Genomic DNA, 56879 nt, shown 5'->3' on the forward strand with positions numbered 1-56879 from the left:
CTGACCAAGGTATTTATAGGATTTTTCCTCAGTCACACCAGGCAAATGCAGAGATTGCACCTTTAACATAGGTCCTGACCTACACCTTTCCATATCCTTTCCCTTCCTCTATCGCGACGCCTTAGATACCTAAACAACAAATCAAGTTCAAATTCTGCATAAGCTCAAAGGAAGGCTGTCAGGTATCTGCTTGTATGTGGTTATAAGATTGGGGTGGAAGAGAAAACGATTAAAAATACGTTTACTAAATACAGTACTTGAACAGTTTAGATGAAGGGAAATTTTGTCCGGAAAAGGGAAATTCTAAAGCGTGTGAAGGGAAAACGGCTCTGAAGGAATTGGCATCACTGAGTAAAGTGAAGTGAAGGCGTTCAAGCGTGTTGTTTACAAACAGCAATTAATCTGCACTTCATTAAAATCTCATCTTATGATTGCAAGTATAATGTTGCTTCTATGAACGTTCTTGTAAGTCATGTCAACACTGAAAGCATAAAATAAATTGGAAGCATCAAGTAGAGTTGCAAGTACGTATTTATGCAAAGTCGCAATGGCTGGTGAGACAACTGTTAAGTTAGAATTACTGTGCAGAGAAGAAATTGATTATGACTTTCCTCAGGAAGATCCACTCGAAGGGAAAGGGTGGACATACGAATTGATGACTGACAACAAAAAATTAATATCATCTACAACGGAAGGAGAGGAAACATTGGAGAAGGATGTAGCTATGTATTCTTCTAATGAGAAATTAAACGTTCATAATGTGAAATCAGAATTTGCAGTAGATGATTCTGCACTTGAAAATAATACAGAAACGTTAACAAATATATTGGGTGAAGAGACTTGCGCGTCGTACGGTAATGATTACAAAAATTTAACAACAAAAATTAGCGATTTAGTTGAGCCAGAAAGGTAATGTTAAGTTTTCTTTATAGTAATTGGGGCAAATTTTTACTTTGACTCCAACTGTGACTTCAACCGATTCATGTGATCCGGTTCCCGGAGCAGTTTAGGAATCATTCCTAAACTGCTCCCGGAACCGGATCACATGAATCGATTACAATTACTAACACAGTGAAAGTAATGTACGATGTTAAGAATTATACTATAAGTACAAGGGCCACAATGTTACTATACGATGTTAAGAATTATACTATAAGTACAAGGGCCACAATGTTACTATACGAAGTTAAGAATTATACTATAAGTACAAGGGCCACAATGTTACTAAACATCAATTCAGGTGAAGCGGTGACTATGAATTTTGAGATCTAAATGGGGGGCTACCGCCCCCCAAACCCCGCTCAAGTACCATAAAAACATCCAAAATAATAATAAATAATCACACCACTACTATAAAGCTAAGATAAGAAGGAAAAAATTAAAAAAAAAAACACTCGTCTCTAATCATAAATCAGTGCATGACAAAGAAAAAAAAATACATCTCAACAAGACAATAGGACAAGCAGCAGCAAACCAAATACTTTGCCTAATACTCAAATGCAAAACAAACCAAGAATAAAAATAATATGAATTAAAAAAAGAAAACACTCACCATTTCACCATACAACAACACTCACCAAGAACACATGCACAATACTCAACATTACTGAAAAATGTTCCTTTCCGCACACACGTCGTTTTATTAAACCGAGCACACTTGCTATTATTACAAACAAGAAAAACCAATAAACGTCTACTTTTACCATACGTCGAAAATATCTTCAGCTTTAGACCACAACCATGATAGGTTTTCTCTAACTCAATTCAACCAATTCAATTACGCGCTTCCCGCATGCCACAAACAGCAGTACACACATACATGCACACAGAACGTGACATCACACTAACAAACTACCATATGACTACACAGACACCTACTGGGAAAAATATGAACTAAGACGTCACACCAAAGGCACGAACAGTTCCAACAAGTGACCCACGCACAAGCACTTGCATCAAGTGACTGAACCTATAAGAACCGATTAAAGTCACAGTTGGAGTCAAAGTAAAGACTTGCCGTAATGGGTTCAGATTGATAAATGGTATATAGTAGTTTTCTATTTAGTAATTGGTGCAGTTACATGGGTCCGATAATTTTATAGGTAAAAAGCATTACATCGCCAGAAATAGTTAGATATGGGAAATACCTAAAACGTAAGTTGATATTCTTTAGTTTCGAAGTGGCGAAGCGCACATACACTAGCTGTACTCAAAAATACAAGTGATCGATACTACCGATACGGATGTTGTATAGCTCTATCTCGATGAACTAATGATTACTTGGCTAATGTTTAGCAGAAGGGGCCCATAAATTGTTTCTAAAAAATTTTAGTTTCGGTAATTTGTGTTCACAATAGGTTAGTGTAGGTTAGTTTATGTTAGGTTATGTTAGTGTAGAGGTCCAGCATAATATTACAAAAAATGATAGAATTTAGCTTGTTTCTACTAATATTAGGTTAGTTCAGGTTAGCTTAGCTTAGGTTAGGTTAGATTAGATTCGGTTACCTTATGTTAGGTCTAAGTAGTTGAATCATCCATTTCTCCTGTAAATTTTGTGTATCTTACGTGCTTCTGGACCCCCCGTTTACTTTGTTATTGATTACACATTTCTCATCATATCTTGTATACGTCTTTTTTTTTTTTCCTCCCATGAAGTCGACTTCTTGTATCTTCAGGATTCATATTTAGGGAGTGGACTAGCATTCCCTCATATATGTCCACTTTTAGGGGCTTCAGTGTACGTATACAATAAGAATTATTGTGCAAGAGACACTAACTTGTGTTAGGTGGCCACTAAAAAGCACGAATGCTATCTGAGTTAAAGCAAAAATGCAGCATGTTGAGGGGATGCGTCGGTTGGGAGCAGGTGCGTCACGAAATGTGAGTATTCTTATAAACGAGGATAGCGCAAAACACTGTATATAGCCTAAAATTACTTATCTTACGTGTTGAATTATATATTTGTAAGTTACTGAAGGCGTTAATAGGTAACATCTTGATGTGTTTTCATTGTTTGCTGGAGAAGGGTACTATGAAGGTGAGAGACCCTTAGCGATTGGGAAGGGTAGAGATGTGAAAATAATCGAAAAGGGCCTCTATCAGTGTCGAATCCATAGTCTTCAGGATCACTAAACTGTTTGGGGACAGATTCAATAACACTAAGCCCAAGAGAAGTTAAGAATACTTCTCAGCGTGCCTGGGAGTTGCTCATTGATTGCCCATTGTTATGTTATTATGTTGGTAGCCAATGTCAGTTGTACTGGAGCAGAAAAGGGCAACGGAAGGACAATGCCCTTTCTTGATTTATTCTTGGCAGTTTTTTTTATTATTATTTCAAAATATTTTACATAAACATTTTTCTTTTCGTGCAACTGCTGGTATTTCAATTGGCACATGACAATATACTAGTTTGTGCAGTATTATAATAATCATTTTTAGCTAACAGTGGAATAAAATTCTTCATTTGAAATCTTTTTTTTTTTTTTTTTTTTTTTTTTTGAACAAAGCGAACAAGAAATATGACTGCAAAATGGATATTGATAATCATACTCTTTTAAGCAATCGAGGAAAATACAACGTATAGTTTATTTCAGAGATATAATAATAAACAAAACATTCTCTCCCTTTAAATTTGACAGTGGCGCCAATAATCCGCACAGTTTCGAAATACGTCTCAAATAGAAAAAAGAGTAGGAAATAGTTTGTTACTCATGTCTACGTCCAGACTTGCATTCTTTTAGATAGCAGAAAATATTAATTCATTTCACTTGTCCTATGAGAATGGCATGATTTTAAATTCTACTCTTCATGGTTAGGAGCAGAATATCCGTCATTAATATGTCCAAATTCCAAACATGTTACAAATATAACAATTTGGAACCTTTTAATGGCTCATACCTAGGACATTCTTACATTTTTCTAGATTCTAGAAAATAATAATTGAATTTATTTCACTTATCGAGTGCCGATAACATGATTTGAAATTCAGCATTTCTACGTTAATTTCTCAGAGCGGCGTAAATTAGTGGTCAAAATTTAGAGTAGGTGAAAAATAGAAGGAATTGTAAATTTTTGTTGCTGGTATTTATTGACATTCTTAGGTCCTTTACGTTCTGTTAAATAATAGCAAATAATTTATTTCACTTAGCTACTAGGAATTAAAATATATATATATATATATATATATATATATCTATATATATATATATATATATCCTTTGCGTTGAGAAGTAGAAAAGCTACCATTGCGAATTCCAAGTTCAATTCTATTTCAAATAGAACGGTTGGGATGTTTTCGTAATACGTTTTGTACTTGTACCTTATAATTTTAACTATTCTACTTCCACCTGCGGATTCTATGATTTCAGATCTTGTCATTTTTGTTAGATAAATGATAAATTACTTGTTTAAGCTTTTTAGAATTTGGAAAACTGTAAGAATGTCCCCAGCTACAAGCCGTGAAGGAAGTTCCATTCGTTCTGTTTCCAGCACCTTCCGAATTTGAACTTCTGGTTTACGCCGCTGTGGAAGTTATCGTATCGTAGAAGTATGTATTTGACATCGTTCTATCCCTAGTAGCAGAGTGAAGTGAATCGTGAGTCATTTTTCTATAATGTAGATTGATGTAAAAAATACGAAGAAACCATGAAAAATTCTCGAACGTATTACTTAAAACTTGTTTCAAACTTGGGCAACTTAACTGCTCTATCCGCGCATGGTATAATTTAAGATCATTTCATTACTTTTAGGCAAGTGAAATAAATTGAGATCTTCTGAGAATTTACAAGAATGTAAGAATATCCCTAGGCAAAAGCCATGAAAATTTCCCGTGCATTCTATTTGAAATATGTTTCGAAATTGTTTCAGCTATTGCCAATTATTTTCTTCTAATTTCGGACTGTATAATCAGAGATCAGATCTTTCTTGCAAAATGAGTGAACTGAATTATGAGATACTTGCTTTCTAGATTTTAGACGGACGTGGGAATGGCCAAAGATACAAACCACACCGTATTTTCTATTTGTTTCACTTCAGTCGTGTGCTGAAATTATCCGTATTATTTTGAAATCCTGAGAGCAAATCAGTCATACTCTGCATTTTGTACAAATGTTTCTTGTATGCTTTATTTTAAAAAAGTATATTGTAAAATCAAGGATTTTTATTTCATTTCTGTACTTATAATTATTATACAGGATATATTTGTATGACTTGTTTTGTTTCATTTCCTTTCATGTAATAGTTATTGTAGGTTTGTTGAGGATTTTCTGTTGCTTTGTAGTGAGGTACTTTCCGGAGGGGTAGTGGGTAGCTCCGTTAGAGATATAACATCGGTAACATCACGAACTCCAGGTTTTGCGCGAGTATGTATTTATGTTATACGAGTTAGGTAGCGACTTTTTTAAGCTATTAATTAATATATTATATAATCAGCAAACAGTACATATAGTTTTTTTAAACTAACGAAAAGTGACGTATATTTATATATATGAGATTATTTACAACAGATTTACCAATTCAAAATAAATATGTAATGTATCTTTTCGAAAAATAGACTATAAGTACATTTTTAATTGTACATTATACCCACGTTGGCTTCTCCTGTGCAGGTTTCCTGTAAACGGAGATGGCCATTATGACTATAAATCGATTTCTAAGCAATGTTAGTCTCAATCTTTTTTAAGGGGCAGTAACATTTTCTCAGGAAATATGCTCCTAGTACTTTGAAAATTGTATCTTATCAGCGACGTTGCTTTTGTCTGTGTACAATTCTTTAGGGCGATATGACCATTATTATTATAAATTCATATCAGAGCGAAGTTAGTCTCAATTTTCACTTTGCGGCACAACATTTTCTCAGAAGTTGCCAGTGAAACGTTATTTATTTATTTATAACTTAGCTCCATACGGTTGAAATTAAGTATATGGTCATTCAAAATCGTTATGTACATTCGTGCCTTTCGGAGGAAAAAATCTTAGTAGCATGAATAATTTCACCTTCTAAATGACTTTGTATTCCTCGATGTAAGTTTGCATTAGGAAAGTACAGTGATGGCTATAAATCCAAGATTTTATGAAAAAGTTAGTTGTATGCTGCGTTTGAAAAACATACTGCAACTTTTATTAAGTTTCTTGCACGGAGGAATTTATTCCATAATCTAATGAGAAACGTATCGCAATGAAAGTGTAAGGAACTGAGACAGGCGAGTATGTTATGGAGCCAATGGCACTATTTATAGTTTATTTATGTATAAATTTTCTAATAAACTTAATGTTTCCATATATTTTCCCTTACTTTAATTAGCAACTTTTCTTGATTCCGTATTTTTTTTTCCACATTACTTTCGATAGCATCCCGCTAAGATAAGAATTCTCTAGCATCTTGCCAGTACTGTCGTATATTCCTAATATTTACCATATTTCATACTGCCTTTCTGTACCGGTCCATACTGTGTGCACAAGAAGATGAAAATGATCAACTATTCCATGTCAAGTCAACAAGCTAACAGGTAGACCCTCATAAATTGCAGTTAGATTTCATATTCCGAATAGTATCATCAGTGTGTGGAAAAAGTGGAAAGGTCAGTACGCGTGCAGTATAAATAAAACTTTGGAAACGCGATTTGCAAGCACTGAATTGGATAAGTCGGTAAGATGTCGGCTTGTTGACTGAAACAACCCCGGTTCAAATTTCGACTTTTACGAGTTTTTTTATTTTAAAGTACAGGGTGCGGCAGCGTTCATAGCGTAATTTGACTTGCGTAGTACAATGACGTACTGCATGAATACGCGCCAGCTCGTGCCGCATTCGCGTACTAATGATCTGCCATTTCGAGTGTGACACTGATATGGAGAGATGGAATGCACAGCATCGTGCCTTTGCTGTTGATAGTTGTTTCAAGGATAACGACTCTGTTGTTGCTACCCAGCGTCTATTTCGGCAACATTTCAACTTGGGACGTCATGGGAAAGTTCCAAATGGATGGACCATTGTGAGGTGGGTACGTGCATTTCAAACAACAGGTTCTGTTTGCAATGACAAACCGGGAAGAAGTGAAAGAACTTGTCGGACACCAGAAGCCGTGGAAAATGTTCGTGCTGCAATATTGCGTAGCCCGAAAAGTTCTGCTCGTCGTCATTCGCAAACTGTGCATAAGTCCGATGGCTCATTCAAGAGAATATTGCACGAAGATCTCCATTTTTACCCATATAAGCTGCAGATTGTTCAGGAAATTAGGCCTCGCGATTGGGTTTCACGAGAAACATGCTGCTTTACCATGCGTGATCTCCTTCGCCAAATTCCACAAATGTTGCACACCATCCTAATATCAGATGAAGCTCATTTCGAGTTATGTGGTTCAGTGAATAAACAGAATATGCATTACTGTAGTGATGTAAACTCGCATGAACTGCACATCAAGCCCTTGCACAGTTCTCGTGTCACAGTGTGGTGTGGAATTGCTTTCTTTGGGATTATTGGCCCTTACTTCTTTGAGGATGACAGCGGTGTGGCTGTAACTGTCACCAGTGAACGCTACCTAAAGATGCTGCAAGACTTCGTTCTTACCCAATTAGGTATGGTCGATGTGGATGTGGAACAATTATGGTTTCTACAAGACGGAGCGACCTCGCGTACAGCCAGAATTTGCATGAATTTTTTGCAGACATTTCCAGGTAGAGTAATATCCCGTTTTGGTGACATTTCCTGGCCGCCTCGCTCACCTGATCTTTCATGTGCAGACTTTTTCCTTTGTGGCTACCTGAAGCAAGAAGTATTCCGAGCATGTTGTACCACCATTCCTGAGTTGAAGGATCGCATCAGAACTGCCGTCGGCAATGTCCCAGGGAATACGGTATGCCGAGTTATGGAAAGTTTCCAACGCGGTCTAAATGAATGTGTTGTGCAGAGGGGATATTTGACAGGGGTCATATTCAAAAAGTAATCCACGCAATGGATAATGACTTACACATTAGTAATTGGCATACCTTTAACTATTGACATAAGAGGTAATAAATAAATTATAGTTACTGCCTGATGGTGTGTTTTTAATATCCAATTATGAACGTCGCCGCACCCTTTACATTTGTATATGTTAATATTTGTTATTAATAATTTCTTTCTTGCATTTTTCGTAATTACTTTAAATTAGTAACCATGGATTAGGGGAGTCTTGGTGTGGTTATGTATCTTTACACTTTTGTTTCTTTCGACAGTGTAGATTATTCCTCTGACTGGGATGTAGTCTTGAAGGGATTATGCTGTGTATAACACGCAGTTTTCTTTTTACGAACTAATTGACCGGCTCTGACACTATCTTACTCCAGTATCGCCTTTTTGCACTGTAAATTCAATGGGCAAACCAACATTTGCAAGGTTGGCTCGGTAGCTTTATGTTTAACGCTTTTGTGTCTAGAATGAAAGGGCATGGGTTGGAGTCATAGCAGGGACAACTTTTTTCTTTTAAAATATATTTCTATATGTTCACATATATTATTATTATTTGCTTTTTTTCAATTTTTCGTACATTATCTTAGATTAATGACCATGGGTTAGAGTAGGTTAGAGAAAGTCTGGCTCGGTTATACGTGTTTACACTTTCGTTTCTTTCTTTCAAAATACATATCTATCTGTTAACATTTATTAATAATAATTTATTTCATGGAATTTTTGAGACCATAGGTTAGGTAAGGCCACGTTCGTAGAAAAAATTGAACATCTTATCATATACTTTACACATTTCTTTTTGGTACAGAATGTTACTGTGAGTGTCTGCCACCCAGCTAAACCTTTCACTCACATTCGGTGCCAGTGTCATCAGATTTCTGGACGTAAACACACTGTGAAATCGAGGACTAATAGTGTGTCAGCAGCTGTATCAGAAATGAGCTATGCATTATTCTTCCGATGAAAATCAGAAAGGATGTGTGTTAAAATGCATTTGGTTTTACCTGAATACCCACAAGTCTTTTACACTACATATAATGTTAAAACAAGCATACCACAACTGATTTCGAATATGGTATAATATCACGGCTAGCTTTTTGCACTAAACACAGAAGTCTCTCCGGTATATTATTGTTCATAGTGTGTATGAAACCAAAGACAGATTTTTAGGTTTTTAACATATGCTGTGCATAAATGAAGTAGATCTTGCTTCGTCAGTCCGTCTGTCAACAGGTATCAGGGCAAAAGTGATAAAAAATATCGAGAAGGGGTCTCTTGCAATCAGTTCAGCGTCCAAGGAATAAGTTCTGTCACCTCCGTTAACTCTATTCAAACCTGAAGTAGTTCAAAGCTGCTATTTACAATTTCAGCGTTTATCGCCATAGAACGAAAATGATAATATAGTTGAAGCGTTTCTTTCCAAAAGGCAACACACCGGTAGTGGTTCAAATTAAAGTAGTTCAAATTTAATTATCCGCTTTCAACGCTTATCAACTTTGAACGGAAACGGTAAGATATAGCGAGAAGCTTGTTTTGAAAACGATTCAGCGTCTTAAGACAACATTGAAGACTTCAAAATGCTGAACCCAAACCGGAAGTAGTTCAAATTTACTATTACGTCTGATTTCTAGATGTAGTTTCTTATAATTATTTTAGCGTCCAAGGAAAAGGTTCTATTTTATCTGTTAACCCTGTACTCAAACTGGAAGTTGTTGAACTTAGCCCATTTAGTTTCAACTTTTATTTCCATAGAACGAAACGATAACAGATAACAAGACGCGATTTTTTGCAAACTATTCAATGTCTATAAACAACATATTATGACTGCAACATTCTGCCAAAACCAACTGTTGTTCAAATACACTTTACTACCGTTTTGAACATTTCTTGCCATAGAACGAGAACATTAACAGCGAGAAGCGGTTTGCTGCCAGGAATTCAGTGTCTGTTATACAACATATCCCTACTATCCACAATTTTCCATCGATACTGAAAATATTTCGAATTTACTAGTACTTTCGGTTTCAATATCTCTTTCCGCAGAAGAATAACGGTGAAGAATATCAGTGTCTGCGCAATTGAAGCATTTTAAGCATAGGTTTCAACTTCTTCATTAAAATTTTACTCAAAGCGGAAGTGATTCAATTTAGCCATTTTCGGTTTGAACTTCTATCGCCATAGAACGGAATTATACACCAAGACTTATTTCAACAAACGATTCAGCGTCAAAGAAAACATGGCTATTGCAAGCACTCTACCAAAGCAGGAAGTGGTTCAAATTTTATATTTCAGGTTCGAATACTTATTTCTATAGGATAAGAACGGTAAAATGTTTTTTGAGATGCATATTTTCCAAACAATTCAGCCTTTCTAGAAAAAGTTCCGTATTTTTAGCTAACCTGTATTAACAATGGAAGCGATTGAAATTAGCCAGTTCCGGTTTTAATATTTGTGTCCATAGACCAAAAATGGTAACAGATAGCGAGACACAGCTTTCTGTAATCGATTGAGGATCAGAAGAGAACATATCTCAACATACAGCACTGTACGAAGATCGGAAGTGTTTTTTATTTACTACTGCACCTAATTTTATTATTGATTTATATAGAGTAAAGACGGTAAGAGATAACGGGGTGATGTTTATTACAATCAATTCAGTTTCCATCTCTTCCGTTAACCCTTTATTAAAACCATAAGTTGTTCAAATTAACCATTTTCGATTTCAATATTTATCGCTATAGAACGAAAACGGTAACAAGTAACGTAAAGCTGCTTCCTGCAACCAATTCAGCATTTTAATGCAACATAACGTATCAACAACATTCTACCACGACCAGAAGTGGTTCAAATTTACTATTCCGGTTATATTTTTCTATTTTTTATTGCTGTTGAACAAACACGGTAATAGATAGCGAGAAAAAATTTCTGCAAACGATTCATTGTCTCAAGGCAACATGTCATAACTAGTCACGGCATTATTAGAAGATCGAAAATGGTTCAGTGGTATTCCAGTTTCAATACTGATTTCCGTGGAGCAAAAATGGTAAGAAATATCAAGATGTGGTTTTCTGTAATAGTCAGCCTTCCAAGAAAACATTGCATGTTACCCGTTGAAGCTCTATTCAAACAGGAAGTGGTTAAAATTAGCTGTTTCTACTTTCGACTTCTATCAACATTGAACGAAACTGGTAACAAATAGCGAGAAGCTGTTTTTATTATAAACGATTCAGCGCGTCTCAAGGTAAGGTAGCAAGACTCAACCAAAAGCGAAAGTGGTTCTAGGCTATTCTTGTCATCAGTTTCAATGCTTATCTCTGTTGAGCAGAAACTTTTAAATGTATCGAAATGCACTTTTTTAATTTATTTATTTTGCCAAGAATATATTCCATCTTTTATATTAACCCTCTGTTCAAATCGGTAGTGGTTGCTATTATCTTTTTCGAGTTTCTAAATTATCATAGAACACAAGTGGTAATAGATAGCGACAAATAGTATTTGCAATAAATACAACTTCCTAACCATATATACAGGGTGTTTCATAACAACACCGACAACGTTTGGGAGGTGATTCCTGACACCAAAAAAGGCGAAAAGTATAGACCAACCGAAGCCATCACGGGGCCCCAAATCGTGATATAGGACGCAGAGAAGGGGCCCCATTCCACGTTGTCTGCGGGGTGGCCCCCAAGCCCTTAGTTACGCCACTGTCTTTACTACAGTATATTACATTAACGTTCGGACATAAGTTGCGTGCGCTCTCAATAAATTCTAAAGCAGATTGAAGATCAACTTGTCTTTGAGAGCCTTTGTCATAGTTCGTAGCCGAAACATGCCAAGACATTTCAACTTTCTGCAATGTTGTTGAACAAAGTGAATAATGTTGTGCGTCATCATCCGACTGATAATTCACATTGTTGATCGGAAAACCCGGATGACGCCCTTCAAAATCTTCCATAAGTGTAGAATTGAAACAAGCAACTGCAAACATATTTTGATGCATACAATCAGACATAATTACGCACGAATCATGTTGTGTGGTTTCATTTTCTTCAGGAAAATATAATATTGCAGTTTACATAGTACAACTGTGTGATATCCAGTGAGCGGTTTGTATCTCTTCTTAGTACATAAAACAGTAGTTTCCACTAAAATCCATTTGATGCAATATCATTCTTTTCAACTTCTCTATCTATTTCCGCTTCCATTCAGCTTCTGAGCTAGGCATATCTGAAAATGCAATAGAAAAGACGAGTGTTACATATTTGTCATGTCCTAATTTCATAATCTTAAAGTAAACTTCGTAATGACTTACATATTTTTGTTTGAATAAGCGTGTTTTCTACCAAGGAAGCGTGGCAGAGTAGTAGCGTGCTAGATTTGGCTCGGTAGGTTGCGGGTTTAAAACATATATCTGGCAATCCTGACTGAGGTGTTCCTCATTCACACCAGGCAAATGCCGAGATGATATCCTTTCAATAGATCTGGACGAATCCTTTTTCACATGCCCACTTCCGTCCTATACCGTCCGGCCTGAACTTTAGATGCCTAAAGGCAATAAATACCAATTTACAAGTATGTTTCCAAAACAACGAAAGAGTACGAGAAAATCAATAATAGTATTAAAAGTAGCTGAAGCCAAAAACTTCGGAACCACATATACCGGCATTGTTCCAAAGACAGTAGATACTTTCTGTCACGTTTTTTAAATCTTGTTACATTTATATTCCAGTGAAGTACACTTTACACTCATACTTCATAATATTGCCTTTATCCTCCTTATCATACATTCTCTTACACTAAACATGGCACCTAATACATTAATTGAGTTATCAATCCATTGTTTATACGTTTTACTGCAGTTAGCTACTATTGACAATGTGGCAACATTGCAACAAAATGTGACTTACACGACACGTATAATGTGAATTACACGACGGGGAAAGAAATGTGACTTACACGACATATTATATTTTGTATTTAAGAGAGTTATATATATTATCTCGGGACTTACTGCACGGCCTTTGATTACCTTCTGTCCAAATGAAGAAAATTTAGAATTACAGCTTTTTTGTTTAATTATGTATATAAATACATAAACTTGTTTATGTTTTATTGTGACTTACACGACAGCCTACTTGAATAAATCAATTATTATAATTTTCATGCTATTATTAAATTATGTGCAAAACAATGACACTGATGTAAACACAAGCATTATCTTAAATACCATACGCGATCTTCACTTACCTACAGGAATTAGCAGGAAAAAACTTTGTGTTAAAATCCAAATGTAGGTACGATATTCTGCGACATGAAAGTGGCCATATTTTACCTCCTGCAGAGCCATATACAAATTCACGTTGGTATCATCTTGTTCATGTATGAAAAATTCAACATTCTTAAAAATGAATTTTATTACTTATTTGGGCCAAGGTCAAACTTCAAATTTTCACTTCGTAGGGTCAGTTACCTAGGAATTGACCGTATATATATATATATATATATATATATATATATATATATACATATGTATATATCCTTGTTTATGCCCTCCTAGCTGATCAACATACATTTCTCCTTTGAATGAGTATCATGTTTCCGTATCGAACACCCAGTAACTTTTAAACTTTATTTTCCGTACTTACTTGGAATGTAAACACTAAAAGAACATCTTCCACGTGCAGATATAGCTCCTCGTCTGCAGCCACAAACATTCCAAGTCTGTACAAGTTTTACAAATTCACTACGAACATTTCCCAGATTTCACGGAAAGGTGTCATTTGTCTGTTTTCAGTCTCTCTCGGCGAATTTGAACGTTGTCAAATCAACGAAAGCTAAAGGATACACTTCAAACGCGCCACCGACATCGATGCTCGGAGTATTGGACGTCCATTTTCATTTGACCACAATTCATTCGTTTAACTTTCTCCTGCCGACTTTTGCACTCCGGTCAAAATAATGAAGTCCTATGAATGCATATATTTCAGTTCGTCAGTATCCTTCCTATTGATCAGTTTCTGAGTTGTGCTTCTTTTATTTTCTGAACGTAGATTCAAGCTTTTTGATTTGTTTCCCCACACAATTAATATTATTTACTATTATTTATTTATTTCTAGAGTTAGAACAACTTTGAAGGCACATTATTCTTTCTGAATGCTAAATGCTCTTAACTTCAATCTCCTGGATTCCTTTGTGACATTTGCTGCAGACGTTGGGTGTTGTGGCGGCTCCTCTTTACTCCATTTTCTTCCACTTGGATCTGTAAATTTTGTAAGCCTCTGTTCCATGCTGCAGTAGCACGTCTCAAATTCGTGTATAACGCTGCGGAGGTTCATCATCAGAAAACAGCTCCACGTCGTGATCACTGGAGCTACCGGAGTTTTTGGTCTCTTTCTCCTTCCCTAAACAATTCACCTTCATTCTCGTAATGAGTGTCGTACGTCTCATCCTCAGTTCTTTCGCTCTCAGTTTTCTCTAACATCTGCAGAAGAATTTCTGCAGACAGTCCTCTACAAGACATTGCAAGTAAATACAGGACCTCCAACGCATTGTTTTCTACTTATTTGAGCAGTAATATACACGCAATCCTGAGACACAAAGGATTTCCTCACAAATATCATGCAGAGAGTGAGTTTTCCTTAAAGACAATTTATTTGTTTCAAAAATGTATATATATTAACATCCAACAAGTAAGACATCAAAATTGTAATAGACTGATAAGACAAAGATCGTTCTGCCATCTTCCGACAATTTTGAAAGTAACACAACTCAGACGAATGAATGTGTACGTTTTTTTTAGGGTGCCAATGCCGTCTATTTTGGTTCCCATTATTAGAAACTACAATAAGCAAACTTTATTTATCCGTCTGCGCCATGTGAAAGCATGGAAAATCACGAGGTCTGCACGGGCCCCAGGTGTGCTAAACACGTTTTGGTTCTTAATATTCTTATAAGTTCCAAATACCAAAGAGTACACCAAGTAAATTATGAATGAATATGAAATGAAATCTTTAAGTTTAACGTCCCACAATTATGCTGGTTAGGCTAAAGGAGACGGTGATAATGAGAAATGAGTGAAATGGTGGAATGAAGAAAGTGGGAGGAAACGGAAGAACCCCGAGAAAACCCACAAACACGGTGTTTGTCCACTACAAAGTCCAGACGGCGCGAGCTGGCATCGAACTAGGGACCCCAAGCACCAGAGGTGAACGCTCTACCACTGATCCACCGCGCCCCCATATGAGCGAATTGGGTACCTCTTAAATAGAGATGTCCTGAGTCGTGGACAAGAATATGAAATAAACAGAGAAAATATATGAATATATTGAAGCCTGGGGTCCACAGGGACCCCAGGTGGGCATTATAAGGTTAAGATATGTCTGCTCACAGCTGAATAGCATTTCATGGCATCCGCATGAAAACTTAGTTGTCGTAAACTTTCTTGTATGCTAGCTGTGTTCACTAAACTGTTTCAGATGATATGTGATAGATGTCGCTACGTTATATGTTAATTTTATATCATATAGTAATTTTATACGGTATATTAAGGAAGCTACAAAAATTTCTCGGTTTCATTAACTAAAGCGCTAATCATTTGACCACTGGATTTTAATAAAGATTTTATGTAGCAAATTTCACCCCTTACATAATCTATTGGATAGATTCCAATGCTATTGGCGTACAATTGAAACGCGTTCTATTACTCATAGAACCCTCATTCTAATGATAGTAACGTAAAAAAAAGTATTAAAAATATTATGCTGAGAGAGAGTAAAATTTAATATCAAGCAATTTACCTGTTTCCTGAGCTATTGGCAGACAAGCTGGATGTCAAGTTTACGTACTGAGAAATAATATTCAGGTTGTTTCTATATGAGTTTTCTCTCTTTAACAAGAGAGAACTGTGACATTATTATTTTTCTCGCATATTTCTAATTCTCCTATTTTCTTTTGGAAAATATATTCAATGCGAGTAATACGATAAACATCCAGTTAAAGCTAGGCACTCAACATATTTGAAAATTTATTTCAAACAGTTTAGTCGTGCTTGAGTTAAGTCGCGTATCGTATACATAAATGTGGATGCACTTTGAGATAGTGGATATTCCTTTCTTTGCGGAATAGAAATATGGAAAGTTTTCGGTTCCATATTTCTACAAGATTTCATGTAATTGGACAATGGTATCAGTCTTCAGTCCTTCACGAGATATAAGATGTGAGCGCCTGGGAAGTTTCTCATTCACGATCTAATAACAAAAAATCAAATATAATAGAAAACAAATACTTTCTCCTTATTGATGTATTTTACATGCAAGCGTTTGCATTTTTTTGATGTTTCATATTATTTAAGTCGATTTCCTTTTCCTTGAAATTGTAATTCATTCGTTAAATGTATTACAAGTTCCATAAATACGATCTTTCCAGAAATGTGAATACTGTTATTCGACAGAAAATAATTTCACGTTCAGATGATAAATCTCGATCACATTTAACAAGAGATATTTTGCATACAGCTGAAAAACATCCTACATGTCATGAGTGTGGGAAAGTGTTTAGTCGAAGTTCACATTTGGCAGCACATTTGAAGATACATACAGGTGAAAAACCTCATACGTGTCAAGAATGTGGAAAGCGATTCAGTCAAAAATCAAATTTGGTAAAACACATTATAATTCATACAGGTGAAAAACCTCATACATGCAAAGACTGTGGAAAGAGATTTAGTCAAAGATCAAATATGGTATCACACATGCTAATACATACAGGTGTAAAACCTCATACATGCCAAAAGTGTGGTAAAGGGTTTAGACTAAGATCGTCTCTGGAAAAGCATATGTTAAAATATACAGGAGAGAAACCTCATACGTGCGAAGAGTGTGGAAGAGGATTTAGTCAAAGATCACATATGGTGTCACATATGCTAATACATACAGGTGTAAAACCTCACATATGCCAAGAGTGTCGTAAAGTGTTTAGACAAAGATCGACTCTGGAACAACATATCTTAATACATACCGGTGCAAAACCTCACACGTGTAAAGTGTGCGGAATGAGATTTAGTCGAAGTTCAAATTTGAAAACACACTTGTTGATACACACAGGAGAGAAACCTCACACGTGCAAAATGTGTGGAAAGAGATTCAGTCGAAAATCATATTTGGCAATGCACTTGTTGACACACTCAGGAAAGAAACCTCACACATGCAAAAAGTGCGGAAAAGGATTCATTCGAAGTTCATACTTGGTAACACACTTGTTGAAACACACAGGTGAATAACCTCACACGTGCAAAGACTGTGCAAGGCGATTTAGCCCAAATTCGCATTTAGGAAGACACCTGGTAGTATATATTGTTGAGAAACCTGATATGGTAAGAATGCGGAAAGGGATTTACTCAAAGACGAACTATGGAATAACACGTGTTAAAAAAAAAAAAAAAACAGGAAAGAAATTCCCATGTCCAAACAGTGTGAGAAAAACAATTAGTCGTGGCTCACACTTGGTAAAGTACATGCTATAACCTATTTCACGTAACGCGATACGAAAGAGATGTTATTGCCCCTCCACTTTAAAGTATAGGCAAATCCACCATCAGCCCCCGCACACGGAAGTATATAGTGTATCTAAATATGTCCAAATAATAAATTATAACTTTAATATTAACACTACGTATTTTAAAACAATTACATTTGCTAGTATTAGTGAGGTAAGTAGCAAGTGTTATTATAATGGAAATTTTAATGAACAGTTGTATTGTTTATTTTCTTTCTTGGCAGCCTGGCTTGGAACATAATGTTGGGATGGAAGGTTTGTAACTGAATGTGTATTTATTTCTTAATATGATAATTTCATAATATAAAATCGAAAACGAAATCCTCAAAAGTTTAACGTCGCACGATTATGCCGACTAGGCTAAAGGAGTCGGTGATGATGAGAAATGATTCAAATGGTTTAATGAAGAAAGTGGGAGGAAACGGGACAACCCGAGGAAATCCACGCATGCGGTTTTTGTACACCACAAAGTCCACTTGGGGCGAGCTGGGATCGAACCTGGTACCCTATGTTCCACATGTATGGATAAAGTATCAGAGCGTTAAGATGATAACAAAAGAACCTGAATGGTGAAAAAAAAATAAAAATAAAAACGTCTCTTTATTAACAGACGTTCTTACATTAAAAAGAACTATATATATACAAACATAATAGTGTTTCGATAATAATTTTGTTTGCTGAGCCTCTTACAGAAGAGGGAAAAATGACGTTTTGTTGTCTTTGAAATATTATCAGTCTCCATTAATAGAAATACCATTTGCAGTAATTAACTTGCAAGAGAGACTTTACAAGTTTTACAAATTCACTACGAACACTTCCCAGATTTCACGGAAAGGTGTGATTTGTCTGTTTTCAGTCTCTCTTGGCGAATTTGAACGTTGTCAAAGCAACGAAAGCTAAAGGATTAGAGATGCAAGGGCTAAAAAAAAACCGGCTTTTTTGAAAAAAAAACTCGGTTTTTTCTGCTTCGCTTTTTTGCTTGGGAAATTTTGGGCTTTTTTCAAAATTTTGCTTTAAATTGATAAAGCAGATTTTGTTTCGCTTGTCTACAGCACAAGAACTCATTTGATTAGTGGTTGATGTAGATAATAATATAGAGCCTCTAAAATAAACCATTAATTTCGAAAAATTTTTTTCTAAATTCTTAACATATTTAAATTATGAATTCCAAAGGATTAACAAATATATATATAATATTTTTTTTTTTAACTTCTTATACACAAAAATAAGTATTTTTTTAAAAAAAATGATACACAAATAACTAGCAAAATTTTATGTAGTATTTTTACTTCAAAATATCACACATCCTTTTTTTTTTAACAAAAAATAAAACATGAGAGAAAAACATTTATAAGATAATCTTAAAACCTGCATATTAAGAGCTTGGTTTCGAGTGGTTCTGTACATTCTTCAAATTTTTAAGTTTTAACTTTCATATACATTGTATGAATATTTCGAACACATTTTTCATTCATTGATTACATACGTAATAATGTTACCACCTATCAAGTGCTTGGAATCTGCAAAATCGGTAAAATTACGAATTATATAATGCACTGACTGTTCCTTTAGCTTGTTCAGAATAGTGTTCCAATAATAATTTGGTTTGCTGAGCCTCTTACAGAAGAGGGAAAAATGACGTTTTGTTGTCTTTGAAATATTATCAGTCTCCATTAATAGAAATATCATTTGCAGTAATTAACTTGCAAGAGAGACGGTTATGCCGTGTAGAATATAACCTGAAAATCTTTAAGTATTACGCCCCACGATTATGCCGGCTGGGCTAAAGGAGACGGTGAGAAGGAGAAATGAAAGAAATGTTGGAATGAAGAAAGGGGAAGGAAACGGGAGATTCCGAGGAAGTCCACTTGTCGCGAGCTGGGATCGAACCTCGGACCCCATGAACCAAAATTGAAAGCTCTACCACTGAGCCACCGCGGCCCTAGGCGAGCAGGGTAGTCTAATGTAACAAGAGTTGAGTATTGTATAAGAAAGGAGTAACGATAAATAAGAGTTTGTTTAATTATACAAGAAATAACGAACGCTTTTTCTTAAAGAGGTCAAAGGCTCTTCGTAACAGAAACAAACATTTCCATTAGATTTTAACCTGTGAAAAGTCAATGTACCAAGCCCGTATCCAGGGTGCTCTAGGAGGCTGGGCCTCCCTAAATATTTACTAGCTCCCTAAAATTTTCACGGTACTCTTGTAGATTAACTCTAATATGGTGTTGATCGGCCCCCCAAACTTCTACTGCTCCCCCCTACATTTTTGGGCTGGTTACGATCGTGCAATGTGCCATATTTTTATCAACCATCCTTCAAAGGTCCTACTTTACATTGCCCGGAAGCCTTATCTTTCGCCCAGCTAATAGTCTCCTTCTAATAGGCTTTTTGATTAGGACTTAATGACTTGGTAGGTATTTCCCATACAAGTAACGTGTCATGCTTATCTTATACGTATTAACTTTATTATTTCTATGTTACTCGGTGACCTGTAGTTATTGTGAAATAAAAGCTTGTTTTAATTCATTCATGTATTCCTTTTTTGATCAAAATATTTTTATCAACATTTTATTTCCGAAACCCCGCAGTTCCCCGTTCTTATATTCGTGTTAGGAATCAAGTTCCACATTCATACAAAATTGGGCGGATCGAGCTCTTATTGATTTTAATGTTTCGATTATTAAGCCTCGATATATAAGGCTTTGAAAACAGCAAATTTAAATAGTCTTTAACTTGTTTCTGAAATGAAAAGTTTTTATTTGTTATTGTATTGAACATGAAAAATAGGAAATCACTTGCATTCTTTTCAAGAAAAATCGATTCGTAGTTAAGTTATTGTAGTACTTAAAAACCGTTTAATATTACATCCCTGAACTTTTAAAGTTTCCAGCCTACTTATTTCGTTGGCTGAAAAATTTCTCTTTCTTTTGATTCGTTGAATTGGAATTTAAGGTTCCTTACAGCATTGAGGTTATATGAGTTGCGGACCTCCAGCTTTACGAGGGATAGGAACCACATGTGTATTCTGACCATATAGCTAAGAGTGAATTCACGTTTTTTTCTAGCTTTCTGTTGTTGTTGGAATACATTATTTCATAGCTGAAATAATTATTCAAAATGCTGCAATGTTATGCCAACATTGAAATTATAGGTGTCATGGTTTGATCCCTGTGATGAACAAATCGCTAGTAAGGGTATAAGGACTCTTATAGGCTTTTACGTTCTAAGAAAGGTTGGGGTCCCTCGAAGTCACGAAACTATAGACACCAACCGCCTCCAGGAACATCTTTTTGTGTAAGTACAATATAATAACTAAGATGTTAAGATCTTGTACTTCTACAATGCTAAATTTACCAGTAAAATATTTATATATTGATTAGATGTTTTAATGTAGCAAATATGATTTTAGGGAGCTGTAAGAGATGTAATAGATCAATAAACAAGATCGTGTTATTACAAAAACGTAGTGTGAAACTTACAAAATATTATACACAAACACAATAACACTCACACGGAGAGAACACTGATTATTTTACACTTTAATTTTATAATACCACTGATTATTTTTCTATTTTTTTATTTGAATAATTAGAATTTCTCGTTGTAGTTGCACGATTTATCTGTTAGCACTTTTATAGACAAACTATCGCCATAGTTTTCATCACGGCACTATTGTTAGGCTGCACTGATCCCTTACTGCAATTTAAGAGAGACGCCTTCAACTCAATTATACTCTAGAATTCATGGATAAAGAACTGCTTTAATAACATGACGATAACTGCGTACTTTGCGCCATGTGTATTTTTATTTGGTTGCCATTTTGATCTGTTTGATTTATCGATTCTGACTGCAAACAAATCGTACGTTGATTATTTAAAACGAATGTATTTTCACTATGCTTATTTTACAGTGACTAAACAAAATTGATTAGATGAAGTTAAGCGCCAATTGAAGACGCATAAATAACCAATTACACATTCATTCTTCTGATTGTAATGTTTCACTTCCTTTGTTTTTTTCCACTCTTGACCTGTTTGTCTCCCGCTAACTGAAGAAAACAGGGGGGAGAGGAAGAGTGAGGTATTTTAATTTTAACAAAAAATACAATTACCCGGTATTCATTTTTCACTGGTAATTTGGAATATTCTTAGTAACAATCTTCAATACGTTTATTATAATTTTGCAATATTCATTTCACAAGAAAATCCACTTTGAAACAATGTTTATATTAAACCCGTCGGGAGAATCCCGAAGTGTTTTATCCACTCTATTCTGACGAAAGTAGGAATGCAAAACATTAGTTTTAGAAATGATCTAATTCTATCATCGGTAACTTCTGATGATAGACAATCACACGAGAGTTCTTTAAAGTGTTGGATTTTTTGTGTATTGTTATCTTATTTTACTGCCAATGTCATTATATTATATGCCTTTGCTGAGAATTAAATACACAGACAACAACTGAAGACAGTAGTCGTTAACTACCGTTTGGTTGCATAGGACTTCCTGTTTTTTTAGTCTTTACGATTATGCCATATAAGCTAAAAGGCAGTGATAAATGAAAGGTAAAACATTACATGTAGTAGAGGAGATTGAATATATTGAGCAAGTTGAACTGCGCCGAGACAGGCATCCAGCCACACGACGAAAACATAGCTGGATATCTATCGCCATACGGAACAAGAAACGAATTTCTGTTTGCTGACAATACTCAAGAGTCCAGATGCCAACTAAATGCACTTTCGTGTTTTTAGACTCACCAAGCGGTACCTGTCACTTAGTTCAGTCTGCACCATCACCAATATTCAAAGTGTCTGCGACAAAGAATTGACTCATTCTAATATTCCTTCTCTTTACCGTCCAAGGTTGATTTTGATTATTGGTATAAAGATACAAAGGGCGCTAATAGTTTCATTGATCGAATATTACTCAAAGCAATATGTTTTGTTTATCTATTTCTCCATTTTATTTCTTTGGTGAGAGATAGTAACTTTGTCTTGAGCTCTTGTGTAGCTGGCTCGTATAGAAGTTATTCATGAATGAAAATAATAAAAAGCATAAATAAATATTGGCTGTAGCTCAAAATATGTTTTGCTCAAGTAATAAGGCACGGGCTCGTCCTCGGACCGGATTGTATGTTTTCATAAGAAGGATGTGCGAAATATTAATATAAGCAGTTGTATTTTGTGAGTAGTAATCCAAACCAAACTCGATACAAGTAATATTCATAACAGGCTATAATAATCAGCAAAGATGTCTAGTTGCCGAATAAATAGCAGGTTTCATTACTATTGGTTTCATTACATTTGGTTTCATTACTCACAACTCGCCCTTTACTGACCAGAATTTGATCAATCCTCACACATATAATAATTGACGAATTCAAACTAAACTTGACACGAATAATTTCCATACGAGTCTCTGGAAACAACTACAGACAACAAGTGGTCGAATAGAAACTAAGGATACATTACCTATAACTCACTGTTACTGATCGGAATTTGAGCAGCGATCACACAAATACTAATTGACCAATTGAAACTGAACTCCACACAAGCAATTTTGATAATACTCTCAAGACACACCAAAACAAAAACTGATTTTGATAAAAGTCTAACAATAAGCAAAGACGTCAAGCAGGCGAATAAAAAGTAAATTACATTACCAACAATTCACCCTTACTGACTAGAATTTGACCAGCCCTCACATAAATACTAATTGACCAATTCAATTCAAACACGACCCAAGTTATTTTCATAAGCCTCTAATAGCGACCAATGACAACTAGAGGGCGAATAAAAAGTAAGGGTTAACTACCTACTACCCACTCTTCCTGACCAGATTTTGACCAGCCATTACACAAATACTAATTGACTAGTTCAAACCAAACACGACACAAATAATTTTCATAACACTCTCAAACAACCACAAAAGAAAAGAAGTGGTCGAATAGAAAGTATGGGTACCTTACCAACAAATCCCCTTTACTAGCTTTATTTTGACGAGCCCTCACACACCAGTCCTCACATAAATAATAATTAACCAATTAAAACCAAACTGGACAAAACTGATTTTGAAAAAAGTCTAACAATAACCAAAGACGTCAAGCTGTCGAACAAAAAGTAAATTACATTACCAACAATCTACCCTTACTGACCACAATTTGACCAGTCTTCACAAAAATACTAATTGATCAATTCCAACCAAACTCAACAAAAGCACTTTTCATAACAGTCTGTAACAACTACCAAAAAGATCACGTGCTCGAGTGAAAATAAAGGTACATGACCTACAATCCACCCTTACAAACCAGAATTTGAACAGCCCTCACACAAATACTATTTGACCATTCCAAACCAAGCTAGATACAAGTAATTTTGATTACAGTTTCTAAAATTACCAAATGCAACGAGCGGTCGAATGAAAAGTGAGAGTACATTAGAAAATACCCTCCATTACTAACCAGAGTTTGACCAGTCCTGAAACAAATACTAATTAACAAATTCAAACCAAACTCGACAAAGTAATTTTGATAACAGTCTCCAATAACCACTAAAGATAAAAAGTGGTTGATTAAAAAGTAAGGATACATATCCTACAACCCACCCTTACTGACCAGAATTTAACAGTCCTGATATAAATACTAATTTCATTTTATTTTCATCCATAAATCATACATGATGCTCGAAGGAAGACGAGCGTATGAATCGGACACGTCAATAAATAAGATACAAAGAAATAGTTATTGCATACTAGAAAACAATAACGATACAAAATATAAGACATGTTATATGAGACAAAATTACATTATACAATCCACAAGCTGCATTTAGCAGACAGGTATTCAGCCAGTGAATAAAAACAATTGTCCAATAGATACTTCTTTGTAACTGATTTAAATACATTCATTGTCTCAATGTTACGAATATCTTTAGGAAGGTTATTATTTATAATGTTGAACCTAAATATATGGGACCGTTTTGAAACAATGCTGTATGGTGATTTTTAATGTGGAGATTTCCCTATATGTAGTAATATGACAGTGAGGGTTTCCTTTATTGGTAAAGAATGTATTAAGATTCTGGCGCGTGAAAATTAATAACTGTAATACATAAAGACATTGCTGTGGTAATATTTGTTGTCTTATATTTTTTTTTTCATAATTTGTTTACTCTCGCATTGGCTAAGACTCTAATAACTTTTTTCTTTTTTCAATACGGAAGATTAATTTACTTCTTGAATCATTTCCCCAGAATTTAAAGCCGTACATTAACAAAGATTGAAAGATATCAAAATAAATGCTATACAGCTATTTATATCCGAAATATTTTTAATAACTTTGAAGGCATAGAAAACATTATTAAGATTTTGTGCTAATGTCATTATGTGGGTATCAAAAGTAAGGGTGTTACTTATAGTCAGAATTCATGATTGATACATTTATGTCATGAGTATGCTTGTTTGGGAAATGGTGAAAGTACAAAGCCTCCGATTTTTCTGTATTTACTTTTAAGCCGTGTAAAGTAAACCATTTTTAAAATTGATTGTTTATGTTTTTTTTATTTCCTGTTGCAGTGTGTCGTAATTTTTACCTGTAATGAAGATACGTATATGGTCTGCATATAAGGTTGACGCAACTGAGTGAATGTAGTTAGGAAAATCATTAACGTATAGCAGGAAATGGACAAGTTCCAAAACCGAGCCCTGTGGAACACCGCTTAAAACTGGGTTGGAATGTGACAAGAAATGACATTTCTTTATCTGTGTATATTATTTCGACCGATTGAGTCCAGTTTTCCACATAGGATTTTAACCAGTCATTTACTATTCCGTGTAAGACATAGGCTTTTATTTTCTCAATTAGCATATTGTGGGGTACTAAATCAAAAGCCTTTGATAAATCCAGAAATATACCTAAATACTTCTTCCCATTATCAAATGCTTCCCGTACTTGTTCAATATAATTATACATTGCTGTAGTTGTTGATTTGTTTTTTTTTTTTAAATCCATGCTGTGACATAGAAATAATGTTGTGCTTGGAAAGAAAAGCAACAATTTGGTCATGTATCGCAGATCCAAATATCTTTGAGAAAGTATTGAGATTAGCCTAAAATTATCTGCATTTGTTTTTGAGCTTTTCTTATGTAGAGGTTTAATATTTGCATTTTTAATCTGTCAGGTTGACCAATTGAAACCAAGTTCGACACAAGTGTACGGTATCAACAATCCACCCTTACTGACCAGAATTTAAACAATCCTCGCACAAATACTGTTTAACCAATTCAAACCAAACTTTACAAGAGTAATTTTGATAAAAGTCTCAAACATCCACCAAAGAAAACAAGTGGTCGAATAAAATGTAAGGATACATCACCTACCATACATTCTTACTGACCTGAATTTGATCAGCCCTCACACAAATACTGATTGACCAATTCAATGCAAACTCGACAAAAGCACTTTTCATAACAGTCTGTAGCAACCACCAAAGGCAACAAGTATTCGAATAAAAAGTAAGGGCATTACCTACAACCCACCTTTACTGGCCAGAATTACACCAGTCCTCACACAAATACTAATTGGCCAACTCAAACGAAACTTCACACAAGTAATGTTGATAACAGTCTGTAACAATCAGCAAAGGCGTCAAATGGTTGAATAAAAGTAATGTTGCACTACCTCCAATCTACCCTTAGTACTTAGTTTTTTAACAGGACTCATACAAATAGTGATTGAACAATTGAAACTAAATTCCAAAACAACAAGTTGTCGAATGAAAAATTAAGTGAATGTTACCTACAACCCACTTTTACTGAGAAAATTTTCATTAACCCACATACAAATACTAATTGGCCAATTCAAATCTAACACGACACATGCAATTTTGATAACAGTCTCTAACAATCACGAAAGCTAACAAGTGTTCGAATATATGTAAGGTTACATTAGCAACAACTCACCTTTACTGAGCAGAATTTGGACACTCACACGAATACTAAATGATGAATTGAAACCAAAATAAACAGAATTAATTTTGATAGCAGTCTCTCACAATTACCAAAGATAACAACTGGTCGAATAAAAAGTAAAGGTTCATTATCTACAACCCATCCTTACTGGCCTGATTTTGACCAGCCCTCATCCAAATGCTAGTTGACCTTTTCAAATCAAACTCGATACAAACAATTTTATAAAGATCTGTAGTAACTATCAAAGACAAATGGTCGAATAAAATGTATGGGTACGTTACCTATAAACCACCTTTACTGGCCAGATTTTCACCAAGCCTCATAAAAATACTAATTCATAAGTACAAACTAAATTCGAGAAAATATTACTGAAAACTGTCTTTAAAGGCTAACAGTGCGGAAATGCCCTAGCGATAACTACCGCTACGTCATCGATAACCGCCCTTACTGACCAGATTTTGACAAGCTCTCATATAAATACTAATTCACATATTTAAACCGAACTCAATACAAGTAGATGTGCTGATCTCTAGTAACTGTCAAATACACAAAGTGGTCAAACAAAAACGAGAGGGATGTTACCAGTAACCGAAATTTACTTACCAGATTTTAAGCAGTTTTCATACCCGGGCTCCGACTTTGGGTTATAGGGCTCCGGCAGGAGCCTCACTTGAAAGAATCCACATTATTATTATTATTATTATTATTATTATTATTATTAGTAGTAGTAGTAGTAGTAGTAGTAGTAGTAGTAGTAGTAATAGTAGTAGTACAAACTTAACAGTCTTGTAAAACCTTTGCGATGGATGGGCGACTTTTCTTCATAAAGCTGTCAACATCATTTACGCGTGGTAATGGAGCCTCAGGGTGGGGACCTGTTCTGTTTCTTTATGGTGTTAAAATATCTTGTCAAACGACTAACAAAGGGCCTTAGTATGACTATAAAAGTCAGTCTCATTTCGGTATGCATGGAGCCCCATTCTTCATATTGTTGAAATATATTCTTACTAGGCTACAAACAAAGGGTCCCAAACAGGACTTTATCATATTGTTAGTTTCATTCCAGTAATGAGACCCTAAAACTACGAGTAACTATGCTCCAACACAGCAGACATGTTTTATCTTACTTTCCATGTTATTGAATATTCATTATATATATGTTTAGAGAGGCCCTGGCAGGGATCTCTGCCCTCCTGCCCTGGCCAGTCCGAGCCTGTTCATACCAATACTAATAGATCAATTTAAACCTAATTCAGCATAAGTATTTGCTATACATCTCTTTAAGAACTGCGAAATACCGAAATTGTCACAGAAAATCTACCGGTAACTGCCCTCTGGTGACCAGAGTTTGACCAGCCCTCATCCATATATTAATTCTAAAATTGATACTAACTTTACTAAAATAATTCTGAGAACAGTCCTTAAAGGTCTATGTACAGCGGAAGTGGAAAAACGAAAACTATTTTATCATTCACCTATAACAGAGCTGTTGCTTTTTTTTACAAGAGAAATCAGTATAATTGAAATAAATAGCAACAATTATTACAAAAATGAGAAAAATATAATACGTACAATCAATCAATAAAGAGAAATGAGGAAAAATTTATTTGTCACACATACACACTCTACTAACATGTACCGTTATCCGAAAAAAATATCCGAATCCGCAAAAAATTATCTGCAAAGCTATCCGAATTAATAGTGTGTAATTTCTGATGTCTGCATAAGAATACAAATGAACTGGGGTACGTGAAATTTACCCCAAACTTTTCTTTTAAATGAGCAAACCCACCTTCGCTAACGTCCTAACTCTACGGACGCATCTCCACGCCATCAGAAGACCCTTTTGGTTTGATCTTCTGAACCCGGAGTGGATTCCCTATGGTGACCACTTCTCACATGTTGGTGCGATATTCGAAACTATTATACACCGAGTACACCTTATCATTAAAAATACAATACTTTTTCATAGGTATAAAGAACTAGAAAGTGTAATGTAAAGCATACCCAAGACCTGTTTACTCCGAGATATAGATTTCTTTGTTCAACGCTACAGGTTAAAGTACTTAAGAAAAAAATATCACATTGAACTTATGTACCGTTGGTTGTAATGGAAAACTGGCAAAATAAGTACTTCCCTTATTTAAAATCATCCTTCGTTTTCTTCTAAACTTCATAATTTTTTTATCTGGCACAAATTTTGGGCTTTGTATAAACCTATTAATTTTTTGATCATTGTCATATTTGTAAGATAAGGGTTAAATATACCTGGCATCAAGTATCACTAATGAAGTATTTAATATACCGTAATTAATAATTTATTCATACACATTGTTTCTTTCTAATACTTAGGAATTAATAATATTCTACGAATATTTAATAAGAAAATATTCCAAATGAAAGAGGTTGGTCTCTTCTAAAATTTCTACAAGTTTCTTGATCACCTCCTAAAACATGTATTCATCCCGAGAAATAGTAGAGACCTTACATTTAAAGTACCTTGGCTATCGAATGCAACCTACATTCACGCTCCTTCAAACACTCAGTGCTATTTCTCACTATCTCTCGATACTAAGTTTTTAATAATCACTCGAAGCCCTCGATCTCTAGTTCTAAACAAAATTTACTTTTATCTTTTGACTGCCTTGAGTGAGGTTTATTAGAATCATCTGAACTCTGACTATCCACTACAATAGATTCTGGTGTGCGAATATAATTTGGTGATGGCTTTTCATTTATAATTACTTCACTGTCACTATTCGCAACTGTTCGTTTGAATTTGGAAATCTTTGGCGAATTTCTTCTTCAAAGGAACCAATTCAATCATCTTCAGTTTCATTAACTAGATTAGCCATTTCGAGAACACCGTCATTTTGTCATGGCATCACTAGAAGACAAGTTTTGATAACAAGATTGTTTTCCACTGGAACACCCATTGTGTATTCACTAATTCTGGTCCCTGATTATCTGGAACTCCTTCATTGTCTATGGTAGATGAAAAAGAGTTTATTTCAGAAGTGAACAAGTCACATTGAATTCAAGCATGTCGAAAAAAAAGTGTAAGTTCGGTGATGAAAGATTCCCCAGATTAAGAGATGACCTTAAATATATCCATACGAAACTATTTTTATGCGAATTTGTTTTCTCTCGTTTATGAGATCATTTCTATTGTTGACACTTGTCCGCCATTTTAGGATCACGTGTGCAGGTTTGCTATACGATTCCTCTGTATAAGTAGCAGCAACAGCAGCAGCAGTATTAGTATTAGTAGTAGTAGTAACAATAGTAGTAGTAGGAAGAGTAGTATTATTAGTGGTAAGTAGGAATGTCTAGGATTCTCGAAGACAATAGAACAGCACGGGATCTATTTCAGCTGTTACTTAACGACATCCTTGTCTGTGAGGGTAGCTGTGGTCGGACATGTCATTAGGAGGGGAAAGATTTATTACCCTAACTGTTAGGTGGTCAGACGGGTTCCTTGAAAACGTTGATTGTTAGGAGGGATGGTGTAGTTTCTAGAAAAGGCTAAATGACCTGTATAACGTGATTTCTTTATATGGGTTGTTTTTTTTATAATAAACTCAACATATGTGTTGGATCGTATGTTATACATACTCCATAGAACAACTATACTCTGATCAAATTAATTAATTTAATTGGCTCGTATTATTTAATTTTACTGGATCATTGCATAGCTACTTGTATTTTGATGGGTCGTATGCATAGCATACTCGTTAATTTGTGATCATATTAATTATTTTATTCGATTGTATGTTATACATACTCCATAGAACAGCAATGCTGTTATCAAGTTAATTATTTTATTTAATTACATATTATTATTTTATTTCATTGTTCGCATGCTAAAGCATACTCCATGGAACAGCTATGCTGTGATTATATTAATTTAATTGGTTATTTTTCATTAAAGAAAACTCAAAGGAATTGTAATTCGAAATATTAAAAAGTCGTCGAACAATCGCTGATTGTGATCATATTAAAGATAGGAGGGAATAAGCGTTTTCATGCGGAACTTTTTAATTCGACGGATCGTATGTATAACACACTCGATGTTAAACTTGAGTGTGCGAGTACTAAAAGCTCGTGTATGGAGTATATATACAGAGCGTGGTTCTCGTACGTCTTTTGTTGGTGAATTCTAGACATGCACTGAACTTTTCGCGCGATTTTTGGAAACCGGTTGAGCGAGAGTGAGAGATGGCGCTGTCTGGCAAAGACCTTACAGGTACGTGTTAAAATATGAAGACAAATACAAAAGAAAACCGACGCCGTGTCGCGTACACATCACAGAGTGCAGACAGAGTAATAAAAACATGTTTGGTGTCACGGTAGGTGAACATACGACATTGCCGGCGGAGAATACAAAGATGATTAAGGTCGCGGTGGGCGAACCTGTTGAAACATGCCCCTATGCTAATTGGCAATAGAAAAGAAGTTTGGCTCCGCGGTAGGTGAACACAAGAGATTGTCGGCGGAGAAAACAAAACAAGATTGAGGTCGTGGTAGATAAACATCACAGAATACCGAGAGAGTAATGAAAACAAGCTCGATGGCATGGTAGTTGAAAATAGGACAATGTCAGCGGAGAATACCAAAGAAGTTTGGCACTACGAATGGTGGAACATAATGCGACACTGAACGTGAATACAAAAGAACTGTTGATTCAGCCGAAACGTGAAGCGGTACTGAATTCGAATACAATAGAAGATTTTGATATTGATGTGATACCGAATGCAAATACAAAAGAAATTTTGTAGTATGAAGTGTGTTGACCCTTTTATTTTACGTAGATGATATATGATTGCTTGGTTGATGTGTTTACGCCAATAACCACAATAATAATATTTAAAAACATGTAAACTATTTATTTGCACACGGACCATGTAAATCTTTTCTTTGTACATAGATGACAAGTGATTGATTAGTACAGGATATGAATAACATTATTGAAGGAATAGCGTTGTAAGATGTGAATGATCATGGTATAATGTAAATAACAATAATGATGTTTCAAAAGAATGTTTGATCAAGTGAATAATATATGAGAACATAAATGAAATGTAAGTACATGTTTTCTCAACCCCTATACCTATGAACAATATATGGAGAATTGGGAAAGTACATGTGAAAATATTTAATTGATGTAGGGGAGTGTCTGAAAAATTGTTTTTAAAATACCAGGTGATATGACGTCGTAGGTAAAGTTTTCCTTATACATGGGATATGAAGATAAGCCTGGGATAGTATCATGGAGTCGTTTGACAGTTTAGTACAGCGAATAAACGAGCTCTGCAACGAAGTAGTCTAGGATTCTTCGTTTGACTTTGTTGAAACTCCCAAGAAATAGTTTAAATCCAATAGAGAATCTCCGGATTTGTTTATTGAGGAGGAAACTTATCTTTCCCCGGCTTCTCCAGATGTTATTATAGAGGCAGAAATTATTGATTTGAGAGAGGACACAATACTAATTCCAATTTCGCCTGTTGGATCAAGAACAACTTTACCAGTACCAGCAGCAGGAACATCGGAACAAATTTCAAGTTCCAACCATAAAGTGGACACTTGCTAAAGAAGAAAGACCAACATCACCTGATTTATTTAATGAATAAGAAGAGGAAGAAATTTGTAAATTATTCGATGAGATAGAAGAATGTAAACTTGACACCCCGTCACCAAGTGTTTCACCGCTGGATTTTCCAACTTTACTCCAAAAGGTTCCATTGGATTTGCGTGTGCAAATTAAACAGTGCCAGTGCAGTAGTGACTTTGCGAGTGAAATTTGTGTTAAAGACACTATTCTAATGTAGGAACCGAAGAAAGTTTTACTTTGTGAGGGGTGTAGCCTAAATTATTTTAGTCAATTTTTGGCATAGGTGTCTCTTCACAAATAACTAACACTTGAAGCAGAAGCCTGAAAAATTATGGCCAACAAAAATGTGAGACGAGGTGTATGCTAATTATGGGAAATCACATTTTAATAGCAAAAGAATCGAACACCTGTTTGATAAAAAAATAACAACTTATTAAGAAATCCAAAATATATTGAAATATTAGTGGACATTTTATTAGAAAAGGACAGAAACGCTGCAAATTGATTTCTTTTTGTATATATGTATATAATATTATCTGTATATATTATTTTCTATAGTTGTGTGTGTGTTTGTATATATATGTATATATTTTTTCTATATTTATGTGACAGTTATATGAATTATTATGTTTGTGTGCTTGTATATATATTAATATTCAAATAAATATATACAAATATCATTACTTGATTTTTATTTGATAAAAAACCTTTCTGAATAAAAGATATCATTGGTATTTTACAAGGTGAAACTTATTTATATATTCTATCGTTTCCTTTTGGAAACTCGCTAAAAATTTATATTTGATGAGTGTTTTTATTTTCTTGAATTTTTACTATTACTTTGAACTATTTAAAAGTTTGATGGGTATTTTCACCATCTTAAAAATCTTACATTGAATTATTTGCAAGTACGCAATTTTAGTATTTTCGGAACATAGTTTCTCAGAGTTTGTGTAACAAACGAACCATTGAATAAGAAGAGTTCATGTAAAGAACGAACCATACAAATAAAAAAGAACGAGTTTGTGCAACCATTATTTGACGGATCACACTATATGAGTATAGTGTTAGAAAAGTAAGCAGAGTTTGTGCAAGAAACGAATTATTTACAAGTTCGCAAATGAAATTTGCTCTTAGAAGTTTACTTAGTAATTACTAAAAATGCACAACTATGTTGCTGTATTATTGTAAGTAATACGAAATAATAAAATAAGAAGCAAGTTATTTTTAGGTTCACAATCGAAGACTGTTCATCGAGTAAATTTTTACGAGAGAATAAAATATTCACAATAAAAAATTTAACACCTACTTTGCAATGGCAAAGGAAAATATAAAAAAGACAAACTGATTTAATATTTTTTTAAATCTCCGTAATATTGTAGTGTGATTTTATATACTTACCTTACAATGCAAAAATTTTAAAGTACATGCAATATAAAATGCGGAAACTGCTTTTGCATACATGCGTCATATCATGCGGAAGGTTTTTGAACATACATGTAATATAAAATGCAAAAAAGTGTTTTCCAAAACAAAACGCCGAAACGTAAACTAAAAATAAGGGAGGAAAGTGAAAATGTAATTTTCAAAATTTAAAAAATACAAGTTTACGTACAAAAATGCAGAAAAGTGTTTTCAAAAACAAAATGCTGAAACATAAACTAAAAGTGTAACAAATAAAGTGAAAATGAAATTTTTAAAATTATAAAATACAAATATAAAAATGAAAATGCAATTTTCAAAATTAAAAATAAAAGTATAAAAGTGAAATTGCAGAAGCGTAAACTAAAAATGCAACTTGATAAAATGGAAATGTAATTTTCAAAATTAAAAAATGCAACTTGCCAAAATGAAAATGTAATTTTCAAAATTAAAAAATACAAGTATAAAAATGAAAATGCAATTTTCAAAAACAAAATGCTGAAACGTAAAGTAAAAAATGTAAAAAGAAAGTGAAAATCTAATTTTCAAAAATTTAAAAATGCAACTTCGAAAAACAAAAATGTAATTTTCAAAATTCAAGAACACAAGTTTATAAACAAAAACGCAATTTTCAAAAAACGAAATGCAGAAACTGTTTCACATACGCGAATCATAACATGCAGAAAGCTTTTTTTCATATGTACATGTTAAACTTTTTAATTGCAAGAAATAATTTTTCACAGAATATTTTAAGTACGATATTCTAAAACTTATTTACAGATAAGAAAAATTTAAAACATACATATAAGGAAATAATAATAAAAACAATTAATATAAAGTGATAAAATTTTATTTACAAATTTCAATAAGATATATATTTTATATACAAATACATTTGTGATTTTAAAATAACATTTCTTGAAATATTGTTTAATACAATCAATATTTATATATGTACAATTACGTGTCGGTCAATTTAATGCTGAATGTCTTTTATCTCTTGTTTTTGTTAATTTACACACCTTGTTTTTATTCTTTTGTAATTGGTTAACAGAAGAGTTTTTATTTTCCATTATTACTATTTTACAACTTTAAAATTGCATATTATATTGTAAATCTTTTTACAAGAATAAATAATTACCTGAATATTGTCTTTGTTTAACAATATGTTATATAATCCATATGTAAATGTCCAATCATCAATTTCAATATCACAATGCACTCTTGCAAATTCTTTATGTGACATCAAAGGTTTGTACATTAACCATAGCACGCCAGGCGTTATAGCATAAAATATCGTAGTCTAAAGTAATGCATTCATGTTCATCTAAATTACTGCGATTTTCAAAACAAACGTAACACAAAAGTTTACGCTGTGGTTTACAATACAAAGTAAGACACATTGTTCATCTACAGAAAAAGAACTGCAATGATGTACAGAAAAAAAACTGTTCGTACACATTTAGGGAAAGTCACTGATACTAACACTGACGATTGTTGATACACATTTTTATCCTGTTCAACATATGCTTTTCTTAAATCAGAAATATGATAATCATTAAATGTAATCTCCTGATATGTATAGTTAAATTTGTTTATAAGATGTGGAATAATGTTTGCATCTATATATTTCACATGAATTTTTAGATACTGTTTTAATATTTCTTCACGTGTTGATTTCTTAATTAGGAAATTCCACAAAACAGTATTTAATTCTTCATCACTTTCACTTGCACGTTTATGCCCGGTTTCTTTCTCACTACGAATTGCACAACTTTCACAAAGTAAAGGTTCAGAATGTTTATATTTTTCTAGTAACTGTTTTACACAAATTTCACTTACTTCTTTAGGAGTTCAACCACATATCACATCATTGAATATCAGAATATTATTAGAAATTGTATTTTTATCTACTACTACTTCCTCTTCAAACGGTGTTTCATTTTGGTACCGTAAATGCGGGCTACTTGGACCCTTAAGGGGCTACTTGGACCCATACCAAAAACTCGTTTTAAGTCCCATATGCAATGCAATAATGAGTGAGTTCAGAGTTAGATCCGTTAGATGGGATCATAATGCAGAAGTACACACATTGAAACTAGTTCTGTGGTAGGCTGCGATTGAGCAGCATTGGTGAGAAAGGTCGTTGACGAAAAGAGTGTATTTATTGAGCGCCAAACTTTTATGTGTGGACACTATTTGCAAGGAAGTGGAACCAATGCTAAGTAAACACATAAGTAGTTACATATAGGTTAATGAAACTGACATGGTAAACTTTCTCATATACAATAAGATGTATGCGTAATTGCATTATACAGTATATGAAGTGTGTACATATGACCTGGAAAACATGGATATTTTGTCCCACATCTTTTGTTATCTTTATCCCACCCCATCCTTTGTTATCTTTATCAATGAAAAATAAAGGTCTGTTGTCACGTGTCACACAAGTAAGGCCTTTTCATTGTTTCCTTAAGGATACCGGTACAAAATGGTTCATCAATATAAAAGATTGCCTGCAGGTCGAAAATATGCTGATTTTTCATAACAGCTTGAAGAACGTTTACCAGCAATTCAGTCGGGGAAAATGTCGCGAAAAGAAACAGAAGCCCACTTCAAGATAAGTCGTTCCACCATAGAAAGAAGATTAAAGAATAGGTCAAGGCAGAATCCGGGCCATCTGAAAGTGTTCACTGAAGAAGAAGAATTAGCCTTCGCTAGTCATCTTGATCAAGTTTGTGATTTCGGATTCCTCGTTAATTAACTTGATTTCAGATTTATTGTGAAGTCCTATTTAGCCATGCATGGGAGAACTGTCATTGCTTTCTAAGACAATCTTCCCAGTCAAGATTGGGTGAAGTTATTTTAGAAACTGCACCTCCAGTCAACGACTAGTTTCGCTGCTAATATAGATAGGGCTCGTGCAGCTGTAGAAGAAGAAAACGTAATCAGCTATTACAGTCATTATATTTGATAGTACCTCTTAATATGTTCTCTTTGTGGTTTGCAGTAAATAAAAAGTGTTGTTCTTGGAACACCTACGTCCTACTTAGTCTCAGAGCAGATTTCAGTGGTTTTCTGTAGGAAAATATGGGGGTGGGTTCAAGTAGCCCGAACACGAGTCTCACTTGGACCCATTTTTTACAATAATCGCCTGTGTTTTGTTTTCAATATATGTAACTAAAACTGTCCTGGGTATGTACAATAAAGCCTGTAGTTCCACTTAATATGGGTTATGACAATAACTTTGGAGTTTTCGTGGATGAAAACAGGCCGAAAGAACGAATTTATTGCAAAATTGGGTTCAAGTAGCCCGCGTTTACGGTATCTAAAATCTTGTCTATACACAGCATCGCGTATGTTATCTTGTGTGAGAAAAATAATCTTATATGCTTCACCTTCTTCTTCGAGAATATCAGAATCATTTGGATGTACAAAAATAATTTTCTTTTGTTTTTCAAGTTCAATATATTTTTCACGTGGTGAAATATATTTAGACTTTGCGTGTTTACTTTGCGAAAAGAGAAATTTTTTTTTGAATTCCACCTTTCCTTTTCTTATTATGAAAAGAAGAATTTGTTTTTAGTTGTTTAACATTATGCAAGTCTTTATTTATTTTTCGTTTTGCAACCGCTGAAACAGCTAGCTTTTGACGGTACATCTTAACACAGTATCTCTCACTTTACTTGTGCTAGTACAAGTACACGCATGCGCAGGATTTATAGTGCAAGGGTAGGGGATGCGCGAAACAAATGCGCAGAAAATAAGTATGAATATATTAAAAGCTTTTCCATTGCAATACTTGTTTACGTATTGAATTACATTCCATGTATTTTAAATAAAAAAAATATTTAATTCGATACGTCAGAATAACTTCTTTTATTTTTATTTTGATTGAATATAATAATTCAAGAATCACATTAATTATATACATGATCACATGAAAATATACTGTGAGAAAACATGAATTTTTATCCATACAGATGTAATTGGGTGAGAAATCAGTCTTTGGATGTTACAGCACTATATTCATGAGTAACATTTCATAATACAATACATATACACAAAGTAAAGAAATATACATGTAACAGTAGACATGTACGTGTTATATTGTGGGTGAAAGAAATATTAACAAATGCAGTCATTGTGATACCATCATTAACCCTTACTGTATGCTGAAGCTATATCACATTCCGACAACAAACGATATATTAGTAAATAATTTGTGTTATCACAGGAAACGAAAATATCAAAGACGGGAATTCGAACTCGTAGGTTCTGAAGTTATTCATTTAAATAGTCTTTTCCATGACTACTTGAATTCTTTCCTTCAAATGAAACAGGAATCTTTAGGATTTTCTACTTTGTCAAACCAAAGGAGCTAAGAAAAGATAAATTAAAAGGTATCATACACATGAAGACATAGAAGTAATGGAGGATAACATCAGGACGAACCCAGGCATGAAACATATTGCAAAACATTCTACAATTCAATGTAGGGAAAATGGACACAACGATCAGACTTACTGCAGACAAAAAATTTGACTTATTTACTTACTGTTAACGCAATGCAACATGCAAACAGTGTGCCTTTGGTGACGAAAATTTGATTGTCACATACATGCACATCGGAAAGGAAAATAATTCGTTACCGTCAAATGGGGTGAATAGAAACACATTTTTGGCTATATGAGAATATAAGTCTGGTAATGTTAAAGATTTCGCGTATCAGATTATTCCAAAAGAAAGGTCTTAATATGCTAATGAATTTCAGTAAACGTCATATTAATTTATCAATTTCACTTTTCTTCACCTTGATTTTTCTTAATGTTTCTATTCACCCCTACCCATGGGGTGAATAGAAACAATTACTTTATTTTCATTGTTGTTTCTTTTATACTATTGGAAAGGTAAAAAAGAAACAGCGTATTTGTTGAAACGAACTATTTATTTGATACATGCAAGATATTAGTTCAATAAAACCAGTATTACACAAGTTACAAACTTATAAAACAATACAATGCACAATATAGGTATAAACGACCATATAGTTTTGATGATATTTGAATAAGATTTAAACCACTGAAATCACCAGGGAAACTTATCATGAGTTGAGTTGATTTTGAGGTTTACGTCCCGTTCAGCAGCGAGGCTATATGAGACGTGGACCTACTGATTAACGTAGAATCAGAACTACATGAGCTCCCGCCGGGAATCGAACCCGGGTCTCCCACGCCAAAGGCGCGTACGCTAACCGCTTAGCCACGAAGGGGCCCGAAAGTTATCATATACTTAAAGCGTGCTGACGAACTCCTAATAAAACCCAACAGTTTCGTTCTTAAAATTTCATTGTTTATGTGCTCTCTTATAAAACACTCCCACATATGCATCATGTTCCCATTTTCGCACTTGGGTGCTGAATAGTCTCATCGAGTTTTAGCTTCTCATTTTACCACAGCAAAATCACCAGCTTTAGAAAACCATCATCTAGTTCGTGATCGTCTGGAATGTTGTCTTCTGGAGTGTTGTCTTTCTCCTCTTCCGACAATACAAAGGTAGGTTGAGTTTCGTTGTGATTTGATGAAAATGTATCATTTTCAGAAAACAAACCAAAACTCTTACCAGAAACATCTATTCGTACTCTCTTCTTCCCTTATTTAATTTTTTCATCTTCTCTCATACTCCTGAGAAGATCCATAAGGGAACGGTTTACAGTCTATGACTTTTGCTGTTCTGTTTCTTCTCGTTCATTGTCTTTTTTTGGAAACATCCTCAGTATTTGGTCTCGACAAAGGGGAAAAATTCCACACTTTTCAAATCCAGCCCTGATATTTTCCTCCTTCAGTTTCACACTTTTTTTTTTCAGAAGACTTGGAAATTTGTTCTTAGAGATGGTTGATACATTCCTATCAGGTCCTTTTTTCTGCTCCTCAAGAATTTTCCACTCCTTGAGGAATTTCAAGAATTTCCCAAGAAGTGTTTCTATTCACCCCACTAATTAAAAATCATAACAATAACCCAGTAAATTTAAAATTTGATTAAAAATAATTTACAAAAGGAAAACTTTTACTATCAACGTCAGTAAATGAAACAACAAACTACAAAATAGGCATATGTTCAAATGCAACAAATATGAAAATGTCATACTTACCAAGAAAGTTTGAGAAGCGCTAAAATACCGTGTAAGATTTCAGTAACACATTAATGCTACTGCCGTCTACCTCAGTGTTCCCAACTCAGTAAAACATTTTGTCTCTGCCCTGGACACTTTAGCCGTATAAGACTATGTTAAGAAATTTCAGTTTTCTTGATTAATTTATCGTCCAAATAAATCCAAAACTAATCTGGGAGTTTTGTTTCTATTCACCCCCATGTTTCTATTCACCCCATTTGACGGTATAATTTAAAAAAAATAGTAAAGACAGGGTAATGCTAAAAGGTTTATAACGTATTGACAACAGTGATACTTAATGCAATATTACACGGACAATATTATATTTGTGCAAAGTTCAACCTTACAACTGGATCCTACCTGGGGAAAACCTTACAACTGGATCCTACCTGGGAAAATTAACTAGTGAAGTTTAAGTTTGGTGATATGATATCGTTCATTACAAGAATATAATTTCGTTATTACAATTGTCAAGGATGAAATTGGTCAATGAACCTGATGAGCGTATTGATTTGGTTATGTACTATACACGGTCAAGAATAGTGGATACGTGTACCGAACGAAAATATCAACATTTGTTGATCGAACTGTAGACACATTTTAAAGGTGGACAGGATATCCTTATTATTGTTTTAGCAGAATGTAAATTAGTATTTTATATCACTGAGCTTTATCAAGATATTGGTAAACTTGTAAAAAGAAAAAGTTCAATCCATTGAAATTGCTAGGTAAATCCTATGAACTTAACAATATCAGGACACATCCAATACAATGTATGGTACCATAATTTGAAATAGTAAAGACAACATTTTTTAATTATACGTACATTGTGCTAAAGGAAATGAAATAGGTATTAAGTGTACAACTGAAAATGAAATAAAAAATCCTTAATCCTATATCCAGGCACTATTTGATTTTTTAATAGATAACATGTTCAAAGACAATGATAAGAACACTGATGTAGGAATAACAATTGAGAGCTCAACTTCATGGCTGAACAACCCTCTATATGTCTCATGGAAAGGCAAATCGGAATTGAACTTGAAACTCCTATTTTCCGTAGTAGAAAACACCCTCAATTCCAATGAGTATTATTTATTTGAAGGTAGTGTAACCTTTAAGGTGTACAATGTACATCTCCGAAAGGAAAGAGGTAAGAATCGAACTCGTGGATTGGCCAAGTATGAGGATTATACCACTCTTTTGGAAAATTGCACATCCAGATGGAAGGAAATATCTATTCTCTTTTCAAAGCTATCATCTTCGGTAAGGCTAGGGCTGATCATTGTCGTAACTACGTGTATGAATTGAAACAGAATCTGGAACGATTGTTGAAGCAGGCTAAGGATTTGTGTGATGATGCTGATGTTACCATTGAATATCAAAATGGTTGTACTATTGCCAATGCGAAAAAATCCAAAACAAACTATCCCCTGAATATCAGATGGTCATCTATGAGAAAAACAAGATGAGTTGAGAGTATAATATAATATATCCGTGAATTAAAGTTTGCAAACAAAATTGTATGAGGACAAGTATTACCACTTGATAACTAGTGTCCGTAAACTTTTGGGAACCAATGGTTTTGTGATCATTGTTTGTAGGATCTTAAATTTATTATTAGTGAACATCTTAGTATCACTTATTTAGTAAAATTGTTCATTCGTTCTTACATTATGAAACTTTTAAGAGACGCTAACATCTCAAGACTTATAAACACTTATTTGCTGTAATAATAATTGTGCCAAAGGAGTATCTTTCAATATTTTAAATTGGTTTGTACGTAGTTTTAATTTTGTAATGGCGTTAATCAGTTCTTCTTTTGCAACATTTACCACTTTCTTCACATCATTATCAAAAGAAATGTTTAAAATTATTGCATTGCACTGTCCTACAGAGTAACCATTTTTCAACTTTCTTAGACAATTACAACGGTAAGATTTATTTGTTATCAGTTTTTACACCAACAGAAAAAATCAAGTCATACCATTCCTTTTTTACACTTTGTGTGTAATACATCTACAGAATACCGACAAGATCATTCAATGAAACACACTTCTATCAATTGTTGGATTCTATCAATCACGAACACATTTCAAATTTTTTCTATTCACAAATAATGTTGTTAACATAAATCTTTTTGCAAGAATATATTATTAGTTGTTTAAGAAATGTATCATTATGATCTGTTTCATAAAGTACCGTCATGCATCTTCCGAAACTGATGCAGAATTTCATCTTGTATGCTTATATCCGAAACAATACTTATCACATTTGACTTCAATATATTTTTATCTAACAGAATGCAATCATGGTTTGTTTTGCCCTCTTGTACATCCACTGCAAAGAAGCGAACTTCTTCTTTTAGATTCCCACATTTGAAACGTGTTTATTAAACATTGAATGTTTATGTGAATGTTATTGCAGTAACAGATGCTCACATCTTCACTACTAATTTCATTAGACATTTTAACTTCTATTCTTCAGCACTGACAAAAAGAAGAAGATCCCTCTATTTAAACACTCTTTGAAAATTGTGTCTTATTTATGTATATACAGTACGAAGAGAGATGACCGGAATGCATGAAATACAGTCACACATAGATTTATTCTTTCCTAAGTGTGATATTTATTTAGTTTAGTGCCCTCATTGTAGAATTTTCACCGGATCTTTTATTGTTTTTATTTGGAAGACCTAGTTAAAACAGGTTTGAACAAGCATGAAACGGTAAATGACCCTGAAACTCCCAGTTTTTATTTTGTATTACCAATAGGGTATATTCTTTCATGATTATGTTCACTTTAAAATTACTTTTCTAAGTTCAATGAAATATTTTTACAAGAGAATATTCACATTTTCGCTTTCACAGGTTCAAACTGTTCACTGTATGCAATTAATTATTTTTCAATGTATGTGTGCTCACAGGACGAATTCACATTACATGGTGAACCAGTAATATATTTTAATTTGTTTTCATTTTAATAAAGACTATCGCACATATAGTGTAATATAAAACATTTAAAAGTTAAAGGAGAGGTTTTAATGTTGTATGTCTACTAGATTCTCCTATACTTAAGTCTTTGCACTTGTCATTTTCACACATTGATTATCCTAAGCTGCACCTATTCATCGTTTTCTTACTTTTGACTATACTTAGATCTCTCTGATGCTTAGTTTCTTATTTTGTCCGCAGTCATCTTAACCTAATAACCATTTTTTTCTACTTTGAGCATCTTACTTTTAAGCCTTAGCGGTTTACTCCCTTTTCTGTTTGCTTTTGGTATTGCTTGCAATACAATATACATATTCACACACTATTTCCCGCGTAAAATTCAATAGAGTTGTCACCGGGAGGCGATAGTTGTTCTACTATTGCAGAAAAGTATGTACACAGTGAAGTACAACAAACAATACTGCTCAAAGGCAATAGGCAAGATCAAATGGTAACAATAACTTGTTTAAGGAGAACAATAATGTTTGTTGGCATTGCATAGTGTAGGTTAAAAATATATGTTGCAGTTGATGCCCAAACCAACTATTTTGACATTGCTACAAACACATACAAATTCTAATGTTTACTTGATAAATCTCCGAATATTGATCACAGCACAGTACACTTTCGTATCGTTAGATAGATACTGAGACATTCGTAGCTAATATGTCCTTAAATGGTGATAAGCTCAAACAAAGAAAGAATCTAATTCCTAACATTATTTATAGTAAACTGTGCAAATTATAAACTTTCCAATATCACCCTCTACCCCCTCCCTCTCACGTTCGAATATTTGTTTTCATGAAATTGGAATTTATTTGTACGGATAAAGTGTAGTATTTCCCCTATTTATCTGTTTCTCAAACATATATGTTGTACATTCAGAGAACAAGTAATTATTCAAATATCTGCATGTAATAGGATACACATCCCGGATGTTATGATTTCTGATTCGATCCCCAACACTCAAGTCTTCCTTCATTTTATTCATCCAGTTGTCTTAAGAGGAGTTCTTCATACCCACTAGAAACAAGGATTTCAGTTCAAGTATACTTTCTGACTTCAAGTTTTTGAGACCATTCATCTTGTTGGTATTTAATAGCGTTAGCTATATGATGTACAATGTATATCAGGTGTAAGTTTTGAAGTGTTTAGTTATCACTTATTTAGCGTTCAAAACAATTTTAACAAGGAGTGTGCTACGCATATGCACCCTAAAAATAATAGGGAAAATTACAGTGAGAACTATCATACTGTTGACAAATCTATCACCAGGTTAGCCATAGCTCCGTATTGCTTTTGAGGAAATAAATTCCAATTGAATCTCAAGACCAACATGTTGGGAAATAAATAAATGATGTGAACTATCAAAATGTTGTAGAGAAAGATAGGATCATATTTTGCAAAAAAAAAAAAAAAAAAAAAAAAAAAAAAAAACAAAAAAAACAAAAAAAACATGGAGTTTACTGAATTCAAACTTTTTGTAGACTGCAATGGCTCAGTGGTAAACTGTACAGCTCATGTGCATTTGTTTTGTTTTCAATGCATTCATTGTCACATTACCCATTTCTCATAGCTTAAAAGAACATAAGCATTAAAACATTAAACTGATTGACCTGTGTAAGTTAAATGGTAAACCAGTCAGGATAATTCCAAACACTATACCTAAACGGTTAGGGAACGTGCATTCAGCATGACAAACCTAGCTCAGCTCCTGGCAAAAGCTTAGATTTCACTTTAGGTCCACGTCTCATATAACCTCGCTACTAAAAGTAATAATAACAGTTTCTTTTTTGTTCTTTAATGTCAAGCTTGCATATGAGACGAGACGAGATGAAAGAGTTACGTCATGGTTAAGCGGTTAGCGCACAGGTCTTTGGCATTTATTTTTTTTATTCGTACGAAAACATTTTCTAATGACACTTTCCAATATTCACAGTCATCGAGGATTCAATTCCCGGTGGAGGCTTTAAAAAGAACTTCAAAGTCTATCAGTTTATTGTCTAAGGACTACAAAAATACCCTTGATGGTGAACACGACGCTAAACTCCAAACAAATCTATCAATACCAATGACTATCTTAATGAAGTTTTCCCTAATCATACCACACAAATGCAATGTCAAATAGAGATTTACTGTGTCAAATAAAAATAAGATCGTTTTCACCTTACGTGCAAGTGCTCACAAATTCAAAAATCAAGCGAGGTTTACACCTGTTAGATGTTAGAATGAAACTTTACATACAACTTACAGCATACTTTTCTGTCCTTCGTTTCCTACGAATACATATTGCAAAGTAGTTGTTTAACTACACTTCACCTTAGATGGTTCACCTTATATGATTGGGATCCCAGGTTCAATCCTGGGTTCGATCCTTAACCAAATAAGATTGTGGTTGACAATATCGTGTCCGTAACTTTTTCTTGGGCATTCTCCCGCTTCCCCTCACAGTTTCTTCCTTTCTTATCATCACTGTCTCCTTTAGCCTAACCGACATAATCGTGGAATGTTAAACTAATAGATTTCATTTGATTTTAATGCATAGTCAACGGAACTTCAAAACCAGAGGAGATCGCTAATTATTTATTTAACTAATGAAGAACATGATTTCAAATTTCAGTAGAGGGCAGTAGTGGGTCAATGGTAGAGTTTTCCCGTTGCTGGGGATCCACCAGTTAGACTTTATGGTGAACAACATCGTGTCCGTGGACTTTCTTGGAGTTTCCTGCAACTGTTTATATACTTTTTTCAAGACCTTTCTTTTTTATTCATTCATTTCTAATAATTACTCTCTCCTTTAGCTTAACCAGGTTTAAACTTTGATTAGTTTACTACAAGGCAAAGAGAAATATTACTGCTGAAAATCAATTAAGCATTTAGCATTAAGAAAATACTATTTCAATTCTCATTTTTTTCAATTGTTTTGAAATCTTCAAAGTTCATACGCTTTAGTGTGAGAGAATACAAGATATAGTCTTCGATTTTTAAAAATCATAGTTCGTTTTCTACTGCTGAATTGTGTAAGTACCTATTAAAATTGTTTCATTGCTAAGTGGTTAGTGCTCATGGCTTTGCATTTAATTAGAGATGCAAAAAAGCCGGCTTTTTTGAATCGATGGTTTTTTTCACATAAAAAGCCGGCTTTTTTGGAAAAAAAACGAGAATTTTGGAAATTTTGGCTTTTTTCAACTTCATGATTTTTTTTTATCTAAATAGCTTTCTTTTAGTATATTCTATAATTAGATAAAAATTCCATGACCTGAATGTGATATTTCGTTCTGAAATTCACCATCAAGATGGATGGAGCACATGTTTTACGAATTAAAGCTAACATGAAGAATGTAGTATCTGAGGGTAATTTTAGAGGCTATTTAACTTTATTTTAACTTTTGAGTTATCGACATCTTTTTTCTTCTCTAGTTTGTCATCCGTGTTTCATTTCTAAGAGCTTTTAGTACTCTAGCTCTAGCGCTAAAGTTAAACTTGCCCGTTTTTCTATTTATCCGTCAAAGCGTACGTTTTTCAACGTCAGAATGGTCGAATGCTGGTTGAATCCCGGACTTCCCGATAGAAGCGCAAAAGCTAATCACTCAGTCATGTTTGTTGTGCAGTTGTATTTAGCTTAACTTAAATATATACCGTAGTCTATTTTTTTGGGGGGGGGGAGTTCCGTAATGATATGTTGAATCCCTCTTGTTAAAAATTCAGAAAACTTGAGGATTGGGTAAACTGTGATGGTGGTTCTATAAAATTTAACTGTAGAATTTCAAGAATATACAGAACCAAAAGCTCTAGATGTGCAGCCTTTAAGTGTATCATATAAATCTAAGTATTTCTCTTATGTTTTATTTTAATTTTATTTTGTTTCAAAAAGAGGGTATGGAATATTTTGAAGTAAAAATGCTACGTACTATTTTGCTAGTTATTTGTGTATTCTTTAAAAAGAAGTGTTTACTTTTAGGGTTGGCTGATTTACACCAACTTTTTTTTTTTAATAACTGGTTTAAACCACAAAAATAAAAAGAATGAAAAATGCGAATCGTGTGAACTTCATGGTAACGTTTCCAGATATCAAACCACCTGCAATAGTTTTATTTCCCTTTCACCTTTTAACCAAGGTGTCCCATGTTCAATTCTCGGTCGAACCACAATCCTTTTTTCATGCGTAACCCAAGTAGCGGTTCGGATGTCAGTTTAAGCGAAAGTCTTCTTCTTGATAACCTCGGTGTTTCGTAAGGATGTCTAAGCCTAAATATACGAAACAAACCAAATTGTATATTTCTACATGTCTAAATGCGTGTTGTTTTATAAAGAAGCCAATATTGCTTAAATATATTGATAGAAATTGGCAAAATTTATCGATTGCCTAAGTAGCTTCCAACATTAGCTTGGATTGGACTTTCAATGATATCTACGTACCGGTACTAAATTTGTAATTTAATACCTCAGTTTTAGCGTACTGATTATGGTACGTTGACATTTAAATCTTACATGCAAAGCAATAACAGGATTTTCCCGTTATTGTCTTACATTTCAAGTAATGACGGGATTTTCCCAATGGCTAGGGCGGGAGATTCTCAACTTAAGAAATTTACTGACCGCACTTCTTTAAGCTTATGGGAGTTCTTCCGGCATAACCCCGCTGTTGCATAATAACATCAAGGCGAAACACACTTAGGCTATTTCTGTGAATATGTAATATAAATACATAAAGCAAAAAATCTAAGTCAAAAAAGCCTGGTTTAAACAAAAAAGCCTGGTTTAAACATCCCCCAAAAAACGGGTTTTTGGCATATTCAAAAACAACCACGGTTCTTGCCAACTCTGCTTACTTTTGTATATAGGAGGTTAAAAAATTCTTATTATATACATTGGTTAATCCTGTGGAATTCATAATGTAAATATGTTGAAGAAAAATTGTTTGAAATATTTTTTCAAAATTCATAGTTTATTTTCGATGTTTTATATTATTATCAGCATCAACCACTAATTAAATGATTTTTTGTGCTATAGAGAAGCGATACACAGTCTGTTTTATCAATTTAAAGCAGTATTTTGAAAAAAGCCCAAAATTTCCGAGGCAAAAAAGCAAAGCAGAAAAAACCGAGTTTTTTTCCAAAAAAGCCGGTTTTTTTCCGAGCCCTTGCATCTCTACATTTAATTTTTTATTCGTACGCAGATATTTTCCAATATCACTTTCCATTGTTCACAGACATCAAGGATTCGATTCCCGGTGAAAGGTCATGTGGTTAGGATGAATTCTTACGAGGAATATTATTCTGAGAATTTAAAAGAAGAAAATAGAGCCTTCTTGCTAAAAAAAAAAGGACAATAAACTCAAAATTCAAGCAATTATCAAAAATAGAACTTGCAATAATTTCAACTATATAAAAGATGAAACCTTATGTGTTTTGCACGGAATGAATTTTCATTACACAATATTTAGTGAGACTATTATCAAAATACCTCAGCACTGTTAAGAAAGTTAGAAAGGTTTTAAAAATTCAGAAGAAAAAAACACAAATTTCCCCATTGCCCACAGAACACTTAATTTACGTTGTATTTACAGATATTTTATTTTATTTTAAAAAATTTCTTTTAATTTTTTCACCCTTTCCAGTCTTTGAAACTTTTCCCATGCCATTATTATCACTTCATCCTACCCATCGTTCAAAAATATCTCAAGTTCATCAACATTTCCACTGGTGCATCGACGTCCATTGTCTGCACTTCTGGCACCGGTTGCACTGACTGTTCTCTTCGACGAATCACTGATGCTTCATACGGGGGTACTGCTACTGCCTCCACAACTCTTACTACTTCTGGGTAGCGCCCTTTCTTTTTCCACCTCTTTTCCCCATTCTCCTTTTACGCCTGTTTCTTCTTTTTCTTATCCACATTGTCCAAAAGCCTGTTTATATCGTCTAACCAATCCACGGGATTATATGTTGAAGTACTAGGTTGCAGCTTCATCTTTTTACAAAATAAAAAAAAAAAAATAAAAGTGTTATTAGTACAACATATTTTCATCAAAATAGTACAAATTATAATTATTGTTTTTAATGTACACAATATATACTTAATAGAAATGGGAATGAAACTTTTGTTATTCTAACTATGTACGAGAATGTTGCAGTTTCTTTTAGCGTACAAAACCTATAAAAATATCTTTAGTTTGCAAGAGCTATGTAGGATTCTGGACAGTATATCATACATTTTCGGATTCTCAATAAATCAGGACAAACAAACTATTCTTGTTTTGTGAGACCCAGGGCCTAAAATTGAGTGGAGTACTCCACACTTTGTGGAACTGTAGGAAAGGAGTGTGGAACTACAATTCTTAAAGTATGGAGTGGTATTAATGTGAGTACCTTACTTTTGTCGGATTATGCATTTACACGTGTTTAGTGTGTCAAACTAAGTCTTACTGATTCAATACATTCATTATCCATTGGGTTACTCAATTCCATATAAACACGGTGTGCGTGGGTTTCCTGGGGGTTCTCCCGTTTCCTCCCACTTTCTTCATTCCACCATTTAATTCATTTCTCATCATCACCGTCTCCTTTAGACTAGCCGGCATAACCATGGGACGTAAAACTCAGAGATTTCATTTCATTTCATTTCAATTCCATATAACTGCCAGTATATGTCATTAAGCCAGTTAATACGTATAGGTGTTTCCTAGATGGCAGGGAAAACCATTGCCAATTTTGAGGTGAACGAACTTTTTAACTATTTAGTTTTCAAACGTTTTCGGTTGCATTCATATAGTTTTAAAATATGCAACTAACTGGACGTTTATCTCTTGTTTCAATAGGACACTACACTTTTCCGATATAATGAAATGTGTTGTTTTGTAGATAAAAATTACACGATCCTTTGAATCCGTTATAGAAATATGTACTACCAGAGATAACATATATCAATAACTGCCAAAAATTTAGCCGAAGCACTGTAGACTCTCTACAACCAATCATAACCCAGGAAATATTATCCGTTCGTAAGATTCATGGGAAAATTTCCCGCTAGCCCGCCAGGGCTAATTCTTTTGCTTATAGATCAGTCTTCGCTGTTTGGTGACGGTGCACTGTTGTCTTTGGTAAAGTAATTTCATTACTTTAGAAACAATAACGAAAATGGAACAGAGGAAGGAAATAAAGAAACAAAAGGTAAGCCAATGTTCCTTTAGTTCGTCTTTATGCCTGCAGACACTACACTTGACACATGGTTCTTATCTAGTTGATTTAAAGGTACTTTGTGCCTACAAGCAGCATAGGATATTCAATTTTCCATGTTGCTGGGCGTTGGACATTAGGTCTATTTACTTTTATATGGAACGTTGGAATTCAAAACCTCAGTAAAATTATACAGGGATCCCTTTAAGAATTTCTTAGTGTGGGCACCCACTAGTGACTAAATATTACCCGGTTTTGAGAAATCGCGCTCACAGTCAGCAGTATGAACAGGTACAGTAGGCAGTAGACTATAACGCAGTAAATTTGAGCCAAGTTGGGCATGTTGGGGAAAAGATTGATTGATTGATTGATTTTGAGTTTTACGTCCCGTTCAGCAGCGCGGCTATATGAGACGCGGACCTACTGATTAACGTGGAATCCGAACCACATGAGCTCCCGCCGGGAATCGAACCCGGATCTCCCACGCCAAAGACGCGTACTGTTGGGGAAAAGAGTACATGGTCTTGTGAGTGGAGAAGTACTTCACCAACTCGGAGTATTTTTATTCTTTTCACGTATTAACGCGGCAATTTTAAGTGCGAGTAAGGTGTGGGGCGGTGTCCCGGCGATGTTAAGTGCGAAAAACGACGCCCCACGTGCAGGGACCCCTGAAAATAGGTACGCCTACTAATATAAGAAGTGTAACATATGTTTGTTTCTTCGTTATTACTTTCCATCGTTTTGTGTATGCTGCTGTGATAATGGGGAGTAAGTAGAATGCTGTAGACTAGTCTCCCCCGTATCGCTTTTATGAACCTATAATAAATAAAAAATAAATTAATATTTTTTTTTAAACTATAGGCATATGTTGAGCTTACAAGTGTTGTTAAATATTGTTACGTGTTGTTTTAATGGTTTTACTTTAAGAAATGCCACTTACTGTGTTTTTACAGGCTGAAAACAACATATGTCAATGTGAGTGCAAAAACACAATAAGTGCAAAATTACTAAAAGCTATATTATAACAGTTAAAAATCTGAATTTTTGACTGTATAACATAAATCGCAAACAGTATAATATCTGTCAAATCTGAAAACCAACTCCTAAGTCGTCAAAGAGAAAATCACATTTCCCGCTTTAAAAAAAAAACAAGAAATAAACTTTTTGACTATGTGCACGTCACGGGAGCTGTGCGAGGGCTTTGCCAGCATTGGCAGGGCTTAACATTTGAATCAGTTTTACCTCTTTAATACGGTGACTATAATATAGTAATTGGTAAATCACAATAAGTTCATCAGGTTGAACAGTATTTGTCAGTTCCCAATCCCATATCAATGATAGCGTTATGCGGAATTTACAATGTTTATAGTGAAATACTTATACCTGTTTGCGCCAAACGTCAGCTACGTCTAGTTTATTTTACTCAGAGTTTAAGATTTAATCAGCGATGTTCAATACACACAAAAATATTTTTAATTTCCATGGTACTTAAGTCATAAAGTTAAGCATTTGAACTGGGAACAGTCTCCACAGGGTTTTGGCCTGGCTTGTTTAGTACATGAGTTTTGTCTTTAGAAAAATATAATTAGGAATAATTTATGTTTGAAATACAACTCAGCTCTTACTAATTGCCTTTGAAAATTGCCATACCGTTTTCGCTATGCACTTTCGCGTTGTCACGGTGATCCTGAGAATTTGAAAGTACCATCACAAAAGGTTATTATATTGGTATAAGGGGGAGTGGAAACCAAGATGGATAAGTGATTAATGTAATTTATAGATAAATAATGAAAACTACTAAATAAGATAATGATAGTGGTACCAGTTGTTAAATTCATGTTAAGATTCAACAGTGACGAACCTGTACGGCACATGTACGGCAGTTAGGAGTACGCTCTGCACTGATATACAACAGTTCAACCTTAACAAGACCTCCATATCAGTCTCAATTTAAAATTATTAGTTATCTTAGTTCAGAATAAACATGCGAAGACTATTCATTTTGCTATATGTGAAGAAGAATATAAAGGTTCATATTAGCAGTTATTCCAGGTGTTTACTTCATTGAGTTCGTCCCAAAAATAAGAGCGATAATTTTGCGACATTAATACTCGATAAAGCTGGGGCTACATGCACTTTAAGAAGACGAAAATAACTTTTTATGTAACATATAAACATAAAGTAACTGCTAACAGATACTTTGCAATTGTGAGTATATTGTCTGTCTGTGTGTGGGGGGAGGGAATGTGATTTTGGTGATGATCCGAGACTTCTGGTTACGATTGTTTCTTTTTGCTGCAAGAAAACAGATAAGCAGAATAAAACGTAGGCTACTTTCAGAGATATATAACAAATGAAGTTTGCTATTAGTTCTTATTGTTAGAAATAATTAAAATTAAATATGTAATTAATTTTTTATTTAATTCTAACAATACCAGCCTATATAGTAAAATTGATATGGTATACATGGATGTAGGTAGATTTTATTTTGTCCCCCTGTTTCCTTGGAAAATATTACATAACCTTGGCAAGAACCTCGCAACATCACAAAAACACGTTCTTTCGTAAATAATTCATGATTGCATATAATCTGTTAGCACTGTCAGAAAAACGCTTATTTTCTTAAAATTGAATGTAAACTCAGTTTCTTCGCTAGCCCCAGCATTATTGAGTATTTATGTCGCAAAATTGCGGCTCTATAATTTTTGGCACGACTTTACGCAGTGAAAATCGGGATTAGTAATTTAGGGTACATTTCTCTTTCTAATTTAGGATACTGGTATTCAAAGGAGTCTTCTGTCCTGGCTTATAAAAGATGACAGACCCAAAGAAGAAAACAGAAGCACCTCTGTTTCAAATGCCGTTGATGATGCTTCAACCAGCTACTGTTTCTAACCTTACGTGTAGATGATGAAAAAGTGAAAAATGACGACTCTGCTGCTGCAGCAGCAATCTTTCCTTCAGTGCATAGTTCCCAGCTACCAAACTCTCAAAAAACATAAAGTGAAAGTACCAGAATGTTTACAGAAATTCGGTGAAGGAAGAAAGCGAATTAGGTGTATAGTCTGTATGGAGCATTTGCATAGTGTCAAGTGCTTTAGAACTAGCAAACAGATACCACCTATTTGTACAGAAACTGGAGCAGAATGCAGACAGGAAATCGTTGACAATCATATGTCGTCTCAGCATCACGAAGAAGCTCTTAAGGCTAAAACATTTTCATCGATGACACTTGAAGAGAAATGTAAAGAATCCCAACTACTAAAGAAGTTTTCAGCTCAAAATGTAGAAAAAGCGAAGAAGATTGATGCATACATGAACACAGTGTTTAATGACGCTAAACGTGGAACATTAAGTACATGGTCATGGCCTTCCAGACAGATGGCTTTCCTGAAAGGTCAGATGTACGCAGATTCGTGTAGCAGTGATGTTAATATACAACACACAGTGTTTGAACCCAAGTCCTCAGACTTCTTGTATCTTAATCTACCATATCACGCCGAACTGTTAGATTGCATTGTTGAGGCAGATATAGAAAATGTACGAAAAGCACTAAAAATGCACTAGCTATATCACTGAGAAGCGATGGTAGTGTCGACAGAATGCAGTTGCACAGTCCTCACGTTATGGCCAATATTGCTGATGAAAAGGGTAAGAACAAATTATTGTTCATGGGCTTTGAAGAAGCAGAAGAAAGAGAGTCCGAAGTGCATGCTACAGCGTTACGAAAATCAGTAGAAAGAGTAATGCCATGGAAAGAACTGTTTCCCAGTGTGACTTCGATAGTTACTGATGGTGAAAACATGAATACAGGAGAACACAAAGAAATGTGGAAATTGTTAAGTGATGAAAGAGTTACTTCAGGTAAAACGTTGCTTCTGTTGTAAATTTGCTGTGCTGCCCATCGCATTAATTTAGCATGGAAAGATGTCACCAAGAATGTCCAAGAAGTTTCATCTCTCATACAAGCAGCATCTGGACGGTGTGCTTTCTATCACTCTTCAGGGCAGCGAACGAAAGATTTAACGATTGTAGTTTGAGAAAATAACTTAGAAGTTTTGCACTACCCTGAATATTTTGACGTCAGGTGAACAGAATTTTCATTTTAGCCCAAACCCTGCAGTTATGAAATGGCTGGCCAGAAAGAAAAGGCGTTTTGAAGTTGGTAGGAAATCAAACGAACAGCTCTGGTATAACGGTGTATTTGCCTCGCCAGAAAACAGACTGAGACAGCGTGATGATCACGGAAAAATGACACTGAAATTCTTATGTAAGAAAAAGTGACTTTTTTCTTCCAGTGTGACTATTTTTCTTACCGGTTTGTTTCCTGTATTTTATGGTTTAATACAATACAATTAAATATGTATCCTAATGTGCCTTTAATTTTGTTTGCTCTGGATGCCAAAATTTTCCTACATAATAATAATAATAATAATAATAATAATAATAATAATAATAATAATAATAATAATAATAATAATAATAATAGTAATATTTTTTTTTGGTCGCAGGTAAACATGATGTACTGGACAGAACATTGATTATATGTCAAAACAAATGCTGACTAAACTAGTTTTTCTATGCTATGTAAAATTTTTATTAGTGCGGAGCTGTGATTTCGTTGAATTTTATGCCCTGGTGAGACCTATGTCTAATTCCCAATAAAATGTTCATATAATTCGATTTACCCATTACAAACAATATTTTTCTAAGAATCTGCAAGAAATATCCCTGCTAAACGTGACGTTAAACTCAAATCAACTCTAGTGCTCCCGCATAGCGTAGTCGCTAACGCTCTCGCTTTCAGTGCGAACGGTCCCGTGTCCGATTCCCGACAGGGGCTGCGGTGCGAACGGTCGCGGGTTGACTTCCCGACAGGGGCTGCAGTGCAAACGGACCCGACAAGGGGCTGCGGTGCGAACGGTCCTGGGCTCGATTACCAGTGGGGGATTCGATAGAAAAAGTGTAATTCTTTTAGGATATCCTGCATAATGTTTTTTCTCATTCACAGACCGCTTCCCTCTTTCCCACGGATAGTGTGCTCGCCGAGGACCGTCATCCCTCAGAACGTCACAGGTTGAACTGTCTAAAGCCCAGAAATATATTCTATATTTTAATGTTAGTGAGAACTTATATGATTCCCCCCAACAACACACAAAATTTTGATGCTATAGAACATAATTCATACAAAATTATTTATTTAAAGAGTGGTAAAGCGTTTACTTCATATTCATATGTTTGGGGGCCTGTAGTTTAATCCTGAGTCATGCCAACTGAACAAACACTATGTCTACGGTTCCATTATAATTTTATATTATTGCTACCCGTATGTCTTCCAAACAAATTTTCAGGACCACTACACTTGCAATAGGAATTTAATACTATTTTAAATAGAACTAAAAGTGTCAACTAGCGACAAAATTCTAAATTATAAGTTAGTTGTACGATGAATGTTTGGCAGTGCACAAGCGTGTGTAATAGTCTTCCGTATATTGCTATATATATTTTAAGGTGAGTATAGTATATTTGTATTATATATGTTTTCAATGTGTAATAAAGCCCTAGCACATATTCACTATTTCAATCTTAATGTGAGGTACTAGTTAATAGTAACATGTCTTCCATGCGTTAAGTTTTCTTTCACCCATACGACTCAAACATTTTTCAATACTCAAGTACATATGCATGTATGCTCTGCCGGTCTTAATACTTTCTTAAAGTATTGGGGGCAGTACCAGTATATGTAAACTTAATAAGTTAAACTATTGGGTTGAATAATGGCCATAAACCCAAGCCTTTCAGTAACGCAATGAGTATTTAGTTAGGAGGACCCTACTCACTTCATTTACGGGGGATATCTCCTCTACCACTATTGATGTATACTTTCATTTTGAAATCCTAATACCAAAAAAGATTGAATGAATGCTCTTCGCTTAAGCTGAAGTGTAGGGGATACCCAAGGTGACCAGACGTCCCGTTTTAGCCGGGACAGTCCATTTTTTCCAACCGTTGTCCCGCTTTTTTGTGATTCTCAAACGGGACGCCTAAATGTCCCGTTTTTAAGTAAAAAATGACCTAGGTGCCCCGTAATTATTATTCAAAATATAAATCGTCAATGCAAATTCTACTCTCTTCCGTACCAACACTCGTTGCCAAGGTTCAGCCGTGTCTAGAACTTCTGAATTTTCAAATGGGAATTGAGTGTTCGTGGTTCAAGTGAAAATTGAGTGGGAATTCTGAGTGTTGAACTAGTTAAAAGAATTGTTGGGTAGAACTTGAAATTGGGAACCATTACCTATTTGTTGTGTGGTACACGTAAAGTTAGAAACGGTGTGTTATCACTGTTACTTGTGTATTTTGTAAATTGAGAACACTGCTGAGTCCCAAAATGCAATCTGGAAGTTCGATATGCCCCCCCGTAGCCGATTCGTATGCGTCCCGTTTTCGCAAGTGAAAATTCTGGTCACCTTGGGGATACCGCCTAACAAATAGGGGTAAAGCCTCAATCTCTCACTGCGAAACAAGAAGTGTTCGCTTTGGGGGAAACGAAGTATAAAACAAATAGCGTTCAGTAATTGAAAAGTATAGGGGAGAATTCAGTGTTAAACACGGGTTTAGTCTCCTCTTCTCGGTGAGAAAGGGACCGTTCGGTTTGGGGGAAACCAGGTATAAAACAAATAGCGTTCAGTAATGGAGAAGTCTAGGGGGATTTACTCTTAAACACAAGGGGTAAAGTCCCTATCTCATAAAAGTGCATTGGCTTCTCTTCATGCGTTTTCTCTCATATTCTAAAACTATACCTAACAAGATTTTATTTGGCTTATTAACACCATACTATGGGTTGACTAAGGATGGTTATCCAAATTGTATTAAAGAAATTCGATATGAGTAATTGATCTAACGCAGAGGCTAATTTTACCCATGGCTTAGCGTGCAACACAATATGTTGTATTTCATGTATTTCTTTTACAGAGTATGCATGCAGTCATTTACTTTTCTGTAGTTGCGATATTTATTTTTCTCACTCGATGCAATG

General features: G+C 34.5%; 1 protein-coding gene across 1 annotated transcript; it reads left to right on the forward strand.

Moving 5' to 3' along the window:
• The first annotated feature begins 359 nt into the window (after positions 1-359).
• Positions 360-24776, forward strand: LOC145674416 (uncharacterized). The gene is made up of 2 exons (XM_081744450.1): positions 360-909; positions 16367-24776. Exons 1-2 carry the CDS (start codon positions 548-550, stop codon positions 17217-17219), a joined length of 1215 nt encoding a protein of 404 aa, XP_081600576.1. The 5' UTR covers positions 360-547; the 3' UTR covers positions 17220-24776.
• The last annotated feature ends 32103 nt before the right edge of the window (positions 24777-56879 follow it).

Source organism: Thermobia domestica, chromosome 17 (assembly GCF_964235325.1).
Source record: "Thermobia domestica chromosome 17, izTheDome1.hap1.1, whole genome shotgun sequence".
In the NCBI taxonomy this organism is placed as follows: domain Eukaryota; kingdom Metazoa; phylum Arthropoda; class Insecta; order Zygentoma; family Lepismatidae; genus Thermobia; species Thermobia domestica.

Bases quoted from the DNA above. Each gene is read 5' to 3' on its own strand.
- LOC145674416 (XM_081744450.1), top strand. From the start codon at position 548: ATGGCTGGTGAGACAACTGTTAAGTTAGAATTACTGTGCAGAGAAGAA. The intron at 910-16,366 runs GTAATGTTAAGT...CGATCTTTCCAG, and splicing joins GATTTAGTTGAGCCAGAAAG to AAATGTGAATACTGTTATTC.